Genomic DNA, 72,089 nt, shown 5'->3' with positions numbered 1-72,089 from the left:
ATTTTCGCTTCTGCGACTAATCAACCGCACATGCGGCGCCGCATCTGCGGTCCACAACCCGTAGATGCGGAAATAACAGAAGCAGCAAATCTGAAGCTGCAAATATTTCCAAATTCTCCGATAACCACCCGAAATCACCCCGAGGCCCCCGGGGCCTCAACCAAAAGCACGAACATGACCCAATACCTTATTCAAACTTGTTCCAATCATCAAAACTCTTCCAACAACATCAAATCCATCAATTCACATCGAATTCAAGCCTAAGTTTTCTAAAAACTTCCGAAATACGCTTTCAATCAAAAACCCAACCAAACCACTTCCGAATGACCTGAAATTTTGCACACACATCACAAATGACATAACGAAGCTACAGCAACTCTCGGAATTCCATTCTGACACTCGAATCAAAATCTCACCTATCAACCAGAAATTGCCAAAATACTAACTTCGCCAATTCAAGCCTATTTCTACTCCGGACCTCCAAAATCAATTCTGATCACACTTCTAAGTCATAAATCACCCAACAAAGCTAATCAAATCATAAAAATTCCGATCCGAGCTCATATACAAATAAGTCAACTCTTGGTCAAACCTTTCAAATTCAAAGCTTTCAACTGAGACTGTTCTTTCAAATTCATACCAATTTCCGTGAAAACCAACATCAACAATCTACATCAGTTATAATACATCATACGGGGCAAGTCATGCCCGAGAACTGGCAATCAAAGTGCAAAAGCTCAAAACGACCGGTCGGGTCGTTACATTCAGTAATGCAATTTCTACCCTACCACTATTGAGAAGGTTCTTAAGTTTTTTTTAAAAAAATTATCACAATTACAGTAAACAAAAGAATAAAACCTTCAACTGGATTGAAAATCAAAATCAGCTATTAAATTGATTAACGACATACATGAATATGAACTAAAGACAACGAATGGACAATTCACAATTTTAAACCTAATTCAAAACTTAATTAAATTTCTCAAAGAAAAGAAGAAGACGAGGCAAAAGTGAAATAATAACAAGAAAAAAAAGAAGTAATACTGGAGACTTACCAATTCAACGGGTTCATTTGGCACTCGAATTTTTTCCGATTTCATCGCCAAATGATGTTAGTCATTTGTTCTTTGTTAGAACAAGTGATTAACACCATTTTGCGACGAAATCAGGCCCTGAAATTATCAACAATCCTTGAGTTTAAATCTGTCTTTTAGCATGCGGACTCAAGATTTGAAATTTGACCCATTTCAACCAAATTCGAGGGAAACCAGATATGTATTGGGTATGAGGAGGTCAAGGAGGTTAGGGGGTGTTAGTTTGGGGTCAATTGGGTAAAGTAGGGTTTGGGGTTCAAACTTTGATCGAAGATTCGACGAGTTCGGCTACGATTCGAAGAAAACTGTTTGGGGATTTGGGATGAGGAGGTGAAAGGGATTCTGGGGTGTAATTTTGGAAGGGATTGGACCACCAGAACCGCCGTGAGGCGATTTTCGGTGGGCGGAGGAGGTTGGTGTGAGGCGGTGTCTATGTCTGGTCTCTAAAGAGAGACGAGTGAGGGGGTTTGGTATATTAAAATGAACGATAAATTTGAGTCGTTGGATGATTGAAATCCAACGGCTGTGATTGAATCCTTAATTGGAACGGGGTCATTTTGGTTACATAGGTGCTGGACCGGTTCAGGGGCGGGTCGGGGTCGGGTAATGGGCAAGGTTTTGGGTGTATTTGATTTGGGCCTCTTGAATTAAATTGAATTTGGCCCAAATTTGATTTCCTTCTCTTTTATTTAATTCTTTTCCTTTTCTATTTATTTCCAAACTATTTTTCAAAACTAAAATCCTAAATTAAATTATAAAACAAAACCCAAATTAACTTTAAAAAATTACTAATTGACTTTAAATAATACTTATCACAAATAATTAATTAACAAACTAGAAGAAAATCACAAATTTTTGACATTAAACACTAAAAATGTAAAAATACATTATTTTTGTGATTTTTTCATTTTGTAAAACAACAATTTACTAAATTAACCCAAAAAATGTAAAAAAGCAAATCCTAAGTGCAGATGCTATATTTTTGTATTTTTTAATGCATTAACAAAATTAAACATGCACACAAAAACATGCAAACAATCAAAAAAATTGCACAGTAATTCCTAGAATAACACATAATTAAAGAAAAGACCTAATTTTGGGAATTCTTTTGGAGTAATTCGTGTGAGGTAAAAATCACGTGCTCACACAACTCATCCTTCATTTTTCCTAAATTTTCTTCTAAGGATGTATGCGATCAGTTTTCTTTTTACCTGTTCCAAATTTTAGTTTAAATTTTCAGATCTAAGCTCTAACACAGTGGTATCAAGTTCAAGAATCTGGTTCTTCAACTTAGCATTTTACGATCACTTTCACTAGCCCTGAGTTCCAGATTTTTGCACTTAGCTTTCAAGATTACACATTCCTTAGACAGCTATTTCTTTTCATTATTTATGATCTCAGATTTATCAATGAAATTTAGCAGTAACTCAGATAGACTTTCTTTAGAGAAAAAATTAATCTTGTCTTTGAGATCAATCACACTTACCTATGATTCCTCATCAGATTCTCTAATGGCCAAAAGTGCTTGTTCATTTCCATCTTCATCTTCTGAAGCCTCATCTGAGCTTTCTCCCCAAGCAGCAACTATAGCCTTTGTTGATCCTTTGTTCTTCTTGGGATGAACCTATTCCTTCTTCCTGTTTCTTCGTTCAGCCCTTTCCTTCTTCCATTCAATTTTCCACTAAGGACAGTTTTTGATTATGTGGTCAATCTTGCCACATTTGTAACAGCCCTCGTTGGTCTGTTTTTCAGGGACCCTTGGTTTGTTGTAGGTTTCACCTTTTGAAGAACCTTTTCCTTTCATTAGATACTTTTTGAAATCCATCGTGATCATAGCCATTTCATCCTCCTCTAGATCTGCAGCTTCAGCGATTCTGAGAGCCAGGCTTCTTTCCTTCTTGGGTGCATCTATCTTCATGGTTTTCCTTCTAAGTTCATAGACAATGAGATTTCCAATTAACTCATCCAACTTGAGAGTGACAATGTTGTTTGATTTCTGAATAACAGTGATTTTGCTTTCCCAAGTAACTGGCAAAACCCTTGTCAAAATTTTCTCAACCTTGTCTTCTTCAAGGATAATCCTTCCAAGAGACTTAAGTTTATTTGTTAGTGTTGTGAACCCTGTATACATCTCTTGGATGGTTTCTCCTTCCTTCATGGTGAAATTCTCATATTGAGAGTACAACATTGTTCCTCTTGATCTCTTCACTTAAGGAGTTCCTTCGTGAGCCACTTGCAAAGTGTCCCAAATTTCCTTAGTAGTAGTACAACTTTGAATTCTGCTATACTCATCTGGACCAAGTCTACACACAAGCCATTTCTTAGCCTTAGCATTCTTTTCCCACTTATTCAAGTCCTCAGCACTGCAGTCAGCTCTAGTCTTCATCACATCTACTCCTTCAGCATTCTTCTTCGTGGTAGCCAGGGGACCATCAGTAACAATGTCTCATAGTTCATAATCTTCTCTGATAATGTGATCTCTCATCCTATTTTTCCCCCATGAGTAGTACTGGCCATTAAAGAGTGGAGGCTTAGCCGTGGATTATGCTCCCCAGTTTCCAGGTGGTGCACTCATCTTGATCTGTTCCTAAGGTCTTAGCCTCTTCAAGGATAACCCGCTCTGATACCAATTAATGTTTTATACTTCAATACCACACAAGAGGGGGGAGGGAGTGATTTGTGTGGTGTCCAATTTTTCGATTAACCTGATTATGGAAGGACCTAGTTTTTCTATATGTTCCAACTACTACTATTGTGGAATAATAAGTATAGAAATTAAAGAACACAGAGATTTTACGTGGAAAACACCTAGCTCAAAAGGTGAAAAAACCACGACCTACTTTCCAATAGGATTTGCCCAAACTCTCCACTAAAATTACTAAGCCAAAAACAGCATTTACAAAAACTCTTTTGTAAACCTAGGACTAATTCTAATCCTGTTGTAGCACACAGCCTCAACTGTTGTGACAACTTCAAGTTAATTCTAACTTGAAAACTCTGAGTACCTAATACAATTGCTTCTAGATAAAGCTGAAAGGTACAAAATAAAAACACCTACTACAATTGAACTAGAATAAAAGACAAATACTTGGAACTGGTTCTTCTATCTGGTTCTAGTAGCTTCAGGTTTGTACGCTTGAATCACACAAAAATTGCTTGCAAAATTGCCTTGCTATTTTGCTCTCAATTCATATTTAACTTCTGCTTATGTGTGTTACCTGTAAAAGAGAACAACACTGATATTTATAGAGTTAGTAAATAGAGATTGACTAGAATTCTGATGCTACTCTTCCTTGGTGGAAACGTTCTAGTTGATCTCAACCTCTAACTCCATCCTTCTCTTAAACTGTGTTCTCTTTAAGTAAGGAGTCCTTCTCCTTATCTACTATGCAATATTTTCGATCAGGATCAGGAGATATTATTTCTTTCACGATAAGTTTATCTCCTTCACGTGAATCTCACATGCTTAAGTTTGTTCATATCTGTGCTCTACTAGGATGGATCTGGTTCATGTATGAGTTCCTTTGTCAGTCTTTAAAACTAACATTTACTTGGGCCAACATAACCCATTGTATGTTTGAACATGATATGGCCCCCAAAGGTCAACATGTATAAGTTGAAAATGTGTAGTAGACAAATAGAACAAACAAAAGGTTTTTTGGATGAAATTTTATCTTTAAGAAAGGGAATGTATAACATTCTATCATAAGGTGTGTCCCATTCATTGGTGCCAGAAAACATCAATTTTATTGTTATTAACAGAATGTACAGAAACACTGGCATTACAAGATGTATTTTTGCAAGAATGGAAACTATTTATAATGGTATTGTCACAGGGATGAGAATTATGTACTGTGGCATTATCATAAGGTGGTAGAGAATCACAGCATGAACCAATAGTATTCAGGATGCAGAAGATATAACCCATTTTCAGTCTTACCAATTACCAATGGCCTCTTCAGAGAAAGACCCTGTAGAGAAAAAGAGAAATTGGTAAAGAGAGATGAAAAACATTGAATTTGACTGAGTAATTGACTTACAGAAATGAGGTTAAACTGAAATGAAGGAACAATTATACATCAGTTAAAACAGTATCAGAAGTTAAAGACAAAGAACTAGTGAAAACCATTTTTACTTTGTAACCATTAGAAAGAGTAACTAGTTTAGGAAAAGAAAGCAGGGAAACAGTAGAGAGTAAATGTTTGTGTGGTGTCATGTGATTTGTTGCTCCAGAATCTAAAATCCAAGGTTCACTCTTAAGATGAGACAAACAACATACAAAATTACCTATAGTAGAAATAAGAGAGCTACTTAGAGTACCTGCAAAATTTGCCAAGGCAGATGTGTTGGCAGGGGAGTCCTGCGCTACTTAAGACAAATTCACTTGTTGAAAAAGAGACATTAGGTGTTGGTGTTGCTCCTTACTGAAACCATGGGAGCACTCTCGGTGAACTTGGATGTACTAGAATAAAATTTGCAACCTTCAGTGCTTTGGACACAAGAAGCCGACCTTTTGCCTTTGGTAAACTTGAAGTCAGCAGGGTACCCATATAACTTATAGCATTTCTCAACAATGTGTCCCGGCTTCTTGCAGTATTTTCAAGAGACCGTGGAGGAAGTTTTATTTGGATCAAAATTCACCCTTTGAGTATATGATCTGGAAGGATTGTAAGGCCCAAAAGCAATAGAGAAAGACATGGAGTCACTTGAGACACTAGGAGAATGGGTAGAATTCTCTCTTTGGTGTTCATCATGTTGAAGCATGGAGTATGCTTTAATAACTTTTGGAAAAGGTGACTGCATCAGGATATTACTCTTGGCGGTAGAATACGCTTCATTAAGACCACTAAGGAATTGAAATAGCTTTTTATCCTCAAGAAATTTAGGCAAGGCACCACACGAGTACACAGACCATATATATGCAGTGGTTAATTCATCCCATAAACTTCTTAATTTTCTGAAATATGAAGCTATGTCAGAGGATCCTTAAGTGAGAGAACTAATTTTCTTCTGTATTTGAATGTATTTTGAACCATTGGATTGTCTAAATTTTTCATTGATATCAGTCCAAATTTCTCTGCCAGTATTAAAACGCAACAAACTTGTAGCAATATCTTTAGATAAGGAGTTGGTGATCCGTGCAATCACCATGTCATTACAACGCTCCCAATAATAAGGGTAATAGGGTGAAGAAGGGGATGGCAGAGAAACCCTACCATTGATCAATCCAAGTTTATTTTTTGCAAAGAGTGAAATCAACATACTTTTCCTCAAACTAACAAAACCACTAAGGAATATGCACCAGCTGAGTACCGGGATTGTCGGACGGGTGAAGATAAAAAGGATAAGATGCGGGAAGAGAGAAATCCTCAAATCCATTCGTTATTGGAGTTATCAGAAGACGGACTAGCGCGAGCCTCCATATCGTTAATCAAACTACCTATAGCAGATAAGCCCTCACACTAAAGCAAAGAACTTGTGAAGAGAATTACCTTGCCGGAACCACCACTTAATTTTTTATCAGAAATTGATATTGTTAGTGAGCAAACTCCAAGGAAACTTGATGAGGGTACTATCGGACGAATCAGTGGAGCGAGAGATACACGAATCAATGCTTTGATACCATGATAAACTGTAGAAATGAGACTAATTTGAGCAGAAATGTGCGACAAAGAACCCTAATCTCGAAGAGAGAAGGGGAAATATTATTTCATATTTGAAAGAAATAATCTGCTGCTTTTTTTCCTTTATAATTTAGTGTTTATATACAATTACAAAGAATGTGTGAGCCTAAAAGTGAATAGAAACAGAAGACACTAATTACTACTGGACTAGGCATGTGAATAGGTCTGGTCTATATCCAATCTAACAGAGAGAACTTATGTATCTTCATTAACATGAAACGTACTTGTGTATCTTCATTAACATGAAACGTATTTATATAACGGATGAAAATCATTTTGATTATCCAATTTTATCTTTAGGGGTGGCCGACGAATTTTGTAGCTTCAAGCCATTATGAGGGGCTTTGACCTTCCTTTTCCTTTTTTCTAACTTTTTTTAAATGCAAAGTTATTAATAATTTCCTTATAATCAATTTCTCCTAATTTTTAATTGACAATATAGCTAAATTATTTAACCTCTCTTGAGACATTGTTGATCTTAGGTAAGATTTTATCAATTTAAATTTTTAAAAACTGCTTTCCGTTGAAGGTCCTATAATAAGAGTTATTAACAGTATTCTATAAACAATAAAGGCATTTGGAAAAGAATCAAATCTTTTTATTTGATTGGGTCTATGAATTATTGTTATCTTCTAATTGTAATTTTTCTTAACACTTTTAATTCAAAAAATAAATCTAAACCATCAATATTCGAGTGATTATTATGCTTTAAGGAACATTCAAGATTAAGGCAGTGTTTTATTAAATTTCCTTCATATAGTGATCCCAGTTTTTTATCATTAAATAGAAAATCAAAAGTATTTTCATATGCTTTGAATTGTTCAAACTTATTTTGAAGTGAAAAAAATAGCATTGTCTACTATATATGAAAGGTAATCAACTCTAAAGACTCTTTGAGATATTTTGAGATTTCATTATCAACATTCTCAATAAATTATTTCTTCCTATATATCATACATTTCTTACAAAATTCGAGTTTGATATTCATTTCAAAATGCAATTTCTTTGGCAAAAATCATAGCAGTTTTCAAATCCTTCTTCTCTATATTTGTTAAAGAAAGAAATCAAACATTTTCACTTCATAGAACTTTTTAAGAAAAATTATATAGCCTATTACGTATAACAAAAAATGAGTTAAATCAATTGCTTCACCTGCTTTTGGGAAGGCCGTTCCTGTTTATCTTAAAATTCAAAATCCTCCTCTAACATAAAACAATAGACATTCTTCTCCTTGAAACTTAATTGTATTTTTAAAATGCCTATTTTATCCTTAATTTTATCAGCTTTGGTTAGTATTTTTTTACTTTTTAATATCACGATATTTTTCTTATTCTATGTTATGAATTAACCTATAGTAAAAAGAAAATTAATAAAATTTAAAATATGAAAAATGATAATCAATCATATATAATTTATTGAAATTTAATAATGAAAGAAATGGGAAAAATTAAAATATTAGAATAAATGCTCTTGTTAATATCAAACAAATAAAATATAACACAGTAATATAAAGAATAATAAAAAATAGAGATTTTATAATAACATGTATAACTCGGATGTTCTTTAAATTAAATATAAAATATAATGAAAGAAATTTATAAAAATAAATTCACACACACACAGATATATATATATATATATATATAATGGAAAGTAAAATTTAAATATATACTTAATATTAAAGTAACAATTAAAAAGATTAACGATAAATTTTGTAGACACTCATAAAAGAACTATTCTAGTTAAATTTTATTGAGATTTAATTATAAAATTTATAATAAGATATTTACCTAAGTGTTTTACCAATTTAAATATAACAAAAAAATTATATGCATAAAGGAGGAATTAAAATATCAAGGATAAAATGGACAACACATATGATTGGAGGAGGAGGATGTCTATTGCTTAATGTTGGAGGAGGAGTTTGAATTTTAAGACAAACTTGGGAGATCAAAATGGTTTCACCCTTTATACAACACTAAATCAGGTAATAAGAAAAGAATTAACTAATAAAGAGTATTGATATTCTCCTAATTAGCATAGAAACTATATCAAATATACAGATGCTAGGATATGGAAGATCAATCAAGGGATATCCTAATATCAGTCAAGAGATATCACTAATACGCTCCCGTAAGATGGTGGATCGATCTGATATACCAATCTTGGACCTTAATGCCTCGAATAGAGTTTTTAGAAGTGGCTTGGTAAAAAGATCAGCCCGTCAATTGGTCTTGGAATGAAACATGAGAAACACGCAAGAGACCCCATTGACAAAGATTTCGAATAAAATGATAGTCAATTTCAATGTGCTTCATTTTGGAGTGAAAAACTGGTTTAGCACACACATAGGTCGCACCAAGATTGTCACAGTAGATAGCTGGTGGTTCCTAGATAAAGAGAGATAACTCCTGATACAAGTTACGGACCCAATAAACTTAAGTTGAAGCAGAAGCAATAGAACGATATTCAGGTTCTATCAACGAGCGAGCAACAACTTTTTGCTTCTTAGAACTCCATGAGAATGGATGGGAGCCAAAAAAATACATTGTAGGTTGTTTTAGAGGAGCGATTTTCATGGTTACATGCCCAGTTCGAGTTGGAGAAGGCATGCAGATTTAGCGGCTTGCCTTTGCGAAGAAATAGAATATTAGCACAGCAGAAAAACAAAAAAAAACAGAAAATTAAAAAGAAAAAAAAAGTAAAAGTGGAGCAACTATTTCGTCATCATTTTCCGTTCATAACTCCGGAATCCGGTGGTGGAACCAACCAAACTTGGTGTCAAAAGATACATAATTTCCTTACGAGTAATACCCAATTGGTTTCAACTTCAGATCTATAGTCAATTTTTGTAGATCTTAATTTCAGTTTCACGAGTTACTGTAGCACACAGAGTTCTTCATTCAATTTCAACAATTCAGCTAATTCCAGCGCTACTGTTAAGCACAACAGTTTGCGTGAAGCAAATTCAAATTACAGTAATTTCGTTTTCTTGCAAACATACTGCACCTTTGTCATGTAAGTAAAGTGCTAAAGAATTACAACTGTAAGGGACACACAAGCAGGTGGCCAGCCACTTTTGGTGGTTGCGCTGCCTACACAACTTCCTCCAAACATTGCACAAACATTAGGGATCACAAATAACAACAAACAGCCGATGGATTACTCCAAATTTCTGAAACCTTGCACTTTAAATGCTGCAATGCAGGAGCAACAGGAAGTTGAGCCAATTGCTATTCGTACACCTACAATATTGAATGAAGAACATGTTATTCAGTTCACAGAAGCAGAAGTAGAAAGGATGGATATCATCGAAGGATTACAATATGCAATAGTTGGTAAATGTTCTTATGGTAGCCTAGAAATTCAACAACTGCGTAAGTTAATACCAATTCAATGCGGAATTAAAGGTGAATGTAACATTGGATTTCTAAGGGATAGACATATTTTGATTAGAATGACATTAAGGCAGGACTATCTTCATTTCTCATCAAAAACTCATTACATAAAGGACAGGGATGGCTATCAATATCAGCTTAGGCCGTTGATTTATGACTCAAAGTTTAGAGCAGATGAAGAAACACCCAAGGCAATGGCTTGGATCTTATTCCCAGGTCTATTGCCAACCTTTTTTGTAAAGGAATGTCTATTTTCTCTAGCTTCAGCAGTAGGTAAACCTATGCATCTAGACATGGCTACAATTAATAAAACTAGACCTAGTTATGCTAGGGTGAAGGTACTAGTTGATCTACTTGCAGATTTGCCTAAAAAGGTGAGGATGGACATATTCAACGAAGCTAAAGGAACAACAAGAACTGAATGGGTGAGAATTCAATATGACATGCTGCCTAAATATTGCAGACATTGTAAACTTCAAGGGCATGATCAATCTGAATGCTGGAGGATACACCCTGAACTATATGTGGAGAAGGAGAATGATGACCAAGCAGATACAACTAAGAAACAGGACATAGGGAACTCACAGCCTATAAAGATGTTATCTAGTGGAAAGGTCGTGGGTAATGTGATTGTTACAGCAAAAGAGCAATGGAAGGAAGTGAAGGATAACAGAGTTAGAAATGTAGTAAATCAAAATACTAGTCTCAGTAATAATGGAATGGAGATGGCACCAGCTAAGCAGTTTGAAAACAATAACAATAAAGAGGGTACAAGCACTGTAGAGAGACAAACAGAAGCACAAAGCAACAGTGGTAAGGAATTGGAGGCAGTAGACAATGAAGATAATGATCATGTTCAAGTAGCTAACAAGTTTGCAATATTACAAGGGATGGAGGAAGAGGAAGAACCTATTAGTCAATTGGCAATGGTGACAGATAATGCAGCAACAAGCAGTACAACACTTCATAACCAAGCATCTACAAAGCAAAAACCAAAAAATATGGTCAATAATGAGGGAAAGTTAAATCCTGCAGCACAAGTTTTTCATCTTAAATCATCGGGGATTAGCTCGACTAATGGTCTAGTCAATGGAAATGAGGCATCAAAAGCAAAAAACTATACTGCACAATGGGTAGAAAGAAGTTTCAAGAATAAAACAGGAGAAGAAATAGTGAAGATCAATAAACCATGCCAGGAAATCCCATCACAAGATACATTAGTGAACAAGGTACTTAATAAAACTCCAAATTCTCAAGCAGAAGGGTCAAAATCAGCTACATTTAAAGAAAGAGTGCAAGGCTGTGGAGGCAGGCTATGGGATACACAAAGGGAATACGATTCAGAGGAGAACGAAGTACCGCAAGGAGCACAAGCTGATGAGGAACCAAATGAGAAGGACAAAGAAGAAGATGAGCAAAGTGTAAATGGAGAGCCCCATGCCAATGACAACAACACAACTGAAATCACAGAAATTAGAAACTATGAAGGAAGAGGCCCAGAGGTAAATGATCCTGGAGGAACAGAAGATGATCAAATTCAGATATCACAAGAAGACCCACAAGAACACAACACAACAGAGAAGGAGAAACAACCAAGACATAAAACAGAAATATTAAATATTACTATTACATTGGAGAAAAATCAGTTGCAGCTGTTAAAAAGAGGATAAGAGAAGGCCTTGGTCCCTAAAAGGAATGCATTTGGAGCTACATCAAGAGGTAAGGAAGACAACGAAGAAGGAGAAGAACCTGGTAAATCAGGATACGACATGGATCAAGAATCAACTACCCAACACCTTATGAATGCGGCAAGGCAAGGTGACTTATCACCTACGCAAGTGGAAAAGGCAAAATCAGCAGCAAAAGGTAAGAAGAAGCAACAAAAAGATAATTTTGCAGTACCAAAAGCTGGGGTGCACACAAGGAGAACGCTAACTAAATCCAACAATCAGTAATGAATGCTCTCATTTGGAATATAAGGTCAGTCAACACACAGCAGGCCTTTGAAAGGTTGACAAAAATGCACAGGAAAAATCACTATGAATTTGTAGGATTAATGGAGCCAAAGCAACAAGCAAAAAAATGGAAAGGTATAGAAACAAGATAGGACTTGCACAAGCAATTTAAAATGTTTCCAACAAGATCTGGGCATTCATAGATGAGGTATTTGAGGTAACTGTCATGTACAATATGGTGCAACAATTAACACTACGATTGGTTCATACTGAATCGCATGTGGAGTTTGTTCTAACTTTGATATATGCTAAATGTGATGCAATTGAGAGGATAGAATTATGGGATTCATTATATGAAATGGCAAGGGATATGAATGCACCATGGCTAGTAGGGGGAGATTTCAATGTAATATGGGATGAAGAAGAGAAGTTTGGGGGTTACCTGTGTCATTGAATGAAATTGATGATTTTCGACACTGCGTCAACACTTGAAATCTCTTCGATCTTGGATTTAAAGGTAGCATATTCACATGGTGGAATGGGAGAGTAGAGGAAGACTGTATATTCGAAAGGCTAGACAGATGCTTGGCCAATTTACAGTTCCAACAAACATTTTCGGGAATAGAGGTGCAACATTTGTCAAAGACTGGTTCCGATCATAGTCCAATGTATCTGAAGTGTGATATTGAGACTCCACCAATAAAAAAGCCTTTTAAGTTCTTGAATTTTTGGGTGGAACATGCAACTTTTAAATATGTGGTGAGAGAGAACTGGACAGCTGATTTCAGTGCAAATCCTTTTATTATTTATAATCACAAGTTAAAAAAATTAAAGAAAGCCCTTTCATTGTGGAGTAAGGCTACGTTTGGAAATATTTTCCAAAAGATATCAAGCATGGAGGAGGTAGTGATGGTTCATGAAGCAGAATTTGAAGCAAATCCTGCAGGGATGAATAGGGAAAGGCTACAAAAGGTTCAGGCAGAATTGATCAAATGTCTTGCACTAGAGGAGAAATTTTGGCAACAAAAGGCGGGCATGACTTGGTTCAAGGAAGGGGATAGGAATACTAATTTCTTCCACGCACAAGTGAGAGGTAGGAGGAAGAGACTTCAGCTTAACAGAATTCAAGATAGTGGAGGAACATGGATTGAAGAAGAAAAAGAAATTGCAGAAGAGGCTATCAGATTTTACGAGGAACAGTTCACAAAAACAGCTTCTCCTTCTTTATTTGAGATCGTAGACCATGTTTCTAATCTGATGAACAATGAACAGAATGCAGAATTGATTAAGCAGCCAACAAAAGAGGAGGTTGACTTAATGGTGATAGTGCTGGAGGGCCAGATGGTATGACAGGCAAGCTATATCATTCTTGTTGGGACATAATAGGGGATGACCTGTTCGACATGGTGAGGGCTTTTTTCAATGGTCATGAGCTACCAAAGTGTGTAACACACACAAACCTAGTTCTGATACCAAAGAAAAAGAAGTTACCACTTTTTCTGATCTAAGACCAATAAGCCTCAGTAATTTTTCAAATAAGGTTATATCGAGGGTCGTACATGAAAGGCTAGTGAAATTTCTCCCAAATCTGATATCGGAGGAACAGTCAGGTTTTGTTAAGGGCAGGAATATAGTAGAAAATATCCTTTTAACTCAGGAGATAGTCACTGACATTAGGCTTAGAACTAAGGCTGGACCTAATGTCATCCTGAAGCTAGATATGACCAAAGCTTATGATAGATTATCCTGGCTATTCCTAACAAAGGTAATGAGAAAGATGGGATTCACAGAAAGGTTGATAGGGATTGCCTTTGGATTAGTTTCAAACAATTGGTATTCTATTCTAATCAATGGTCAAGCTCATGGTTTCTTTAAATCCTCAAGGGGAGTAAAACAAGGTGACCCTGTATCTCCAACTTTGTTTATCTTGGCAGCAGAAGCATTATCTAGGGGCCTCAATGCACTTCATACTAACCTGTATTTTTGTGGATTTGGAATGCCAAAGTAGAGTCCAAAGATCAATCATTTGGCGTATGCAGGTGACATGATTATTTTTTCATCATCTGATGAAACTTCTCTGATGCTGATTATGCAAGTGTTGAATGCATATGAAAATGCATCTGGGCAGCTTATTAACAAGACCAAATCAGCTGTGTACCTACATCATTTAACACACATAGATGTGGTCAGCAAGGTGAAAAGGATCACAGGCATTCATAGGAATGAATTTCCTATCACATACCTAGGTTGTCCTATTTTTTATGCAAGGAGAAAGCTGGAATACTATCAGCCCCTAATTACTAAGGAAATGGACAAAATGCAATCCTGGCAGGGCAAATTATTATCAGTAGGGGAAGGGCAGTTCTTATATCCCATGTACTGCAAAGCATGCCTATGCATCTACTATCAGCTGTAAACCCTCCAAAATATGTGATAAATAGGTTGCACAAATTGTTTGCTCAGTTTTTCTGGAGCAGCTCTGTAGGAGGAACTAGTAGGCATTGGGCTTCATGGAATACCTTATGCATGCCAGTTGAGGAAGGAGGAATAGGTTTCAGGTCACTGCATGATGTACAAAGGCATTATTCAGCAAGTTGTGGTGGAATTTCAGAACAAAACCAAGCCTATAGAGCTCTTTCGTATGTCAGAAATACTGTAAGAAAATGAATTCAGTAGTTGTTCCATGGAAAAGGGGGTCTCATAGTTGGAGAAAAATGCTGGAATGCAGAGATCGTATTGAACATCAAATCTTTTGGCAAACAAAAAAGGGATCCTCACTTTTTTGGTTTGAAAACTGGACAGGTCTTGGGGCACTATATTTTTTAGTTCCTTAGGACTTTGGCATAGATGAAATAGTACAAAATGTACATGAGGTTACCTTAGATGGTGGGTGGGATGTGGACAGGCTATTTGAAATACTTCCTGAAGACTTAGCAGTACACATTCTAGAGAAAATCAAACCACCTTCACCTCAGCAGGTTCTTGACGTGCCTTGTTGGATGCTGGAAATAAGAGGATATTTTAGTGTTAAGTCAGCATGGGATTATACGAGAAGAAGAGAAGAACCAATAAAAGCATATTGAATGATATGGGTAAAGGGACTACCTTTTAAAATAGCATTTTTCATGTGGAAAGTGTGGAAAGCAAAGTTACCTTTAGATGATTTCTTGAAAAAGGTAGGCTACTGCATGCCATCAAAATGCTGGTGTTGTGTACATCCTGATGAGGAATCTTTTCAGCATTTGTTTTTTAGATTAGAAACTGCAAAGACAACTTGGAAGTATTTTCTATCGAGGGCAGGAATAGCTGTGGAAGGACTTACATTGCACCAAGCAATCACAAAATGTTGGACTGCAAATGTTTGCTTAAGGATCAAACCGGTAATGCAAGCACTCCCTTCATGCGTAGTATGGGAACTCTGGAAAAGAAGAAATAGTATGAAGTATGGTGATGTTGTGACAACTAGCAGGGTGATTTATCAAGTTTCATCAAATCTCCAGGCATTGGTGAAAGTGAGAAAGCCTGGGATGGACATGGTACCTTACAAATGGAAAGACCTTCTAGCCATGATGGAAAATTTCACTCCTAAACTTAAAGTTACCAAATTCATGTGGGAACTTCCAAGTACAGGATGGGTAAAGGTTAATACAGACGGGGCATCGAGGGGAAATCCAGGCAGGAGCTCAATAGGTTTTTGTATAAGAAATGAAAATGGTGACATAGTCAAGTCAGTAGGGAGGGAGATTAAGGAGACAACAAACACAGTAGCTGAAGCGAAGGCCATGGTAGAAGCACTAAGGTTCTGCAGATTTCAACAATACTCTCATGTATGGCTTCAAACTGACTCAATGTTATTAAAAAAGATAATGGATGGGATTTGGAAACCACCATGGATCATATCTGAGCAGGTAGAGGAAATGATGCAACTAATGATTGGGGGCAATTACACAGTTACTCATATTCATAGAGAGGGCAACAAGTTGGCTGATCATTTGGCTAATTATGCTTTAGATCATGGAGAAATGGAATGCCAACAATTCTGGCATCTAGATGCACAAGGAAGGAGGTTGGTTAATGAAGATAAGATGCAATGTCCAAGTCTAAGGGTGAAGGTGGACAGAAGATAAGAAGCAAAGAGAATAGAAATAGCAGGAGGCATGTCAACTTAATCGACCATCAAATCCTAAGGGAGGAGGGTGTCTCTAGCGTGCAGGTACAACTATGTTATATTAAAGAACAAAAACATTCCAGTAAACAAGATGGGCACGTGATATTATGCTCAGTAAAAGATAACAATTCTATTGGAATCTGCACAAGCACGCTAGGGAATTGGCATGGAGGGATGCGAAAAACCTTTCATGTAAGCACATGGTTTATTGTGAAAAGCGAGAAGCATGCCTCTTGGTTTTGGGATGCGCATTCGAGCAAAAACAATTGCAGGAAGGGATGAACAAAGCACAAGCATGGAGGGTAGCAAATGCTGCAACAAGAGCAGCTGGGGAACACGCATGCTCACACATAGAAGAGCACGCTGGAAGGTAAAGCATGCTAGACATAGATGATTTTGATACGTGAGCATGCAATACTTTAGCTCAGTTCGAGAAATGGTAGAGCGTGTCCATGGAATTTTGCACGCTGGAATTGATTCCATCGAATTTGGAGATACACGCATGGCCTAAGCATGGATTGGAAAGTGGTCCAGCAAGAGCATGGGGTCTTGACAACAAAAACAAGGACATATTTTAATGGGAGTGCTTTAAGCATGTTGTGCATCTTGATACACGCATGGAAATGGAAGCTTTCAAAACAAAAGATGTGGGAGTGTGTCTTTTTAGGAAGACATTTTAAATTATAAAATGGATACACGCCTGTTCTCAAATGGAAGCGCATGTTTTCAAATGCAACACATACTGGACAATGAAATTGGAATGTGCGACTTTGATAGTGCATGCTTTCTCACATTAATGGAGATGGCATATGCATGGGGCGAGATTCACCTGGAAGAAAGGGGGTCAGACTGGATGAGCGCGTGCCTATGCTGCAAATATATGGGGAATGGAATTGATCCGTTCCTGGAGCTTCACATTTCTGGAGCGTCACATTAATGGAGATGGCAAGATTGATCTTCAATAACATTATCAGTCCATATATGATACCAATGTAGAGATCCGTTCTCAATATTGGTAATAGATATTATGTAATAGTCATAGTTAATTTTCCACAGCGCAAGACAACCTTAAATTATGTATGTTTTGTTTTGTTTTAATTTATATATATAATAAAACTAGCCCTAGGCGATTGCCTAGAGGATTAAAAAAAAGTAAATTTTTAGATAAGTTGGGTTGAGATGCCTTTGTTTTGGGTGAGTTTCATGGATTGTATTTGGGCTACTTAATAGGTCAGAATGAGCTGAAACTTACACAAATGTCCCAAATAAGTCTCAACTTACCAACCTCTAGTCATTAGTCATAGACTTATCAAAACTAGTCAAGCACATATAAAAATTGAAAAACCAAATAAATAAGATTCTTTTTCTCAAAGAATCACATGCAAAAATCACCTTCCGTATTTTGAAGCTTGATTAGCAACATTAGATGAAAGACGGAAGCAAATTTCATGAATGAGGTAGAAAATAAGGTGATGAAATACAAATATATATATATATATATATATATATATATATATATATATATATATATATATATATATAATATTTCAAAAATCTAAGCAAAAGAAGAACCTTTTCAATGGGTATAGTTGAAATTCATTGAAAACATATAGATAAGTCAATATACAAAATTTGAGGAAGATTGGAGGTGATTTGGACTGGTTTTGTATCAAAATTCGTAATTAAATCGAGTTCAAAAAATTCTTTTGCGACACATGTATCACGCATGTATCTCACACACAGATATACATAGATATACATGTGATACACAATTGATACATATATGATACATATGTGATACACATATCATTTTTTTATGTTCAGTTTTACTTCGAATTTTCAATTCAAACCAACTCAAAACTTCACCAAATCATCCCAAAACTGAGATTCGAACTCCTTAAGATATACTCAATCTGTTCTAATAACACCCACTAAAAAAAGCAAAAATTTGATACTTTTTGCTATAAATAGCTAATTGGCTAATATTAGTAATATAAGGCTAATATTCGTAATATTTTATGAATTGGCCAATTTTTGTAATGAGTTACTTATAAATGGACATAGCTGGTAGTTTTCCTAAAATATAGTGGGTTAACTTGGCTCAGCCCAAATAGATCTATGAGCTAAAATGTTTGTAGTCCAACACATTAATCTCTGAGTAGGTTGGATGAGTTTAGGCTCAAATTGTCACCCCTAAATTTAGGGGGTTTTGACACAGTTACCCACAAAAATAAAACTATTTACCTTTGTCTACCCATTTGTTTTTCTACCCATAAACTAATTAAATTTCCTACCCATAACAGTGTTTGTGGGAAATTTTTTCTTTATTCTCCAATTCTTCTATGCTTCTTTTCTTCTTTGTTTTCTTTTCTCCTTTTCTTTTTTCTTGTTTTCTTCTTATTTTTTTCTTTTTCCCTTTTCTAATTTCATTTAACTTCTTTTTTTATTTTTTTCTCTTCATAATCTAATTTCATTTACCATTTTCACTATTTTTTATTACTCTTTTTTTATACAATAAGAAAAAATAATTGATATAGTAAATATTTGACCACCTTTTTTAAATATAACTAGTACAATATACCTTTTATTTTTTTTTCTTCTCATTTTTTAAATTCAATTATTAAACTGAAATAATATCAGTTGTCACTTGATCTAATTCATTGAATATCACATTGATTGTTGCTGAGCACCATAAATTACAAATAATCAGATTTTAAGAATCAACACATGATTTCCATGCAAACCTTGATCTCATTCCCATAAATATCAGTACACACTCTACCATTAGCACTAATACAATCAGTTATAGAGCAAGAAAACATAATCTACGACAACCAAATATCCATATATACTAGTTAGAATAAAAATGACAATAAAATATTGAAAAATGCAACAAAAGTATAAGTAGAAAAAAAGATTTCTAGTACCATGTGATACCAATATGGTGTATATATGTATACCAACAGAGCATATGATTTCTCTAGAATATTGCTACAACTATCTGCGACTATACTACTGTACCAAAAAATTAAAGAACGCAATAAAAGTATGAAAAAATTACATGCTCGTATTGCAAGCTAAATATTCGCAAAACAACTTGCTCATTTCGTATACTAATAGGGTATATAGTTGGGTCATTCTAACAATTGTCTATAATTATAAAACTATTACATAATACACATAATTTATGTTCATCGGCACACAAAAATTTCAGCACTGCAAATCATGTTCATATAAATAATTTCATAATAGAATTCACTTAAAATGCAGCTAAAACAATCAAAACAATGTTCAAACTACCATATGATACCAATATGACATATAACTATAGCAACATGGTATACAATTTTACTGGTTAATTTCCCGCAACTATATGACTATACTACTATTACATAACACACATGCATAAAGAGAAAAATAAAAAAATAGTGTACCACATATTAATATAATAAGGTATTTCAAGATATTGTACTATATTACTATTATTAAAAGAAAATTAAATATTTTACCAATTAAATGCAGCTAATACAACCAAAAAATGATTCGACTAGCATATGATATCAATATAGTATATAGCTATACTAATAGGGTATATAGTTGGAATAAATTCTATACTAAAATGGTATATTTGTATATTATTTGGGTATACAATACAAATTCGTCTTCTTCTCTGGTTCAACTATAGTTCAACCCAAATTTCTAAAATTTACTACAAAATCTCCACCAAATTGACTAAAACTTTAGCTACAACCTCCAATCAACTATCCAAACAAACCCATACAGGATTGGATCAAAATAATTAAAAACTCAAAGAAACCAAGTTATGAGTTTCAAGCTTCAAGGTCCTTCAATGGTGGATTTAATTTTTTGTACAATAAATCTCCAAAACCCAGCATCAAAGGTACAATATACATATCAAATAATAATAACTAACGAATTTCAACAGTAAAACACTACAAAAGATCATATCTGGCATTTTGAACTCATTCATATGGAGTTTCAAAAATTGATCTGTTCTTCCTATGATCTAGTTTTTGAATTGTGCCCTGTATTTTAGTGTTGAAAACTTGTTTGCAGTGCTAAAACCACGAAGGCTTGAAGTTATTTCAAATTCCAGTGCGAGAGAGAATAGGGAAAATCAATGCCTCAGTTCTTGGTTGCATAAAGCATCGCTGGAATTAGTGGGTAAATAGTTTGGGCCGCATGGATAGGAGTAGTAGTTTGAGTCTGGGTATTAAAGGGTAAATAGTTTGGAATTAATGGATATAAAGTGAAATTTTTTCTAAATTTAGCAGATGTCAGCAAGATCGCGAAGAACTCGCTTGACCATATACCAATGTGTAGTCATTGGAGAGCTTGTACACTGAGACAATTTGCTTACAACAAAGGCAAATCTGGTCCAGTAAGGTGAAGATATTGTAAACTTTCAACTATAGTCTGATAATATTTAGGATCCTCATGTAAACAACCATCACTACTTATGGGACAAGACCAACTTTCCATTGGTGTGCACATGAGATTAGCTTTAACCATGTTGGCCTTATCCAAAATCTCATAAATGTATTTCTGCTGACTTAAGAAAATTCCAGCACGTGAGCGAATAACTTAAACACCCAAAAAGAAAAGCAAATCACCGAGATCTTTAATGGAGAAGTGATTAGCAAGACAGAGAATAAAATCCTCCACAGACTTTTGATGATTGCCCGTGATAATAAGATCATCAACATAGACAATGAGATAGAGCATAACTCCAGATTTTGGATAGATAAATTGGAAGTGATCCAACTGAGAGTGGCAAAATCCGTATAAAATAAGATGGGATTTGAGTTCCTCATACCATGCCCGTGGAGCCTGTGGAGCCTGTTTAAGCCCATAGTGTAGCCAAATATATCTCATTGACAAAACCAGGAGGTTGGGACATATAAATTTCTTCAGCTAGAGTCCCGTGCAAGAAGGTGTTGTTGACATCTAATTGACGAAGTGGCCAGTCAAATGAAGCAGCTAGTGATCGAGAATACATGTGTTGTTGTATGCTTTGCTACTGGAGAATATGTTTCACCATAATCAACTCCTGGACGCTGCAAGAAACCTTTAGCAACAAGTCGAGCTTTATAACGGCTAATACTTCTATCAGAATTGTATTTAACACGAAAAAACCACTTAGAACTGACGGGTTTAGAAAGAGGGCAAGCTGGCACAAGAGACCATGTGCCTTGGCTTTTAAGAGCTGATAATTCCCAATTCATGGTTGCACGTCACTTAGGATCTCTTCATGCTTGGCTAACATTCCTAGGCTCAACAGGTTTGGATATTGAATAAAAAGAAATAGAGGATCTGCTAAGCTTGGGCTTGTCTTTAGGCAAGGTTTTGGTATTTGTATTTAAGGGAGTGCCTTGTAATTTAGAAGGTTGTGCGGTAGGAAAAGAAGGTTGGGCAGTATGGGAAGATTTGGCCTTAATTAGGAGATAGAGCGGCACTAAGATATAATTTTTGAATTGGCTTACTAATAGTATTGTTTTTGGAATGGGTAACCATGAGATGACTTGGTATAGGGACACAAGAAGGAATGGAAGAATGAGAGGAGGTTGGTGGTGATAAAGAGGAAGAGGAAGCAGAGGTAGAAAAAGAAGTGTTAGAGGGCATACCTGGGAAAGACGTAATGGAGTTCACTGGCTCTTTCGATGAAGAGCGATTGTCAGTTGCGGCCTCATGAGAGGTGCTTTCTAAATCCGTGTCACGACCTAAAATCCCAACTCGTCGTGATGGCGCCTAACACACCGGCTAGTCAAGTTGAAACTTAACATTTAAGAGCCAAAACAACATAAACTATAGAAATAGCATAAATTTGAAACCTCAATGAAACAAAATACAGCCAATATAAGGACAATCTCTGAAAAACTGGTAAATACGGAGTCATGAGCTCTACAACAGAATACAAGTCTGAAACTGAACAATAATAACACTATCTGTACTATAACAACACCATGATAGGAAAAGACAAGTCAAAATTGCGACCAAGGATGCAGCTCTACCTCGCCTCTCAAACTCAGTCCAATCAAGTAAACCTACTGCTGATAACTGGTCCCCACACTTGAATCTACATAATTTAAGTGTAGAGTATAGTATAAGTACAATTGATCCAATGTACTCAATAAGTATCGTAACTAACCTCGGCAAGGTAAAAAGGAGAACTATGAATGATACTAGATATGACTTGTATAGTTCATCATTTTTAACAAGTACAAAACAATATTTGAATCAAGTTGTAAAGCTCAGGAAGAAGCATTTGTGTGTGAATGTATCCAGTTACTCAATTACTCTGCTTAGTCAATGTTCAGCATATAGAGATGATATGCAGATCAGTTGGATAATAATAATCCATGAAAATTTGCAAGTAGATATGAAATGCAATTCCAAACCACACTAGCCAGACATTCCTCAATATCTGCGTGTACACCATCAAGAGAGAAACATGAGAGGGTGACCCTTAGGGGGATGGATCCATATTCACGTGCTGCACGGACAACTCATGTGATGTACGAACAACTCGCGTGCCTATAATATAATCCACACAGACAACTCACGTGTTGCACGGACAACTCACGTGCTAATAATATCAACATCAGGATCCGTAACGGACAACTCATGTGTTACGCGGACAACTCACATGCCAATAATATCATCCGCACAGACAACTCACGTGCCAACAATCACAATCTGCCCTGCATGGTCACAGGTTACCAGTCCAACTCATAACAGAGAGAAAGCAAATATACGAGAATACATGTACATGATCAATTACCAATTGCATACTCCTTGACTGGTATATCTAGCAGGCTGGAATGTAGGCATGTGCAATGTGTGCTATCACAGCTAAACCAGATAATTTCATTATGGAATAGTAGTTTTATCAGTTCCAACAGGAAAAATAACTTCAATGAAACATCAACGTGGAACAAATAGCTCACAAAGGGTACACGGAGGAGAAACAACTCAGTTTGAAGCTTAACAATCAATTAAAGGTATGACATAGCCTAAATACTACCCCAAATATGGATAAATAACCTGGTCTTAGCATATGGGCTCAATCCCACACATGTGTGCACCTATAACGCATAACTATTACAAATAATTTAGGCAATGAGCGCCTCAACCATGTTTATATAGATACTTACCTCCAACAAACCAAATCACTCTGCTAATAAGCCGTTAGTTTGTATGGGTCCACCAAACCATTGAGTACCTGGTCCTCTACAAGATTCTGCTGAGAATGCTAATAAAACAGTATGTAAATAAGGCAGAGGATTTCTACGTGGCAAAATCCCACACAAGGAGATCAAAAAACTACAACCTACACCAATAGGCTTTAAACTTCACTAACTTGCAATCTACCTATTACAAGCCACTTTGCAATGATTCCTATTGCAAAAGATTTATTCAACCAACTTGTGGTACAATTACCACAAGCCACTTTGTGACTTCCTAGTTACAAAGGCTTTTTCTAACTTATGATGCGCTCACCACAAGCCATTTTGTAACTCTACAATTACAAAGACTTTTCCTTATAACTAAATCTAGTCACAACATAAACTCAAGGAGTTTACGGATTTACAAGAGGATTCCTAATCAAACGCTTCTAGGCAAGCAGTTTAGGAGATAGAATAAGTACAACAACAAGGTTACAACTCAACTAGGACAACAACAGGCTATCTTTTAGGAACTGGTCTGTAGTTGCATTCAACCTTGTTCTTCAAGCTTGTGAGGATATATTTCTCTGTTTTTGCAAGATGCTTGAATGAGAAATAAAAACCTTTCAGTGATGTTTTGTATAAATCTCATTGTGGGTACATCTTGATCACATCACTTGAAAAGATGTGAGTACTTTATTTGGTTAGAGAATGAGTGGGCGGACAGTGCAGTGCGGCAGAAACAGTGTCGTCAGTCACTTCATTTCCAACTGTGTCCAATTGACTCTATATTGCTATGAGGAAACCACAAGAGTATCAGGTCCTTATATTGGTTCCTAGCTCCTGAAGCTGTAGCAGTTCACCTTTAGCTGGAATCCGTTAAAGTTTGCAGCAATCCAAGTAGGTCAGGTTCCCTATCTGGTTCTTAACAGTAAGTTTGTTAGATCATCAAAACATAAGGCAAGAATATTTAAGATCTATCAGGGCTTATCCAGTTTTATCATCTTATCACTTGTCTTTTCTTATCCTTATTCTATCTTCCTAAAACCTTGTCGCTCTATCACACTTTAGCTTCCGACCTTAGACTATGCCTTATCGTAATAATATTTTACATGGTCAGAGCAGAAGAACCAGTTCCTCCATGTGTTCCCCCGAGTATATTTTTCCCCCTTTTGGCATCATTCAAAAGAATAACAGCACAAAGAAGTCCAGCGAAGCTAACTCATGCCACATATGTGCACACAATCATGATAGAGAATAGAACACAGAGAGAGAGTACTGACATAATAAAATGAGGATTGACATTAATAAAGATTTAATATGCCTCTACCTTTGAGAAAGGCGAGAGGCAACATTGGACTTGTTAACAGGAGTAGTAGTGTTTCATCCCAACTACCAAAAAAAAAGAAAACAAAAAAACATCCGCCAAATCATCAACAAAGAAAAAAAACATAACAAACATATCCAGAAAACTGGTCATTGAAGGGTATTTAGGGCGCACTAGGATGAAAAGGCTTGGTAGCTGCAGCAAGTGTCTGGAGAACGAGGTCTGTTCGGGCGTTTGCCGAATTTTGCTCATTGAGCAGTTCTGCCTTCAGGTTCTCAACTTGCGCCCTGAGATCAGCATTCTCCTGTGTCAAATGAGCCACTTCATCATTTGACATGGAACCCCTCGGGCTTGCTGAACTTCCAGGATAGCATTCCTGGCCTTCAACCGACGAATTTCCTCAGCTGCACTGTTCTGGGCATTGATAAGCTGAGAAACGGTTGATGTACTTCCTACCCCCTCACCCCCCGCCCTATACTTTTCCACACACTCGCACTCTTCCAAAGTTGTCAGTGAGAATGTATGCTTTCGAGTCTCCACTTTACCTATTTCCAGTGGAACTTTAAAGAATTTGAACATTGGTAAGCAAGAATCCATAGGGAAGGCTATGATTACCGTCCTTGAAGGTGGCAACCTTTTGCATGTGTTCAATCATAATAGCAGGCAGACTCACATGATTGAAACCGTCCAGTTGTTCCATTAGGAATAGGTCAGACTTAGAAGTCATTGACCTCCTTTCAGCTCGAGGCAACAGGACTTTGTTAACCAATTCAAACAGCAGCTGGTAAACAGGGAGTAGTGCTTTCTTATGGATATGGTCCCCTTTCTGATTAGCATTGTCTTTTACCACTGCATTTCTGAAGTTATACTGACAAATATCTCGGACACTCGATACCCCAACTGTAGGAACTTTTAAAATCTCGCCAAGAAATTTTACATCAAAGACGATGTCCACCCCATTGACCAAAGCACAGACATGGTCAGTATCAACTGGAAAGAGGCTAGTGAAGAAACTTTATACCTCCTCCTCATACACCTTAGGTGCATCTATGTGAAATAGATGCACCCAATATTGAAACTCGACCATTTCCAGAATTTGGTGCATTCCAGCCATCTCAGAGATTGTTGGGTCAAACGTACGACCCAGCAGCTTTTTGATGCCTCAGGCGCTCAGAGCCAAGGCTGACTTCACTTCTCATTTTCTTCACAGAACTAGGTTCTTCAAAAGATTCAGGCTTGCATTTCCCAAACTTCTCTCCACTGACTTTGCCTTTTCCCTTGAACTTGACTAGTACACCTCATCAGACACGGAAAACTCACTTACTACCTCCTTCATCTTAGACTTAGATGTTGACCCTTTCTCTACTGAAACAGGCTTTGTCTTTTTCAAAGACCGCCTAACAAACCAGGTTCCTCTGGGGTTCCCTCTTCTACCTCGACTATAGGGATCGCCTCATCACTTACAGGTACACCATCCTTCACCAACTTTCTTCTTTTCTTCTTACTACTCTTTTTGCTCTTTTGGAGAGTAGAGTCGTAGGCCACTTTGACTTGAAGCCTGGTAGTAGGTCGTTTGATTTCAGACTCAAGGGTGGACACTACCCTTCGGTTACTTATAAATGCATCAAGAGCCACATTATCTAGGTCTTCTTCATCACCGGATCGCATTTCAGGTGCTTGAATTTCCAGGGGCACAACATCGAATGTGAAAACAGTATTGTCCTGGGGATGAGAGCCCTGACCTGGGTCCTCTAGAGAGGGATTAGGTTCCTCATGTGATGCCCCAGTAGTATCTACTATTGCATCCCCTTCAACAGCCACAATGGCCCCTTCCTCCTCCACACCGTGCGTCTCATTTTTCTAGGATGCAGTTTCATGCAATACCCCATCAGTGGATACTACAACACAGTTACGACATCTTTCTCCTCTTCAACCGGTACTTCCACAACCATGGAATTGGTGGCAACGATGGTAGAACCCTTTGTGAACTCAGTATTTTGACCTTGTTCTCCACTTAGGGTTTGACTGGTGAGAACATCAGACGATGGGGAGAACGGATAGTAATTTCAAGGGTTTCTGAATTGGGAAGCTGGGGAAGGTGTGACTGCAGCAGCATGAGTAATAGAGGGTGAGGAAGGCTCAGTGAGAATAAAAGGTTCCATAGATTGATCAGTGGTAGTTACAACTGAGGCAGAGAGATCGGAAGTCTTCTCAGCCATTGAAAGAAGCGGTGTGATGATCCTTCTTTTTTGGGTGATTCTAGTGTAGGACTTATGGTTAAGAAGAGCAGAAGAGAGGTTTTTTAAAAGGAGAGGATAATTATGAAGAGAGAAGAATAGGCACCGGTTCTGAAACGGTGGTTGGGCGTGGAGATTGCAGTGTTTCAGAAGGAGATGGAACATTTTGAAATGAAGGGACGTGACAGCAGGATTTGAAAAGTTGATGATATGGCAGTTGTATTTTGTACCCTTTTTAAGATGTGTATTAAAAGGATACACAGAACTACTAACCTTTGGTACAAGAACCTGGTTCTTGATTATTTTTTTTAAAAGAATCAATCCTCTTTTATCATTCATGCACTACATCTATTGCCTCTATGCTCATCATGCGTGTTTATGTGCAACGGTATTGAAGTGGGTTATACATGGCCAGAAAACATTTTGAGTCAGTTATTTCTTAGGGGTAAGAGCCAGCCAAAGAGGAATCAGGTTCTTAATTTGGCTTCAACAGTCCCAGTTTTACTCTGTTTCTTTCAAACTGTTCTCTACTTAATGCTTTGGTAAAAATGTCTGCAATTTGATCTTTTGTGCAGTAGAACTTCATACATATCAACCCTTTCTCCACATTGTCTCTTAGAAAATGATGCCTCACATCAATATGTTTTGTCTTTTTATGTTGAACTAGATTCTTGGCCATGTTGAGTGCACTGGTGTTGTCACATAGAAGGGGCACACTCTCGGTGAGTACCCCAAAGTCTTCCAGTTGCTGCTTGATCCATAGAAGTTGAGCACACCAGGATGCTGCAGCTATATATTCAGCTTCAATTGTTGAAAGAGCCACTAAATTCTGCTTCCTTGTACCCCAAGAGATAAGGCATGAACCTAAGAAGTGAGCCATTCTAGAAGTACTTTTTCTGTCCACAAGATAACCTGCACAGTCTGCATCAGCATACCCAATCAGATTAAAATTGTCACCTAATGGATAATACATCACCAGGTCCTGTGTTCCTTTGAGGTATCTTAGTATTCTTTTGGTAGCCTTCAGGTGAGATTCCTTGGGATTTGATTGAAACCTCGCACACAGCCCCATGCTGAAAACAATATCAGGTCAACTAGCAGTGAGATAGAGGAGAGACCTTATAATGCCTCTATACATTGTTTGATTCACAGGAGATCCAGTTTCATCCATATCAAGTCGAGTGGTAGTTGCAATGGGAGTGTCTATCACCTTTGATGCTTCCATGTCAAACCTCTTCAAGAGTTCCCTGATGTATTTTTGTTGACAAATGGAAGTACCCTTTGGGGACTATTTTACCTGAAGACCCAAGAAGAATTTTAATTCCCCCATCATGCTCATTTCAAATTCACTTCCCATAAATTTTGCAAATTCTTTACATAGAGAGTCAGTTGTTTCTCCAAAAATGATATCATCAACATAAACCTGAACAATAAGCAGGTTCCTTCCTCGTTTCTTTAGGAAAAGAGTGTTGTTAATTTTACCTCTCTTAAAACCATTTTCTAAGAAGAACTTTGATAGTCTTTCATACCAAGCTCGAGGAGCCTGCTTTAGCTCGTACAGAGCTTTGTCCAGTTTGAACACATATTCAGGGTGCTCATGACATTCAAACCCTGGGGGTTGCTTCACATAGACTTCTTCCTTAAGGAGTCCATTCAAAAATTCACTCTTGACATCCATTTGGAACAAGGTGAATTCCATATGAGATGCAAAAGCTATTAGAATTCTGATAGCTTCTATGCGAGCCACTGGAGCAAACATTTCATCATAGTCAATCCCTTCCTCCTGATTGTAGCCTTGGACCACTAGTCTGGCCTTGTTCCTTGTGGTAATTCCATGTTTATCGAGCTTGTTTATGAATACCCACCTGGTTCCTATAATGGTTCGATCTGAGGGTCTAGGTACCAGGTGCCACACATTGTTTCTCTCAAACTGATGCAGCTCATCTTGCATGGTTGTAATCCAATCTGCATCTTTCAAGGCTTCCTTGATGTTTTTGGGTTCTATCTGGGAGAGAAAGGCTGAGAAGGCAAGTGAATTTCTGGATCTTGACCTGGTTTGTACTTCGGAATCTAGAGGAGTGATGATGTTGTCTATAGGGTGAGAGCTTTGGTGTCTCCAGTTAGACGCCTGAGGTTTATTCTGAGAGGAGGAAGGTATGTTTGGCAGATTTTCCTCTATCATTCTTTTAGGTGCTAGTGGAGTTCCCCGAACTGCATCAATCACCCTTTCATCAGCTTCAGTGGTTGTAATTGAAGTGCTTGGTTCTGTTGATGATGAGGCAGCATTGTCTTCATTTGGCTCCTTTACTTGACTCATCATATCTGCTTTTCCGTTTGTCATGTTAATGACTTCACCAGGAACGAGTAAGGGTTCTCCATCTTGATCTTCCTCAGCACTCTTCTCAAATGATGGATAAGATTCATCAAAAATAACATGGACACTTTCCTCAACACATTGAGTCCGCTTGTTATATATCTTGTAAGCCTTGCTTTGAGAAGAGTAACCAAGAAATATTTCTTTGTCACTCTTGGCATCGAATTTACCAAGATGATCATTTCCATTATTGAGAACATAGCATTTGAATCCAAATGTTCTTAGGTGAGTTAGCTTGGGTTTTATTCCATTCAACAATTCATACGGGGTCTTGTTCAGAAGTGATCTGATCATGCACCTGTTCACTAAGTAGCAGGCAGTATTGACAGCTTCAGCGCAGAAGTTCTTTGCAATTCCACTGTCAATCAGCATTGTTCTTGCCATTTCTTCCAGGGTTCTGTTCTTCCTTTCTACTACTCCATTTTGCTGGGGAGTTCTGGGAGCTGAGAAGTTGTGAGTGATGCCATTTTCATTACAGAATTCATCAAATTTGACATTATCAAATTCTATCCCATGATCTGATCTAATGCATACAACTCTAGACTCCATTTTCACCTGGATTTTCTTCACAAAGGCCATAAATACTTCAACAGTTTCATCTTTTGTTCTGAGAAACAGAGTCCATGTGAATCTGGAATAGTCATCCACAATTACAAAAATGTATCTTTTTCCTCCTTTGTTTTACACCCTCATAGGTCCACACAGATCCATATGCAAAAGCTCAAGCGGCTTTGAGGTGCTCACATCTCTTTTAGACTTAAAAGAGGACTTCACATGTTTTCCTCTAGCACATGCATCACATACTTTTTGCATCTTGAATTATGACATAGGCAGTCCATGGACCAGGTCCTTCTGAATTAGTTTGTTCAGAAGGGAAAAGCTTGCATAACCCAGTCTTCTGTGCCATAGTTCAGCATCATCGTCAACAGCTTTCAGACAACTCAGATCACCACTCTGTAAAGATTCAAAATCAGCAACATAGATGTTCTTATATCTTTTGGCCACCAGTACTATTTCACCGGTCACAAGGTCAGTGACTGTACATATTTTGGACAAGAATACCACCTTGTTTCCTTTATCACAGATTTGAGAAACACTCAGGAGACTGTACTTAAGCCCATTGACATAGTACACATTTTCAATAGAATGAGTGAGTGACTTCCCAACTTTTCCAACTCCAAGAATGTATCCCTTTTTACCATTGCCAAAGGATACACTCCCTCCTTGCAGGGGTTTTAGTGAAAGAAAGTCTGTGGTGTTCCCAGTCATGTATTTCGAACACCCACTATCCATGAACCATTATTGACTGTTTCCTTTTATTCTTCCATTCACAAGAGATTTAGGAGTTAGTTTTAGGAACCCAAACAAGTTTGGGTCCCTTGTAGTAAGCAAGAGGATGAATAAGAGCTCTCTTAGTCCATGCAGGTAATGTGCGTTTTTTGTGAGTGGAACCTGGTCCCTCTTTTGTGGTCATGGTTTCAGTAGCCACTTTGTCTTTTTGGACTGATTGATTCTTGGTCTGGACACCTTCCTTTAAACACCTCGTGTTCCCATATCGGGTACTAGGCCATTTATCAGAGACAGTGACGCACTTACTATGACGGTTGTGAGGAGTTTTCTCCCTTTGGAACCCTGCTCCCTGCCTTTTTTCACAATCATTAGTAAGCAAGTTAGTGGTAGCTTCTGAGGACCAGGTCCACTTTAGAGACTTTTCAAGATCATTCATTACTCTTTCTAGATTGGTTTGGAGAAGCCCGTTTTTCTCAATTTCAGCACACATCCTAAATCTCATAGTTTTCACCTCATTTTCAAGCCTAATGTATTCCTCACTTGCTATCTCCTTTCCTTCTTCAGAACTTTCAGGTTTTGACTTAGTCCATGGTTTCACTATTGTTTCCCTTTGGTCTGCAATTTCTGCCAACAGATCACTCTTTTCTTTTCTAAGGATTTCAATGGTTTTCTTATGGCCAGAAACTACAACCACTAAGTCATCTCTAATATGTTCAGATTCTCCTAATTCTAAGATCAAAGAATCCCTATCCTCCGCAAGACTATGAAAGGCAGTGATTAAAACATCAGCTAAACATATGAGTTTTTTTGGAGAATAGGATTTCAGATTTCTCTGAACATCCCTGAAGTTTACCTCTTTGTTGCCATTGTCTTCATCATCATCTGATTGAGCCATCAAAGAAAAATTTGAGTCATATCTAATCTCCTCGCCTTCAACTGTCATCATGGAACTATAACTAGAATTAGGTTTATCTTCAGACTGTTTTACTTGTGTAGTTCCCTCATGAGTTGTTTGCAAAGCTTCCCATATTTCCTTTGTAGTGTCACAGGTAGAGATTCTATTGTACTCTTTAGGTCCCATTCCACATACCAGAATTTTCTTGGCACGAAAATTCTTCTCCACAGCTTTCTTATCTGCTTCAATGTATTCTTTGTTGGTTTTTGCCATCGAAAATGGAAATTCCTCTAGTACCTTGATTGGAACATAAGGACCATCGCAAATGATATCTCATACCTCACAATCCTCAGCCATGATGAAATCATGCATTCTAGCTTTCCACCGCCAATAGCATTCTCCATCAAACTTGGGGGGTCGGTATATGGATTGACCTTCTTCAAACTTTGGTGGAGTTGCCATGAGGATTCGTCCTAGGTGTTAGCCTAATAAGAGAAACCTGCTCTGCTAACAAGCTATTAGTTTGTATGGGTCTACTAACCGTTGAGTACTTGGTCCTCTACAAGATTCTACTGAGAATGCTAATAAAATAGTATGTAAATAAGGCAGAGGATTTCTACGTGGAAAAATCCCATACAAGGGGATCAAAAAATCACGACCTACACCAATAGGCTTTAAACTTTACTAACTTGCAATCTACCTATTACAAGCCACTTTGCAATGATTCCTATTGCAAAGGACTTACTCAATTAACTTGTGGTATACCACAAGCCATTTTGTGACTTCCTAGTTACAAAGGCTTTTTCTAACTTGTGATGCTCTCACCATAAACCACTTTGTAACTCTACAATTACAAAGACTTTTCCTTATGACTAAATCTAGTCACAACATAAACTCAAGGAGTTTACGGATTTACAAGAGTATTCCTAATCAAATGCTTCTAGGTAAGCAGTTTAGGAGATACAATAAGTACACAACAAGGTTACAACTCAACTAGGACAACAACAGGCTATCTTTTAGGATCTGGTCCGTAGTTGCGTTCAACCTTGTTCTTCAAGTTTGTGAGGATTTATTTCTCTATTTTTGCAAGATGCATGAATGAGAAACAGAAACCTTCTAGTGATGTTTTGTATAAAGCTCATTGTGGGTACATCTTGATCACATCACTTGAAAAGATGTGAGTACTTTATTTGGTTAGAGAATGAGTGGGCGGACAGTGCAGTGCGGTAGAAACAGTGCCGTCAGTCACTTCATTTCCATCTGTGTCCAATTGACTCTGTACTGCTATGAGGAAACCACAAGAGTATCAGGTCCTTATATGGGTTCCTAGCTCCTGAAGTTGTAGTAGTTTACCTTTAGCTGAAATCTGTTAAAGCTTGCAGCTTTCCAAGTAGGTCAGGTTCCCTATCTGGTTCTTAATAGTAAGTTTGTTAGATCATCAAAACATAAGGCAGGAGTATTTAAAATCTATCACAAGCCCTTCCCGCACGTATCAAACTCTGGAAGGCTCGAATCCAGCCAAAATAATGTAATACTATCAATAAAAGCCATAGGAAGTGATTCTAAAAGATAAAACTAAGATCTTTAACTCAAATCAAATTTCAACCCTGGCCCTGCACCTCAGAACCTGACAAAATTCATAGCTTCTGAACACTCATTCAATTACGAGTCCAACCATACCAAAATCATCTAATTCCAACCAAAAAATGACCATCAAATCCTCAAATTTCACTCTTTAATAACATAGTCCAAAAATCCCAAATTCTAACTTAGATTCATGAGAAATAAGTAAAACAATCCATGGGTATTCAATATTCATGGATAAAGTGATTAAAAGTTACGTACCTCTTCAATCTAGGTGGAAACCTCTCCAAAAATTGTACTAGTCTGAACTCCAAAATCCCCATTTTTAAATGACTGCCAGCGATTATGCTTCTGCGGACAAAGTCAACGCACCTACGCTCTCGTTTTTGCGAAAAAAGCTTCGCTTCTGTGAAGTCCTTTAAACTCACGACTTTCCGCTTCTGCAGCAAAAAATCCTATTTCTGCGATCAACCTCACGCTTCTGTGCGTGCACACCTGGGAAAATTATCTGCATCTATGCTCCTAGACCCTCTAGTCCAAAATCTGCTTCTGCGGAACTCCCCTTGTAGAAACGCCTTCGCTTTTGCAGAAACACTGATCGCACTTGCGAAGTTCCATAGCCAGATCCAAGTTCCGCTCCTGCATCCTTCCAGCCGCACCTGCGGCCAAGCCGACTGTGTTGCTAGTAAGGGAATTAATTGAAGACACGCGGTGAGATAAGGGGGGCTAAAACACGTGTAGCTATTTTGAAAATATATTTTAAAAAATAAATGCAAGGCTCATGCGGTGATATAAGGAAAGATTGTGATTGAAATTCTGAAATGTAAAAAATGAGGAGGTACCTCAGTTGTGATTCTTGTTGTACATTCCATGTTAAAAAGAGGCTTGTTGGTTGAATTAATTTTGTTAGTTTCTTCATTGCCTCACTTGTATTTGTCCATGTTTGACTACTTGTTGTTTTATCATGTGTTCACTACTTGTTGCTTTCACCGCTTGAATTTTTGTTGTTAGCTTATATTATTTAACTGCTTATCTGTCATTTACTTCCATGCTTTCCATTGTTAGACTATGCTATATTCTGTTAGGCTTTCTTATCCTAGTAGGTTAGACCTAGCCTCGTCACTACTCTACCGAGGTTAAGCTTGATACTTACTGGGTATCGTTGTGGTGTACTCATACTACGCTTCTGCACATTTTTGTGCAGATCCAGGTATTTCTGCCCGTATTGGACGTCTGTGATTGATTAGCCATTTCGGAGACTTTAAGGTACACTTGCCCGGCGTTCACAGTCACCTTCTGATTTTATATGTGCTGCTTTTACTTCCCGTTTCAAATAGTACTTGTATTTCTAGACTATCAATACACTCTTGTAGAGCATATGACTCAATTCCACCAGATTTTCGGAGTTATTCATTAGTTGTACTGTTGGGGGATTTGTTATGATAGTTTAATAATTTAATTTGACGTTTAAATTATTATTTCTGCTATTTCTCATTGCATGTTAGGTTTACCTAGTCTTAGAGACTAGGTGGCATCACGACATTCTAACGTGGGAAATTGGGGTCGTGACAAATACTCATGGTTTTCGTAGATATTTTATGATGTTTAGTAAGTAAGCAAAAAAAATATTGACGGAATATGAGGACAATGTCAAATCTAACAGGGATTTGAACTAAAGTCCAAATATAAGAGCAATTGCAAACAATTGGGACAATTTTCTGGTTTTTAATAATGGAAATTGAAACCAAATTACAAATCTAAGGAAGAAAATTAAGCTAATCAAACTGAATGTAAACTTGACCCATAGTTGGAAGATCTGCAGAAATTGGAAAAGAAGAAGAAGAAGTTAGAATCTGGGAGAGAAGGAGTAAGAAGAAGAAAAAGAAGAAGAAGAGAGTGGGAGAAGTGAGCCTGAAATCTGTTATGCCTTCTCTCTCTCTCTCTTATCGTCTGATTAATAACAACCAAGCGCTAACGTTTCTTCATCTCGTCCCTCGCTGCTCATTAATGGAAATATAATTGCGGCCATTGATTTTGAAAGTTAGTTACTCCTACTAGTGGCATCAGCTCGAGATTGAACCCAGTTGACAACAACTCTATACTCATTTTCTACTAAAGCTTAGATTATTACATACCCTCTACCTTCAAACCATCATTGACCTCAAGGATGAGAATCAAAGTCAGGAAATTTAGCCTTGATATCGTGATAGTCCTCTCATGTTGCATCTTCTGGTGGTAAATTGGACCATTGCACTAGTACCTTCACAACTAATACATTATTATTCTTCACTATCTGTCGTTGTAGGACTGCAATTGGTTTAACTAAAAATTGTCCATCTTCACCCATGCTAGGTAGTACAGTTTGCAAGACTACCCTGTTGCCAACCTTCTTTTTGAGTACAGATACATAGAACACAGGATGTACCTTAGAATCTGGAGGCAGTTCCAATTTGTAAGCTACCTGACCAATTCGAGCAAGTATCTGATAATGTCCATTATATTTCGAGCTGAGCTTCAAATTCTTCCTTAGAGCAATAGAAGTCTACCTATATGGCTGGAGCTTTAAGTAAACCATGTCACCAACTTGGAATTCCCTTTTAGTCCTTTTTTTGTCAGCGTAATACTTCATCCTTTCCTGTGCCTTACTTAAGTTGTCTTTAAGCAATTGTTAGAACTTAGCCATTATTTCAAATTATTAGGCTTGCTAGCAGTCATGCATCTTAGGTAGCTTTCCAAACATTTGTTCACTCTCTCAGTTTGGCCATCACTTTGAGAATGGTATGTTGTAGTATAATGCAACTTAGTGCCTAGCAACTTGAATAGTGCCTGCCAAAAATTACTTAAAAAGACCTTGTCTCTGTCAGTAACAATGGACTCAGGTGTGCCATGAAGGCTATGCACTCTTTTCCAAAACAAGTCAGCTATTGCTGCAGCAGTATAAGGGTGAGGTAGAGCCATGAAATGGGCATACTTTGTCAATCTGTCCACCACTAATAATATCACATCCTTGTTCCTTAATTTAGGCAACCCTTCAATGAAATCCATACTAATGTGACTCCATGCTTGGTTAGGAATAGGAAGGGGCTGCAATAGGCCTGGATATGCTACATTGTCATCCTTACTCCTAACACACACATCACAACTAGCCACAAAGTTAATAACCATTTGCTTCATCCCAGCCCAATAGAATAATTGTAATAGTCTTTTGACTGTTCCCAATTGTCCAGAGTGACTCCCCATAGGTGACTCATGAAAAGTAGCAATCAGTTGTTGTCTTAGATTTCCATTACTCCCAACATAAATATTTCCCCTTTTCCTAAGCTCTCCAGATGAATAATGCCACAGATTGGGACCTTGCAAGTCAACTGTCAGCTGAGCAATTAGATTTATAGCTAGAGGGTCACTTTCATAACTTGAAGCTATTTCTTGCATCCATGAGGGAACTGAAGTACTAATTGCCCTTAGTTGTGCAGTCTCCTGAGGTAGATTAGTGACACCATTCTCATTCTATCTAGATAAAGCATCTGCCACCTTATTCTTATCCCCCCTTTTATATTGTATTTTATAGTCTAGCCTCAGTAATTTTGTCAACCCTTTCTGTTAGACAACAGTGGTGACCTTTTGCTCTAGTAGGTACTTTAAGCTATGATGGTCAGTTCTGATCATAAAGTATTTGAATTGCAGATAGTGTCTCCATTAATCAACTGCATTTAGTAGAGCCATGTACTCTTTCTCATAAATGGACTTGTCCTTATGCCTTGGGGTTAAGACCTTACTGAAATAGGCCACTGGCCTATCCTCATGCATTAGTACAACCCCAATTCCACTATGGCCAACATCTGCTTCTACTGTGAACTCCTTAGAGTAATCAGGTAATATCAACACTGGGGTGGAAGTCATAGCAGACTTGGGTGCTGAGAAGGCTAGTTCATCCTCATCATTCCATTTGAATGAATCCTTCTTAAGAAGATTAGTAAGTGGCCTTCATATGGCCCCATAACCAGCAACATACTTTTTGTAGTAACCTGTTAGCCCCAAAAAACCTCTGAGTGACTTAACTGAACTAGGCTTGGACCATTTAACCATAGCTTGTATCTTGGCTGGATCAGTGGAAACACCATCCTTAGTAATCACATGGCCTAAATATTCAACTTGAGCCTGCCCAAATGAACACTTGGATTTTTTTGCAAAGAGGGAATGGTTTCTCAGAACAACAAATACAACAGCTAAGTGTTCAACATGCCTTTCTAGTGATTCACTATATATGAGTATGTCATAAAAAAAACTAAGACAAATCTCCTTAAGTATGGTTGAAAAACCTAGTTCATCAGTGCTTGGAAAGTTGCAGGAGCATTGGTCAATCCAAACGGCATAACCTTGAACTTATAGTGGCCCATATATGTTCTGATAGCAGTCTTAAATACACCCTCTTCCCTCATTCTTATCTGGTGGTAGCCAGCTCTCAAATCGACTTTAGAAAAAATCACAGAACCATGAAGCTCATCCAATAAATCATCCACAATGGGAATTGGATATTTATCCTTTATAGTGATATCATTCAGTCCCCTATAGTCGACACAGAACCTCCAAGTCCCATCATTCTTCTTAACAAGAAGAGTTGGGGAAGAAAAAGGAGATTGGCTTTGCTGAATGATGCCATTTGTCAGCATCTCCTTGACTTGTTTCTCAAGCTCATTCTTCTGATAATAGTTGTACCTGTAGGGTCTCAAACTCACAGGCATGGCACCTAGTTTGAGAGGAATTGAGTGGTCCAATGCTCTAGTAGGAGGTAGTGACTTAGGTTCAGCAAACACATCCTCATACTGCTCTAGCACTGCCTGTATAGTTTCTTCTACTGGGTCCTGTCCTGTGGCTACCACTGAGTTCATCATGAACAGATGAGCTAAGAGCGCTTGCCCTTTCTTAAGCACCTTGCTCATAGTTTTACTGGAAATCATATTTAGCTTGCCTTCTTCAGGAATTCCATGTAGTACCAGTTTATTTTCCTTTCTCCCAATGGTAACTGATCACGCCCAACTATGCCTTATAAAAAGGACAATGCGGTCGTTGCAAATATAATCCGGTTTACAAGTCCGGAGTCGAATCCCACAGAGAACTAAGGCTTAACTACAGTTGTTCACTATCACCAAGAAGACAAGCTTGAACAGTTCCTAACTTATAAATATTTAGATTCTTGTGTTTAACTAATTGATTAATAAATTAAAATAATAAATTAACAACTAAAGATACTAAGAGTTAGAGACAAGATTAAGGAGGTCTAGAGTTATGATTTCCCCAATTGTCGGAATCCTTCCCGCTATGTCTTCTATAATTTTGCCTAAGTATTCTCTACCGATCATGAGCACTCTTATTACCGTAAATCTCTCCCGAGTAATCACGACAATTTACTAGACGCACTCTCCCGAGCTACGCTAGCTGGCTTTTGATACAACTCACTTCAGCTCGCACCCAAGGCTTCGTTATCCCTAATCCCGCCTTTAAACCCTCGGTTATTAATCCCTCATATACTCTGGGAGTGGTGTTGTTTAACAATTACCTAAATATGCACTCTCTCCCGAGTTATGCATACTAAATAGGCACAGCTAATTGAGAGCTCTTCAATTAACTACAATAAGAACGTAGTTGAACAAATAGAGATTATACTACGGCTCAATTATATAAAAACATAACAAGAATTTATCCTACAAAAGGTTCTATCAAAACTCTAGATAACAATTTAGCTATTCATAATAGTATGTAAAACTACAATACTAAAAGTCATAACCAACAATAAAAAATAGGAAGAGAAAAGAAAAAACTTGTAGAAGAATTCCCAAGCCTTGCTCCTATTGTGTCTCCGCCTCCTTAGGTCAAATCTATGTCAAAAATATGTCCAATACTTTTCTTGGCCGGCTTCCTTGGTTTAATATAGGGTTTAGGGCTTAAAATCCCGTGTTTTGCACTTTGGTCCCTGAAATTTACGCATCCTTCCGCGGTTCCACCGCGGTCAAACCGCGGCCAAACACTCTCTCAGATTCTTTAGTTGTCCGCGACTGCCCTCTGCCGCAGTTGCAGTTTTTGAACCTGTTCCATTTGGAATTTGGAAAAACGTAAAACATGAAAGTTGTAGTCCTTTGAGTTAGATTTCCAACCATATATTGAGGAGCCCAAATGGAGTTCTGAGTAAAAAGTTATGTCTATTTTACTAGACAGTGCATAATATGCCTCTTCGAGTTTTCGTTTTGTTGTTTTATCATCCGTTGATCCCCGAACGCGATCCTGGCTTAATTCCTTGAGCTCTTACTCAGACTTCAAAGCTCCAAACCACTTAAATTCATTCCATAACATCTATATAGCTCGGAATCACACCTACAAGGCATAAAACACACAATTAGTGCAAAACAGTAGCGATTAAAGCGCACACTCAACTAAAGTGCAGTAAATTAGAGTGTAATAATCGACTAAAATACGTAATTATAGCCTATCATCAACACCCCACACTTAAACCATTTCTCGTTCTCGAGCAATCAAACTACACTTTTTTTATAGACACGACCTTTTCAAACAATTCTCTTAACTCATCACACCAAGAGTATTTAAAATAGACTAAGCACAAAAGCGTAACATCTTCACCTCAAGATTTAACTCATAAGTACCACGCATTATTCACAATTCACCTACTTACTATAACATAGAGGTCAACAATACAACTATATTTTTTTTTCATTCTTTTCTTTTTCAATTCAAGTGGCTCTTGCTTTTCAAATCAATGCACCCTTTTCTCCTTATTTCATTAGTTCCACTCAAAAGTTAAACCAACCACCCACACTTTAACTTTTACAAAGTTCCTAACAATTCAAGTGCTCATGAGAGGTTACAATGGTTCAAATAGATGGTTAGTTCAAACAAATGGGTAAGGCTTGTAATGTGGTTGCCAAAAAAACAGGATTACAGGCTCAAAGGGGTTAACTACGATACATAACAATTATGCGGGTACAATATACATATCTGGCTCAACAAAAAAATGCCTATGTCACTTCCTAGACTGAATAAAACTACTATTTCGCTTTGCAAACACACGGGGCAAGTTCTAGACATCAAATGCAATGCACAAAATACAACAAACCTCTCACACACACGACACATAACTCACTCAGGATTGGATTCACGGACACTCTAGTCAAAGCAGTTAAGCAAAGTTAAGATCATACAATTTAAGGTACTTCTACAAGAGTAAAAAACTGAGCCTAAGCCTCACAACCAAAGTACTCACTATTCTCACGGCATAACAAAGTCAAGAGATATTGCTTCACTTCAAAACACAACACAATGGCTCTTACTCCCAAAAAAAAACTAACTACACCCGGTTCAAATAAAACCCTTGGAAAAGAACCGTGGTTTAAAGAAAAACCAAGGGGTAATTATTACACTACCTAACAAAAGAAAATCTTTTTGTACTTTTTCTTTAGACTTAAACCCCTCAAGAAAATTGTCTAATAGATCCATCATCGGGAAAAGTCCAATCTTTTCTATTTAAAAAAAAATTGTTCAATTAAACTAACACAACTAAAATAGCATAGAAAGTCACCCAGACAATCTTCTCACCCCACACTTAAAATTGTGCATTGTCCCCAATGCACACCATAACTAATAAAAAGGGTAAAAGAGACTCCCTGGTAGGCCAAAGGCCGAAACATTAACAGCTCATGGGGTACTCAGACTTCTCCCAAGTTTGGTCCTTTGTGCGGGTACCTCACACTTAGTTTCAACCATTTGGTTTGCTGTTGCATCCTTCCAATACCTTTGCTTTCCATGCTCCTAGAAAATAAAAAATTGACACTACAAAAATAATACAATTAAAAAAATAAAAAATAAATAAAAGAAAGCAATAAAGTTAGGTTGCCTCCCAACAAGCGCTTGATTTAACATCGCGGCACGACGCGGATCACTTTTTGCCTCCACCTCGAGTTTATGAATTGAACCCCATGTTTTGATTCAAGCTTATGATTATGGTCATGGGGCGGTGGAACGAATCTAACTGGCCCAATAAAATAATGTAGTATTCTGCACTTCTTGGCCTTTAGATGAGGTGTGTAATCCCGACTTTCTGGAAAGAAGAATTCTAGAATGTAAGCACTTTGTTTCTCATTCCTTGACTCCTCAAATGGCTCGGACGACTCTATTTTCATATCATCATCTAAACACAATGTGGAAAAATGCTTGGAGTGAGGACCAATGCGCTCAACTACATGAACATTGGGACAATCTACATTCTCAACACTAATGACAATAGAGTCAACTAAATATGTATCCTCAATATCCTTGGTTGACTCTAGTATCTCCTCTACGACATCGGCATCCTCAAAATCTAGATGGTTAGAGTGTTGGGGTTCTACTTTGGATCCTTCCATTGGCACCTCAATTTCCGTCTCTAATGCAAATTGCTCCCGGCTACTATCCATAATATTGACATATTGAGCATTAAAAGCTTCAACTAGTTGACTCACTTGATCCTCTAAGTTGCGAATAGTTTCATCTTGCCTTTCTACCTGCAGCTGTATTTTACTTTGTTGTTCTATAATGCACTTTAACATATCTTCGATCTTCTTTAGGTCAGCTTCCCTAGGTTCTTTGTTCCTGTTATCCTCACAAGAAAACGTAGAATCATCATAATAAGGGGTTGGGGGAAGATAAGAAATATAAGCACAACCATGAAAGTGACCATCTTGACCACCACACATATCACACACATTCCACACATAAGATTGAGTTGGTGCACATAACTCGCTCTCGAGAATATTTTGATAATTTTGCCAAGGGTAGTTTTCATCACAATATTCGTAAGGAGGATTAAAAGTAGAATTACCAACATTAAAAATTTCATAATTCAATGATGCCATGTTTTTTTTAAATCAACAAGTAAAACAAAAAAAAAAATCAAATACAAAAAATTAAAATAAAAGTTCAAACTTGAAACCTAGCAATATGTACACCTACAGCTACACCATTAGTTCCCCGGCAATGGCGCCAAAATTTGATCACGCCCAACTATGCCTTATAAAAAGGACAATGCGGTCGTTGCAAATATAATCCGGTTTACAAGTCCGAAGTCGAATCCCACAGAGAACTAAGGCTTAGCTATAGTTGTTCACTATCACCAAGAAGACAAGCTTGAACAGTTCCTAACTTATAGATATTTAGATTCTTGTGTTTAACTAATTGATTAACAAATTAAAATAATAAATTAACAACTAAAGATACCAAGAGTTAGAGACAAGATTAAGGAGGTCTAGAGTTATGATTTCCCCAATTGTCGGAATCCTTCCCGCTATGTCTTCTATAATTTTGCCTAAGTATTCTCTACCGATCATGAACACTCTTATTATCGTAAATCTCTCCCGAGTAATCACGACAATTTACTAGACGCACTCTCCCGATCTACGCTAGCTGGCTTTTGATACAACTCACTTCAGATCGCACCCAAAGCTTCGTTATCCCTAATCCCGCCTTTAAACCCTCGGTTATTGATCCCTCATATACTCTGGGAGTGGTGTTGTTCAACAATTACCTAAATATGCACTCTCTCCCGAGTTATGCATACTAAATAGGCACAGCTAATTGAGAGCTCTTCAATTAACTACAATAAGAACGTAGTTGAACAAATAGAGATTATACTACGGCTCAATTATATAAAAACATAACAAGAATTTATCCTACAAAAGGTTCTATCAAAACTCTAGATAACAATTTAGCTATTCATAATAGTATGTAAAACTACAATACTAAAAGTCATAACCAACAATAAAAAATAGGAAGAGAAAAGAAAAAACTTGTAGAAGAATTCCCAAGCCTTGCTCCTATTGTGTCTCCGCCTCCTTAGGTCAAATCTATGTCAAAAATATGTCCAATACTTTTCTTGGCCGGCTTCCTTGGTTTAATATAGGGTTTAGGTTAAAATCCCGTGTTTTTCACTTTGGTCCCTGAAATTTACGCATCCTGCCGCGGTTCCACCGCGGTCAAACCGCGGCCAAACACCCTCTCAGATTCTTCAGTTGTCCGCGACTGCCCTCTGCCGCGGGTTTGTCGCGGTCGCGGTTTTTGACCCTGTTCCATTTGGAATTTGGAAAAATGTAAAACATGAAAGTTGTATCCCTTTGAGTTAGCTTTCCAACCATATATTGCGGAGCCCAAATTGAGTTCTTAGTAAAAAGTTATGTCTATTTTACTAGACAGTGCACAATATGCCTCTTCGAGTTTTTGTTTTGTTGTTTTATCATCCGTTGATCCCCGAACGCGATCTCGGCTTAATTCCTTGAGCTCTTACTCAGACTTCAAAGCTCCAAACTACTTAAATTCATTCTATAATATCTATATAGCTCAGAATCACACATACAAGGCATAAAACATATAATTAGTGCAAAATAGTAGCGATTAAAGCGCAAACTCAACTAAAGTGCAGTAAATTAGAGTGTAATAATCGACTAAATATGTAATTATAGCCTATCATCAGTAACACAATTCTTCTCATGGTCAAACTTAGTAGGATTGTGTGTCTTCATCCAATCATTTCCCAGCATAATGTCACATTCCCCCAATGGAATGATGAGTAGGTCTTCCTTAAAGGTTCTGCCCTGCATTTTCTACATAAACCCTTTACAATGAGAGGTACACATAACATAGTTCCCATCAGCAACAGTCACTCTCACTGGTGGACAATAAGTAGCCTAATGACCAGTCTCCTTTACAGTGTTCTCATCTATAAAACTATGAGTCCTGCCAGAATCAACCAACAATGTTAGGTTCCTATTTTTTACAAAACCCTTGACCAAGATAGAGTTAACTCCTTGGTTATTCGCTGATAATACACTCATACATACAACTTCTTGCACAACTTGCTCTATACCCCGTTCAATTACTAAGTCTGCTAGGGAGGGGTCCTCACTATCATTAGGACATTCTAGGGCAGCTTCTACCTCACCAATCAAGCAATTCAACTGTTTTTTCTTGCACTGATGCCCTGGTGTGTACTTTTCCCCACACCTAAAGCATAGATGATTGTTCCTCCTATACTCATAAACTTCAGGGCTCAGCCTGAATGCATTAGGCTTAACTGTAAGATTCACTGCAGTTTTGATACTGGTGCTACTACTCCTCACAGCTGGTGGTCTAATACTAGCCTTGTTCTTCTTTTGTGCAGCTTCTATAGCCATCTCTTGCAACCTAGCCTGTTCGATAGCAAACTTCAACATAGTGGGCTTGAACAACTTCACTCCAAATCGAATCTCTTCCTTCATAGCTCCTATGAAGCTAGAGATAAAATGAGATTCATCAAGATGAGGGTTCCTGATTAAAATATGAGCTTTCATATCTTCAAACTTGCCCAGAAACTCATCTATTGTGCCCACCTGACTTAGCTTATTGAATTCCTCCACTATGTCGTCCATCATTGTATCCCCAAACCTACAGATAAATTATTCCTTAAACTGAGTCCAACTGATCTCTCATTTACTTAAAGTGAGAGAGTGGTACCAAGTTTCAACTAATCTATTTAAGTAAAGTGCAACAGCCTCTACCTTGTGATTGTTTGGAATTCGATATAAATTGAAATATCTTTCATATTTTCGAATCCATACCTTGGGTTCATGTCCTTCGAAGCTGGGTAATTCCCATTTAGGAGGGGGAACTAGAACAATCTGATTTCTATTTGGCCTCATCTCCTGTACTGGCAGAGGTAGCAACCCATCGCCTTGACGATTATCACCTTGTACTATATTGGGAAGCCTCTCTAGAGTGGTCAACCTATCGAGAATCAGTTCCAGGGTACCTTGAATCCCTGTTTGTGTGTCACAAAATTCCTGCTGACTGGTGAGTACATGCTCAAAAATTTCAATCATGTTTCACGAGTTTTTCATCCATGAGTTTGAGACGAGTTCCTTCAGCCATTCTCACCACAGAGTCACAGAATCGAGGATCTAATACCAAATGTCAGGATCTAACAGGGACTTGAACTAAATTTCAAATATAAGAGCAATTGCAAACAATTGGGACAATTTTCTGGTTTTTTATAAATGGAAACTGAAAACAAATTACAAATCTAAGGAAGAAAATTAAGCTAATTGAACTGAATGTAAACTTGACCCATAGCTGGAAGATCTGCAGAAATTGGAGAAGAAGAAGAAGAAGTTGGAATCTGGGAGAGAAGGAGTGAAAAGAAGAAGAAGAAAAAGAGAAGAGTAGGGAGAAGTGAATATGAAATCTGTTATGCCTTCTCTCTCTCTCTCATCGTCTGATTAATAACAACCAAGCGTTGACGTGGCTTCATCTCGTCCCTCGCTGCTCATTAACGGAAATATAATCGCGGCCGTTGATTTTGAAAGCTAGTTACTCCTACTAGTGGTATCAGCTCGAGATCGAACCCAGTTGACAACAACTCTATACTCATTTTCTACTGCAGCTTAGATCATTATAGACAATACAAGTCATCAAACTAATTAAGGCACTAAAGGCACATGTTAAGTTCATTCAGCGTATGAGACAAAATATGTGGCTGACCTAGTATTCCATCAAATATCATAGTTTATCCTTCAAAGCAGAAGGTTACTTGTGTGAAACTTAAATACCTTCCGGGGAACATCTCGAATTTGGATTCCAAATTGTTAGTTAGTGTGTTTATATATAATCTACGCGAACTAATGAACGGTTGGTGTGGAGGGTTGTTGAGTTCCGACATCCATTGTAGGTTGGAAATTTTTATTCTTTATATGGTCTTGGGCAATCTTCAGCTCATGAACTAACTTTTGGAGTTGAGTAAGACCCAATGTATATTTCTTTAATATGATATAAGAGTTAGACCCATTCTAATTAATTGTTTATCATATGTTTGATCCTCATCTTATGTTGTCCATGCTCGAGATGTCTAGTCCTTGGTGTGCGGGGGAGGGGGAGTGTTGGACTTTTTATATAATCTTGGATAATTATCATCTCATGAGCTAACTTTTAAAATTGAATTAGGTCCAATATTTTTTTTTGTCAAGGGTCGATAAGGTCGAGGTTCTATCGGGTGTTTTAAAACTTTTCTTTCTGTTTGCTAAGTAAAAGAAGGATTAGGTATAGAGTAAGAATGTCGACATGTTTAATTTTGTATGATTTTAAAACACTTCATTACTTAGAGCTCGTTTGGACATAAGAAAATTTTTCCTATTTTCCATTTTTTTTTACTTTTTTCCAAAATCAACGTTTGTTCATAAAATTTTCAATTTTTACTTGAAGATGCATTTTGGAAATTTTCGAAAATTTTAAAAACTCCAAAAACCTGTTTTTTAAAATTTTCACTCAAATCACTCACAAAACTTCAAAAACAACCCAAAATTATGTTCATGTCCAAACACAACTCAAAATTTCAAATACCAATTTAACTTTAAAAATTTGGAATTTTACAATTTTTATGTCCAAACGCTCACTTAATCATTTTGGAGCGAAATTATTCATACTTAAAAGTTGCAGTGTAAAATAAGATAAAATTATCGTTTTTAATAAAAAGTATTTTAAGAAAATATTACTGTAGTATGTAGTAGTAAGAAATTATTAGTTATATTTTATAGTAGTAACAATACCATTAAAAATATAATGCTTAATTCGACAACCATGTCCCCAGGCCAGACCTGAAATATTTTCTTAGCCAAGCCAAAAGATCACTTCGCATTGGAGAACACCCAAGAACAACAGGAAACAAATAAAATACTCAAAGGAAAAAAGATAAAAGAAAAAAGGAAAATTCAAAATCAAAATGCTCCCATTTTGTTGTAACGTAAATGGAAGCATCCATATCCAGCTTTGTCTCAGCTGAAGGTGATGTTTGTTGACGATGTTATCAATTGAGATATCTTTTGTTTACCAGCAAATATATCGTACCTTCGATCCGTGAGTTTCCCTTTTCACTATTTTTCATTCTTTCCGTTTTCAGGTTCTTTCCATTTTTAACCCTTTTCAATTTTTGGTTTCCTTATTCTACTCTTTACCCTTTTTTTATTTACTTTTTCTTAATCAGTAAAAGTAGAAACTTTTTGAACTCTTTAATCATTAAAGTTGAGATCTTTGAATTGGGTGTGTGGAAAATCTAGCTAGGGTTTTTAAGGTGTTTGGTTTTCATTCAGCTTTTACTCTTATAGTTGTTTCTGTTACTACAACTTAGGTTCAGCTTTCTGTTTCAGTATTTTGGTCTCTTGAAATTTATTGCTTTCTTGTGATTATGCAATCTTCTGTTATCTGGAGCCAAACAGCAAATAGCACAATATGGGTAATCTGTATTTTTCAGTCAATCAACACCTAAGTTGGACCACATTTGACATTGTATTTTCTTAACTCTGTATGTGTTATCAAGTTTTATATAGTGTTTAAAGCTGACTTGTTGTGCACTTCTTGTAATAGGCTTTGTATTATTATTTGCCTTTTTTTTTTTTTTTTCCAGGTTGGGTTGAATATTGTTTGTAGCAGTTGAATATTTGAAGATTTTTGAGTTCTCTGTTGTATCGATGGCTGACTCGACATCTTTAGATGCGATATTGGAATTTCTGCGAAAGAATAAATTTACAAGGGCCGAGGCTGCATTGCGTGGTGAGCTGAATAAATGTTCTGATCTGAATGGTGTGGTTCAGAAGCTTACGCTAGAGGATAAAGAGCTGAGCAGATCATTAGAAGAAGCAAATGGAGGAAAAGTGACTTTGGAGATTCTTGGTATGACCTGTCGAAATGGTGGGAAGGTTTTCAAGGAGACAAGTTCGAGGAGCAATGGCGAAATTCCAAAAGAGCTTATTGTTAAGGAGATAGAGTGTGGGATTGGGAGAAATGGCACAGAATGCAACTTGAAAAATGTTGCTTATGTTGGCAAGAAGGAGGAACATAATGAATCTGTTGGGACAAACAACAAAACCTTGAGTGTTTGCAACAATGTCGAGGATAGTGCGATTGATATGTACTCGTGGAACTACAATCCCAATGGTTCTCTTGTGTCTTATCAGAACAATGGTCGCACGAGTGCTACCAAGGACTTTTCAGGTTTGGTGCATAGTGGGAAGTTGCGGTTAAATTCGTCTGAGGTCTTTGATAGTGGTAAGGCTAATGAAAATTCTGGAGAAGATGTCAGTTTTTCAGGTGAAAGGAGAACGTCATGGCCTGGAAATACCAGCAAAGACAATGTGCAGCCAGAGAATGAAAGGAGTCAAAATAGTGAACTCAAAGAGGGTAATCACCAGATTAAACTAAATGGGGCATCCAACAATGTAATTATTAGTAACCCTAGGTCAAAAAGTCCTGAATCGACTAACTCTTCATCCGAGCCTTGGAAAGATTGCTCTACCAAAACTGCTATTCCATTCTCCAAAGTAGATGTTTCGACAAGTTATGATCAAAACTTTGGTTCTGGTGGTAACAAAGTAGGTAAAAGCATAACAGAAGGTAACGGCGTTAGGAGTACAATTAAAGAGCAAGTGGATGAGGTGGGAAGAGCTTTGTATCTGGGGAAGATACCAGGACGCGAACCAAAAGATTTCAGCAGCTTAGGCTTTTCGCTTATATCTGAGAGTCAGAAAGAAGAACTACCCAGGTTGCCACCTGTTAGAATCAAGTCAGAAGAGAAGTCCTTCAATATTCATTGGGAGGAAAAGTTTGAACGAGATGGACCTGGCTCAAAGATTACAGATGGTGACAATACATATGTTATAGGTTCATTTCTAGATGTTCCTATTGGACAAGAACTTAGCAATTCAGGTTTGCTCTCTAATGACTAGTTTTATCTTGTACTCTTAGACAAAAAGTTAGTTCATTCTTTGAAGACATACAAAAATTAATAAATGGCTCTGAACTTCTCGAAGGGAAATTTTGTGATCTCACAAATTGAATGAGATGATACATGATGAGGCCCTGAAAGTGCTGTTTGGGTTAGGAAAGAAGATGCCACTTAGAGGGAATACAATATGCTTCCAAGTCATTAACCTTTTGAATTTTTGTTTAGTACCGACAACCTCTGTATTCTATGACTGCAGATCAGATGGAGGAGTATTAAACGAGTTACCTAAGTTGCTTAATCATTATCGTATTGTAGTATTGTATCCTACGATTGGTGCTAGGGAGGGTTTTTGTCTATTAGCTTATCCTGTCCTATAATGATATGTGGTAGATGGAACATCCTAAATCTTGTTTGTGATGGTCGTCCCCAAATAAAGAAAATCGAAAGGGAGCTCTTGATTATAAGTTACTCATAGACTTTTGGGACGAAACAAACTTGGTTATCCATTCTTTCTCAATTTTGGGTTCTGAGGTACAACAACAACAACAACAATCCAGTAAAATTTCAGAAGTGGGGTTTGGGGAGGGTAGAGTGTACGCAGACCTTACCCCTATCCCAGAGGGGTAGAGAGGCTGTTTCCGAAAGACCCTCGGCTCAAGAAGACGAAAATAAACGATAGATCAGTGACAACAACACAGAAAAATAATATCAGCATCGTAAGAGACAGAAAATATATCGAAAAGCAATAACAATAACCAGTAATAATGCCATAGAAGATAGATGGATTCTGAGGTAGTTTTCTAAATTGTTTTGACCTGATGATATTGTCTACTTATCCTTGTGTTATGTTTTTTATCTTCTCTATGTGAATCTGATTGATGTCTTTGTGGATTAATCATATCATTGTTCAACTAATCATCAGGTGGAAAAAGGATCGGCGGAGGCAGTTGGTTGTCTGTAAGTCAAGGCATTACTGAGGACACTTCTGAGCTTGTTTCTGGTTTCGCAACTATTGGTGATGGATTGAGTGAATGTGTTGACTTCCCCAATGAATATTGGGATTCCGATGAATATGATGATGATGACGATGTTGGCTATACAAGGCAGCCTATTGAAGATGAGTCCTGGTTTTTATCTCATGAAATTGATTACCCTAGTGATAACGAGAAGGGAACAGGGCACGGTAGTGTTCCAGATCCTCAAATAGGGCAAAACAGAGACGATGATGAGCAATCTTTTGCAGAGGAAGATTCCTACTTATCAGTTGAGAGATATTCTCAATCAAAGAATGTTGGTCCTGTTGGGCCTTCAGATGAAGAAATGAATTTGATGTGCACAGAGCCTGTTTGGCAGGGACTTGTCGCTCAAACAGATAAACTTGTCATGTTAAGGAATGATAGAGCCTCGAACAAGGGTGAAAAGCCCCGATTGCATGATATTTGCATGGACGGTGATCAGCATGGTTCAGTTAGATCAATTGGTGTAGGTATTAACAGCGATACTGTTGACATTGGTAGTGAGGTGCGTGACAGTTTGGTTGGAGGGAGTAGTGAGGGGGATATAGAGTATTTCCATGATCATGATGCCAGTATTGGTGGGGCCAGACACATACCCCCTGATTCAGATAAGCCTTATTCTGAGATAAGAAACAGAGATGAGAAATCAGCTGAGCAGAGATTTTACAAAGACACTGTTATTGATGAAGGAGGATTGGTACAAACAAATCACTTACATGGGGGATTCTCATTTCCCTCTCCCAGAGATGGGCAGTTGATTCAGACAAGCTCGGGTAAATCTTTATGGTCAAGCAAGGGCAATACCATTATACCTGATGAAGCTCGTGACAGTCTGATGGCAAATGATGACATGTTTGGCTCTTTGAGGTGCAAAAGCAACGAGTCCTCGCCTATTAAGAGCTCAAGAGATGAAAGCAACCAAATTGCTGCAGGATCAGTAAATTCTAGCCCTTCATCTCTTTCAAATTATGGTTATGTAGAACGGGAGCATTTGAAGAAAGAAGAGGGCACACAAATTGCCAGTGCAAGAGAGGAAGATTTGGAAGCATCATTGGAGGATGAGGAAGCGGCTGCTGTTCAGGAGCAAGTAAAGCAGATCAAGGCGCAGGAAGAGGAATTTGAAACTTTTGAACTAAAGATTGTGCATAGGAAAAACAGGCATGTTCAATCTCCTTTTGCTTCTTTTGAATTAGAGGGGAAATAATCCCTGTTATTTGATTTTAATCAGTAGTTTGCCATTTTCAAGTCTTTAGGAAACTGCTTCATATATGCAATTACAATCTTCATCTTGGTACTGCTTATGTTGGGTTTCTAAGCACAACACCAGATCAAGAATAGGTTTAAACTGTGATAAGGGAGAGGCTGTCTACTGAACACATTAGAAACATGTACTCTATTAGAGATGTGAAGATGTAGTAAGTCAATGAAAAGCTCTTCCACAACTCTCTGGGCTATTATTGTTAACAAATCTTGAGCTCTATCTAGAGACGGAATTTTTGAGCCCTTAGTTTGCTTTGACAACATAGTAAGGTTAAGCAGCCATTGCTGAAGGTGGTGGAAACGAACTCACCCTAAGAGTAGATGCTGGCATGAGATTGTGATCTAAGATTGGTCCTCTTTTTTGGGATAGAGGGAGGCTGATCATTCTCGGTGAGGTCAGCCTATGACCCTGCACCATCACAATTATCCAAAAAGTGACATTTGCCTTTTTTGTTGTTGTAATTCTTGTTGAACCCCATTTATGCTGAAAAAGGCGCAAAGCGGATTTTGTATGTTTCAATTTAGATAAATAGTCAGTTTTCATTATACAAAGATCAGGATATCTAATTGTCTTATATTCTTTTGGATACGAAGGGATATATCAGATTTGTGAGCTTATGTTCTGGTTATGTTAGAATGCTAGGAGATACTTACCTGATTAGACTGTATCTCATGCTTAACAAAAACAGGCTTGCTTAATAAATAACTATACAAAGCCCTTTACGGTGCATGATAAGTTGTTGGATACTGAACATAATGTAATCTTGTATTACAAGCTAGACTCTTTTTTTTTTTTTTTTTTTTTGTGGTTTTGCACCGGGTGTCCGAGTCTCTAAGAGCCCCGACTAATCCCGGGGGTGCACAGGCCCTCGGCAAGGAGTTTTCCGCAAGTGCACCACGGTTAATTCAGGTTTTACCCAGTCCGATGGCCCTCAGAAATTGTTTGCACCCAGTGGGTTTCGAACTTTACAAGCTAGACTCTTCATAGAGACGACATTCATACATTTTACCATAACTATGCTATGGTAAATTTATTGCTTGATCTGGTAATTAGCTCAAGGAGACTGGGTGATTCAGATCAATAGTAGTCGTCAAGCGAGCTGGAGAAATTTGTATGTTTGGCTTGAACTGTATTTACTTGAAGGAATTTCACTGCAATCCTTGAGGAAAGACAGAGAGGCTTTTAAACAATTCCGTGGGAACTGTGATCTTTAGCTCTGTAACTGAACCACTTCCATTTAGCTACTAAGAACTCCAGATTAATGTATTATAATTTTCTCATGCACCGAGTATTGATAGGCTAGTGACTTAAAGATAGTTCTGTCGATCTATATGATTGTAGCTAGTTGATCTTCTTTGACTTCAGCAAGACATGTTTTACCCTAGTAAATGTCTATATTTATTTCTGTATCACCTTTGCGAAATATACCTTGGCAAGTTTCTTCAGCCTAAGTAAGAAGCTTTCTTTCCATAGTTGTCTCTTCATGCATCCTATCATGTTCTGATTTTCCCTTACAAAAGGGAACATGTTTTGAATTTTCTTGACCTCAAATAGTTTTTATTTTTCAGGCTTTGAGGGGTTTCTTTTTGGTGGTTAATGAAGTTCTTTTTTTGACTCAGAACTGGATTTGAGGAGGACAAAAATTTCCAGGTTGTTTTAAATTCAGTTATAGCTGGACGATATCAGGTAACTGAGTATCTTGGATCTGCTGCATTCAGCAAAGCAGTTCAAGCACATGATCTTCATACAGGCATGGATGTCTGTGTAAAGATTATAAAGAACAACAAAGATTTTTTTGATCAGAGTCTTGATGAAATAAAGCTTCTCAAATTTGTCAACAAGCATGATCCTGCCGACAAGTACCACCTACTTCGGTTGTATGATTACTTCTATTATCGAGTAAGTGAAAATTTGTATCTTTACAGACTTTGTAAAAATCTCAATTTAGTTTTACATCGTCGAAATGACTTAGCAATGTAGAGAGATCTGCCAGTACAGTCAGCAAGATACATCTTGAGTGTGCACAGTTTTCTTCATCATTCTCCCACACTGTTCTTCTTGCTTGTATGGATGTTGAGGAAGGTAACCTTAAGTTCATAAGTTTCTCATCAGACTTAAAATGATGTTACCCAGCTCATCTTATTGACTTTCCCCTCTTATCTAAAACATCCAAGTCTTTGTAAAACTAGATAGTTCTGAACCTTGAGAATAAACTTCAACACTGTGTTATGTGTAAGCTCAACCCTGGCTGCTTGCTCAAGAGAGGTGAGCATGTCTAAACATCTACTTGATTTTGCGAGTTTTAATCAATAAGTTGATAAAGCCTTGACTAAGTGAAAAGGTTGTGCTTTGCACTTGATGCTAATTGATAGTTGTGGCTGACATCTTCGGCCAATCTTAACATGACAGTTTGAAAATATTATTTTCTGTAATCAAATACGAAGTGGGAAGAAATGTTGATGTGCACTTGGATGTGCCTCTTGAGTTTGTGCAATACTATCGTATACTTTAAATTTATGTATTATTCTTTATGTAAGCAGAAGAAACTTTTGGTCACGAAAATTTGACACTGATCTTTCTGTCTGTTTTCAGGAACATTTGTTAATTGTATGCGAACTACTGAAGGCCAATCTGTATGAGTTCCATAAATTTAATAGAGAATCTGGTGGAGAAGTCTACTTTACTATGCCAAGACTGCAGGTTTGTTGGATCAAAATATTTATTGCGATTTGATGCTAATGATATCTTCTGTGGTCAATTTCATATGAATTTATTGTGCAGTCAATCACTATTCAGTGTTTAGAGGCTCTTCAGTTCTTGCATGGCCTTGGGCTCATACATTGTGATTTGAAGCCTGAAAACATATTGGTGAAAAGCTACAGTAGATGTGAGGTGAAGGTAATTGATCTGGGTAGCAGTTGCTTCGAAACAGATCATCTTTGTTCTTATGTCCAGTCAAGATCCTACCGCGCACCAGAAGTTATTTTGGGGCTTCCTTATTATAAAAAGATAGACGTCTGGTCCCTTGGCTGCATCTTGGCAGAACTTTGCACGGGCAATGTAAGTTTTTTTGTTATGCATTTTATATATTGATTGTTATCTCTATATATTTATTGTCAGTATGAATTTATTGTGGATTTTATTGTCCATTATGCCATGCATTGTGGTAGTTCTTGAAGTGCTTATTCACTTTTTCATTTTGATCCCTTCCCCTTTCTTCTGGATTTATGAATTTGGTAAATCCAAATTAATGCAACACATAATTATTTCATGAAGTTAGCCCTAGAGCTTTGGACTAGTGGTAAGAGTGTAGCGTGTGATATATGGGTTAGGCGCACGCCAAGGATTCGGACCTTTCTGCGAATGAAAGCCTGATATTTATCTGGGTACAAGAGCGGACCCCTTATTTACCGAGTTTTGAACCATGCGCCGCTGGCCCTCAGTGATTTCTCAGTTATTAAAGAAATTATGTCTTGGAGTTGCTATTGGCTCCAAACCTTTTGGAAGCCCCCTAGTAACTGCCGGCATGTAATCCTAATATGAAATAAGTTTGTTTGGAGGGCAGTGAGAGACCATTCTTCGATCTTGCTACTTAATCCTATCTTATGTTAGAATCACAAGAAACCAATATCCAACTTGCAGAAGAATGTTTCTCCGGACGAGTAAATCATGTATATTTTATTTTATTAGCTTTTGGCTTTGATACTGCTTTTGCACTGAGAATCTTCAGAAGGACTAACGACCTTGTGGATAAAGCAAAATTCTGACAGTGGCATGCCTAATGTAATTAGATGGAGTTAAGTAATGCGTTAGGGAACTTTATATTTCATTCAAGTATCATTTTTTCCCTTTGTTAGACAACAAATGTTTTTGCCAATTAAAACTCTTGCATTAACAGGCATAAATAGTAATACTGTAGTTGTACTCTTGATACTTCTCTCTGAGCTGATTCTTTCTCGAGCAACTAATAGCCAGTTGGTGAATTTACCTAATTGGAAAGGAAAACCCCGTTGGCAAAGTAAAATTCAAGCTAATGAGAAATGATTTAAGTTATAGCTCTTACTCTCTTCACGAATAAGTGAATAGAAATAAAGTTTTTGAATATTCAAGTTTGCTTAAAATGAAGTCTTCTGCTAGTGGGATTTTATAGGTCTTTGTCCATGTTTGCAGGTCCTTTTTCAGAATGACTCTCCCGCCGCGCTGCTTGCTAGGGTAATTGGTATCATCAGTCCGATTGATCAAGAGATGCTCGTCAAAGGACGAGATACTTACAAATATTTCACCAAAAATCACATGCTATATGAACGAAATCAGGTAAAGTGTAAGGCCTTTCCACTCTTTATTTCATTTTCTTTTTCCCCTCCTTTTCGTGGGTTGATCACCTATTTTCCCATGTCTTGTTATAAGTTTTAAACAGGAGGGTAAGGCTGTTGACACGGGTCACGGGTTCGAGCCGTGGAAACAGCCTCTTGCAGAAATGCAGGGTAAGACTGCGTACGATAGACCCTTGTGGTCCGGCCTTCCCCGGACCCCGCGCATAGCGGGAGCTTAGTGCCCGGGCTTCCCTTATTTTGTTATAAGTTGTAACTTAAGTATATTAAAATAATAAATAGAATATTCCTTTCTACAAAATCTACTGTTACTTTTATGATTGTTATTTTAATATAACACATATTAAGTATATATTTAGAGGTTGTTGGTATGATGGATAAGCAAAAATAATCATGGGATAAAAATTTAGTGTCGTAGGATAAGTTTATCCCAAGCTTAAAAATAGTTTCGGGATAACTTGTACCTGCCAGATGATGGAATAGTTATCCCAGAATAAGTTATCCTAGGATAAAGCAGTAAAATTGATAATTCCAGGACTAATACAATATACCAAATAGTCAATAAGAAATAATATCAAAATAACTAATCCCAACATAACTGATCTTAGTATAACTAATCCCAGCATAACTTATATTCAAACCAAACGACCCCTTAAGTTATAATTTCTCAGTGGGCGGAGCCAAAAATTCATACAAGAGGTTTTGAAAAGAAAACTAAAGTACCATATCTAGGATTTGAACTTGTGACATAAAATAATTTTTAAATCCCTTCACCACTATATCATAATATCTTTCTTATTCGCTCATCATTTTCACTATTCAACATCATTAAATTATATGCTTGATGATTTTTTTTTTTAATTTTGAAAATGAGATTATTAGATAGGTTCTTTTTTCAAAATATATATTCTTAGAAAAGAGAAAAATATCATGATATAAAAGAAAAAAAAAAAGAAAAATAGAGATAAACGGTGATAATATAAAAGGTAAATAAGGCATTTAAAAAAGTTAATTGAGAAATGAGAGGAGAATGTCTATTGTTCAAAGTTGAGGGGGAAGTTTTACTTTTAAAGCTAAGTAGGAGGTATAAATATTTTTCACCCATTGGTTTTGATAGTTCTTTATCTACTAAATATTTCCTTGAGTTGAACTTCGACTATGATTTATAATTTGCTGAAAAATTAGTAAACATCGTTGCTGGAGACCCTTCAGATCCTTTGTAGTCTATGAGTTGGTTAATTAAGGATGTAACTTTAGCCAAAAATAAAATAAAATTTAATATAATACACATGTCAAAAGATTAGGATTTAATATGGGTAAAAACTTACCCGCACCTATTTTAGAGAGTTCCACTTCTTTGCCTCCCCTCAGTACACTGCTTCAAGCACGGATGTTGCTCTGCTTCTGTCTGCTGCTCACTTGTATACTGACCATTCCACTTTTTTCTATTTATAGGAAACAAACAGATTGGAATACTTAATACCCAAAAAGACATCCTTGAGGTATCGATTACCGATGGGAGATCAAGGTTTTATTGATTTTGTGGCTCATCTTTTAGAAGTTAACCCAAAGAAGCGACCTTCTGCTTTAGAGGCTCTAAAACACCCATGGCTATCATATCCGTACGAGCCAATATCGTCATGAATTATTTTCTCTGGCAACTAAAGTTTTTCTATTGCTTCGATTTGGATTCTCCACTGATGACATATGAAGAAAATCCTCCAAGTTGGGTTCCTCCAGGTTGGGTTGTATTTCTATTTAACGCAATTGAGCGTTTTGTAACATTAGGATTTTTTGTTTCTTGCTTTTGTCTTTGTTTCGTCGAAGGAAATGGGTTCTGTTTGTACATGATGTCTGCTCATTCTTTTTACGTATTTAGTGTAGCTTGTGAAATAGCCGCTTCTCCAATTTTTTTTGGAGTTTGCTCGGTTGCTGCAATGTACCATGAACAGACTTATTTCGCGAAAATATAATGCAAAATGCTGCTTATTGATATCTTGTTCTGAGGTTTTACTCCGGTTTGTATGGACTGTAAGTATAGTTCTCACTTCTCTGAAAAAGTTAGACTACTGGTATATATAGTTCAAGAGAGGTGTTCATATATTCCGTGCAGATCCCTGGTTCAAAATGGGAAAGGAAACAGGGTAGTACAACTCTTTATTGCAAAGAAGTTCCCTAAATTACATTCAAAAAAATTACTTTTGGTAAATTATAATAGTAATACATTTACTGATACAAATTCACCTCTTTCTCAAATCAACACGCATACTGACAATGAAGCTGCTAAGGGGAAAAAAAAAATGAAGGTGTAAATAAAATGGTGAATTAGAAAGCGGAATTAGCTCCCTTAGTTTTCCCTAACAAGATGTCCTTAGCTTCATTGATTTTGGAAGCAATATAATGGCTACCACCGGCATCTGGATGATTTGCTACCATTACTCTCCTGTGAGCCTCCTTTATCTTCTCCAGGACAGCACTTTCTCTGCAATGAAAAGAAAGAAGCAAATTAATCTAATTCAACCAATAAATGTGGTCAAGTTTGATTCGCAAGCTCAAACAAAAAGTATGCCAGGCGCAACAATCTGCCTATTGATGAGCAAATTGACCATCAATTCTACAAACCTGACCCCCTAAGGCCTAAAGGAGTAAGGACTATGCATAATATACAGTCTGAAAGTGATAACCTAGCTCCTAACATAACCAGAAAGAAGTTAGCAATCTAAAAGGGACATTTGTTCCGTCAGATTTATAGCTAAGCTATTGTTCTTCTTGCGAGTTTACGAGTTTCAGGTTCCGCATAATGTGCAATCTAAGTCCTGCCTGATACCCCAAGAATAGAGCAAAAAATACACACACTTTGGCATGACAAAACAGAACACCAGATTTATATATACCTGACTCCAAGAATTAATGCTGCTTCCCTTCTTGTCATAACTTGTTCAAACCCACCGTGGTAAAACCTCCGAACTCGAGGTGCGGCTTTGAATGTTTGCCATGCTCTTATCAAGTACCTAGCTCCCAAAGCAGCAGCTCCAACCGTTGTTCCCACAACTATCGGAGATGCCTGAAAACAGAAACCATGAAAACAAAGCAGAAACGCATTCATGAAAAACCAAGAGTAGAGTAATTTTATGGACACATTATTTTCTACAAGAATATGTTTAACAAGAATAAGACGCAAAATATCCAGATCCTTCTGTTTTTTTTTTAATTTTTTTTTTTAAACAGAGATCTCTAGCGCTTAAACAGGTGTATGTATGCTAGCTCAAGAACATCCCTTTTAACTTTTAATCAACAAAATTGAGTTGGAAAACATAATATGTTTTGAGGTTCAATTATGCAATTAAAACTATATGCAAGAGAAAGAAAAGCAGATATAATAACGAAGAAAAAAAAAATAATTGCATACAAAAAGACTTGGCACGAAATTTCTTAACCTAAAAATATGAAAAGCAGTTACTTTATCATGCCAAAAAAAAAAAAAAAACGTGAATTCTGAAAACATAACGAGGATATAAAAGGGCAAAGGGTGTATAAACCTAGCCGGCAAAGAACAAAATGCTCCTATATCAAACGAAACAAATTCTTAAGCAAAGTAAAATAAATAGAGGATTACCATGAGAAAACGAGCAAAACTTCACCAATACCAATGGTCAGTTCAAAGATTTAAAGATTTCCTATCGGTCTGGGATATATGGGAACGTAAGCTTAGAGTCTGAACTCGGATTTACAATCAATTGCTAATAAATTTGATGGTGTCGATGTTAGAACCACGGACTTTATATAGGTTACGTTAGAAAGTTGGCTTGGGCATTAAGAAATTGGTAACCCACTAAGATGGCGGTTCTTTCTTCTAGTTCCAGAGGATTCCAGTGTCCGGTTCACCCAATTTTAACCGGTCCAATATGTAAATTCTATGAGAAAAGGAAAAAGTTTTATTAGCTAAACGGGCCTATTAGAAAAAAAATTGAAAAGTTTTCCTAAAGATAAAATGACAAAAAGATCCCTTAGGTTTGGAGTAGGTTTAGATTAGTCCTTATAACATTCTCTGAACAGTTTTTGGTCATCTAAATTTGTCAAAATGAGCACCTTTAGTCTCTATCAATTATTTAACAAACTCTAGTTGTATTATATTTAGCGGGAACTGTGATAAAATTTTTAATGAGAACTCATAAACATTTTATAAAGAACATAAATTTGATCAACAATCAAAGATATTTAAAACATGTCATATGACAACTAAAATTTCTAAACTGAAAATTCATAAAGTTAGAGGAATAATTTTAAAAAATTATGTACGTAGATGTGTTAATTTAGGTATTATGCACTATGGTCCTTGATCCATCAGCTGAGCAATCCAGTCATCCACCATAGTTACAAGGAGCAAAATTTAGTGGCGGATCAGCTAACACATCAAGGTACAACAAAGACCGTTGGTAGTGGTGTTTTACCTTTTTGGAACCCTTCATCAATTGTTTTGGACCTCCTTGAAGCAGACTTCTGGGGAGAAGCAACTACGTCATCATATTGATCCGCAAGAATCTACTTGACACTTGCTCATGACTCGTAGAACCTACCTAGAACTCTGATACTAACTTGTCACAACTCAAAATTCCACCTAGTCGTGATAGCGCCTAACTCCAACATGCTAGGTAAGTCAAACAATAAAAAACACAACTCAAATGAAAGATCATGAATAAACAATAAATAAGATGGAAAATATCAATACAACTACCCTAAGGATTGATAGTACAAGTCATGAGGCACTAAGATTTAGATTTACAACACTGTTACGAAGAAAATATAATATATTTTTGAATATACATAAATAGAAGTACAATCCTAATCTACCATGATTATGTGGTAGTTTATATCTGGAACGCTGGTGCATCTTCAATGCTAGCCTTCGTCATCCACACCAGCTCAACTCCAAGATCTGCAGGCAAGGTGCAAAAGTATCAGTACAATCGGCCCCAGATACTTAGTAAATATCAAGACTAGCCTTGGTGAAGTAGCGATGAAGTTTTAAAATCATAAAATACTCATTTTACTTAACCTAGGTAGCTCAATAGCATAAACATGTACACAAGAATAATATTGAAATCTAAACATGAAGTACAAGTAAAGCCATTGGTGCACATAAAGAAGATATGCACAAGCATCATAAACAAATACACTTCTGCATATAAAAAAGATATACATATGATAAAAAGTAACACTTCAATTGTTTAGCATCCCATACATATAGAGAAGCACTGCCCCTAGCATCAACAAATTATCGACAGTTACATATAGAGAAGATATGAATGAATAAGAAAGTCAAGTTATACAGTTTGACATATAGAGAGGATATATACTGTGAATCATTTCATCAAGTAAGACAGCATATAGAGAAAGATATGGATAAGATATCAAATAACCCTTCAATAGTTTAACACCTCAGCATATAGAGAAGATATGCATGAATAAACAAGTCAAGTTGCATATATTGACATATAGAGAAGATATGTACTATGAATTATTTCATCAACCAAAGCAACATATAGAAAAGATATGCATGAAAGGCATGTATACATTTCAGAACTAGCATATAGAGAAGAAATATGGTGCAACTCATGTATACATACAAGGGGTTTGCATATAGAGAAGATACGCAAAATCCAACTACTAATAAGTTTTTCATAATCCGCGTGTACGTCATCAAGAGAGAAACATGAGAGGACGATCCTAAGGGATGGACCTTATCCACATGTTGCACGGGTTCACGTGCCATATTCATAAAAATCGCACAAACAAATCACGTGCCATAATAAATCAATCCATACGGATCGCTCACGTGCTATGAGTCCATAACACAAAAGTATACACAAGAATACATGTATATGGATAATGGATATCAAATCACATACTCATGGACTGAGAAAAATAGCATGCTATGGTGTATGCATGTACGAAATGTACGACTACAACTCATATTAGGGGGTACGCCATATGATAATGAATATCATGCTCAGACAGGAAATCAAACATACACTTGATATTTAGTATGATTTAAGAAGTTCACGTAGTCATACAAATGATTAAACATGAATTATAGGAAGCACGTAATCCAAACAAGGTATAATTAGAAGCTTAAAGTCTAATCCGGTCAAAATCATACACATCACTCACATATACGCTCGTCACCTTACATATATGTCGCTTTACACACAATCCAATTAAACAAATAAGGTCACATCCTAAGGGTTATTCCCTCACAACAAGATTAGGCAAGATACATACCTTATCTGGATAGTCTTCAACTTCAAATCGCGTCAAAACCTTGCTCTAACCCTCCAATCATGCAAATTCCAAGATAGATATCATCCAAGGAAGTTAGAAATGATATAGGAAGCAATACCAATCCATAAAGTTTCGATCTTTGAAGAATTTTCGAAAAGTCAATCCAAGCCTGCATGCCCGAAATCTGAAATCAAAACCAAATCTCAATAAATCATAACCTCTCGAGTCAAAATATATAATTAGTTTCCAAAGTAGAATCCAAATCGGTACTCAAATTTCCAAAATATACCCTCTTTAAAATGTAGACAAAACCCTAATTTTTCCTTAGAATTTCATGTTTTAGTTGTAGAAATCGATGAGGAATCAGTATACAAAAACATGTCCAAGTAAAAATTTCTTACCTCCAATGTAGTAGTGAAATTACTCTTCAAAATCTCCTCCTCTTGAAGTCTAAGGCTGAAAATATAAAATAATGAGTAAAATTCCCAAAATGACATCTTATATGGTCTGCCCAACACTACCCTTCGCAATCGTGAGACACTGCTCCACGATCGTAAAGCAAAAATAATCATTGAATCACGAATGCAAAGGTAACTATGCGAATGCGAAGACCAATGGGCCATCCTCATATGCGAATGTGGAAACACCCCAACAAATGCGAAGCACACTGCCCCTAGCTCCAATCATTTCAACGCAAACACAATCCCCATCTTCGCAAACACGAAGAACAATCTCCTGCCTTCCTCCCCTCTATGCAAATGCGGTATCCTCCTCGCTAACATGATGCTCCTGGTCCCCAATACTACGTGAACGTGTCCCTTTATCCACGAACGCAAAAAACAAGTGACCTATCTCTCCAAACACTTTACGCGATCCTGAACCTACTCACGAGATCGCAAAGCACATCATAGATCACCAGAAACTAACAATTCAAACTCAACTCAAATGGTCTGAAACCACCCTGGGTCACACCCGGGCCCATCGGGACCCATCCAATTTTACCAACAAGTCCGAATTCATTATCCAAAAGCTCAAAATACCACAAATAACATTAAATCAAGAATCGATGATCAAATTAGTATCTTAACTTCCAAACTTTCTAACTTCGCCGAACGCGTCCAATTCGCACTTAGACATTCCGGATCATAATCAAACTTTGTACACAAGTTTTAATAAAATAAAAGAACATATCCAAGGTCTCAAAATCATAATAGGAGTCCGATTATATTAAAGTCAACTTTTGGTCAAACCTATAAACTCTCAAATTTTTCAAATTGCCAACTTTGGACAAATAGAGCCAAAACTTTCTAAGAACGTCCACATTTAAATCCGATTATATGACAAATTCAAAAATTACCATATGAACCTGTTGAAGCCATTAAATCTTGATTCCAAAGTCATTTACCCAAAAGTCAAACCTTGGTCAACTCTTCCAACTTAAAGTTTCCAAATTGAGAATCGCTCTTCCAGATCAATCTCAAATTACGAACCTTAAACTCAAGCATATACATAAGTTATAATGCATTATATGAAGCTAATCAAAGTTTCAAACCATCAAACGTAATGCTAAAGCTCATTTGTGTTTTAATCATTTTGGGTTCAGTCTTTGAGTCGGGTTGCAACTCGAGCTCAATTGGCCCTCAAGTTATTTGTGCCTGCATGGGCGGATGACGATGGAGCTTACACTTCGGGTCGAAGCGACCTTTTAAGTATGTGGCCCTGAGGCTCGTGGAGCTGGCGACGATGGCTCTTACGCTGCGCCCTAAGGCACATATAGTTAACTATTTCGGATCCGGTCTCCGAATCGAGTTACGACTTGAGCTCATTTTAATCCTCAAGTTTTCAATTTTTTAAGCTGGCAACAATGGCTCTTACGGTTTTGGTCGTTGAGACCTTTTAGTGTGTGGCTCGAGGCTCGTTTGGCTGGCGATAATGGCTCTTAAGCTTTTGCCCGTGGGCATATGTAGGATTTGTTTTACTCTCGTTAAGGGCTTTTGAAATGATTTTGACTGACCTGTCATCGGTTCGGGAAGAACCTCGATTTCAAGTCGTTAGCAGCAATGTTCGAGCACCTCGAAAGGTTTAGCTCATAGGCTGAGTAGCTCGAAGCCTTGTGATTTGGAGCTGACATGGTCGAAGCTCGTTTGCTTGTTGAGGGTAGCCTGTATTAGCCGGTTCTTTTCGAAGTAGATTCAAAGTAATGGCCTATGATTTTGTTAGCGATGGTCGGGCGTCCCCGAGTTGCATTAATTTGGCTGGTGCAGCCATTTTGACCGTAGTCATATGTGTTTGGCCAGATCCTTTTTTGATCCCGAGTGATAGTTTAGGTGTTTACATTGAGGGTATGCCCTTTCGGGAGTCTTACAAATACTACATATAGCCTAAACTTCGGGATTGAGTTTTATGCCTGTAGTAAGGTCTTACAATACTTTCATGCCTATTGAGGTCTTACAGTTTTTCATGCCTGTTGAGGTCTTACAGTTTTCTCATGCCTGTTGAGGTCTTACAATTTGCTCATGCCTATTGAGGTCTTACAGTTTGTTATGCCATTGAGGTCTTACAGTCTTTGTTGCTATGAAAATAGATCTGGCTAGATTGAGTCTGCCCGCTTAGGGTCTTACGGCCTCGAGTTTTCCAGTGAATGGCAATTGACGACAGTCTCTGAGTCATCAAGTTTGCTTAGGCTCGAAAGCAGTTACTCGTGAGCTCGGAATTGCCTCGATGGGGCCTTATGAGCACGGTATTTCGACCCTGAGGTCGTGTGGGTGCCAAATTGTTGACGCTAAGTCTCCGAGTATTTTGGGACGCACTCAATGGGGGGGGGGAATCCTTGCTGTGAGCATGCCGAATTTTTCTTTTTTTGGAGTACGAGATGCTAAAAGATATTTTTTGATTGCTTGGCGTAAATACATGTTGTTTCGTTGCCGTGACCTTGGCCTGCGCGAGCACGACTCTTTTGATCGTTTGGCCCGGTACGTGATTTCCTATTGGAACCTAGTCTGTTGTTCCCCGGCCTTTCCCAGCAGACGGTGTCTTCAAGGGGGGTACCTTCCAGCGTTCGGGATTGATTGCAAGAGAAGTGTTAAGCATTTGCTGAGTCTGTCGGATCCTCCTTTAGAGGCACGTCGCTCCGCTAAGAACCTTGCTGGCGAGACTCTTTTTGGGGCGGAAGTCCGGCTAAGGGGAAAGAGTGAGACGAGTGCCGTTAAGACCTTGGGATCTTTGGGTAGAGTTAACACTTCCGAATGCCATGGATGGGTGTCTGCATACAGGTTAGTGTAAAATAACGAAGGAGGGAGGTAGTTTCACCTTACCACGGGATACGTAGGCGATGTTCCTAGGTTCGATATATCCCTGCTGTTTTGGAGTGAGGACTCTAGTACAACCCTCCGCTGTGTTTAATTGGTCTTGGCCGAAGACATGGTTCGCTTACCCTTTGATTCTTTTGAGAGTGTATATATTGGTTCCGTCGATACGTTATGTGATGTGAACTTTCCCCTTATCGCGTGTTGCTTCCTGCCAACGGTTTTAATTCCGTTTTTTGCGTGGAATTTCATCCTTTTGGTGAAGGGGGGACGGTACTACCTTCACACGTTATGTCCATGGTTATTTGAATAAGGTGTCCATGCCTTGCACCTCCTTTGATGATACGAAACTTGGCGTTTCAGTCTGGGCCAACCATGCTGAATTGAGAGAATGGTCTTTCTCCCTGTCGTTGCGATCGCCGTTTGGAATCCGCCAAAGATTCGAGAGGCGAGCGTGATTTGACCCGGCAGCCCGAGCTGCCCTATCCTCCTTGGCCCGACAACGTTTCTCGAGCCACCTGAATTCACAAGCACATGTTTTATTTGAAACAGATCGAATGAGGAAAAAGGTTACCAGTGCATCAGTGTGAGGCTGAGAAAAGGTCTCAGTGTCTTTTTCGCTGAATGTGAGGACGTCCTCAGGAATATATCCCCGGACCCGCTTTTCTCCAGTGACGAGCATTTCTATCCTCTTCTTTATAAGTTCTTGGAGAGTGTTGTCGCTCCTCCACTATCGTGGTAATACGTCGCGGCCCATTTGCTTCGTTCTTCTTAGCCGTCTTCCCTACCCAGGACTGAACTCAAATGCGGTTGCTCGACAGTTCTCGGCAGTGACTTTTGTTGAGTGGCTTGGCTTTTTCCCTTCGGAGCTGGTGGCCATCTTTGGCTCCACGGCCGTACTTATTATATAGTTCCCCCACCAGGCTGTGATTCCTCTGAGAGGGATTCGACTGAATTGGTTTGGGCCATTTGACCTCCCTGGTTTTGCTGATGGTGAACACGATGTTTGGTATAACAATGTTGAGATTGTATTCTGATGGGCAAGGCACCATCGCCGGCCATGTGTCCTCGTCGAATCTGGCTCCGCTAATGATTCCTCGAAGATATTGTCCTCGATCAGTTCTCTGATCATTGCAAAGTAGGTTGCGTCTCGGGACATTCCTCCTATCTGTGGCGTACGACAAAAATCTTCCTTTGTTTGGTTTCAGTTTCTTTGCCAGGAGCCTACTTGGGTATACTGAGCCTGAGGGGCTTTCAGCTGGTCATCCTCAACCCTGATTTGCTACTGGTGCCGGTTGTGGGCGTCCGACCAGGTCTTAGCTGGATACTCGATCAAGTTCTGTTTCAATTGCCTTGAAATCATCGGGCTTTGTTTGTTTAGGCTTTGAGTGAAGGACTGTACCGCCCAGTCATCTGAGACCGGGGTAGCTCCGTTCGTTCCATCTGGGAACAAGATGCGAATTCTCGCAGCATTTCATTCTTCCTTTGCTCAATCTCGGATGCGTCAGGCTTTCTTGCTGTTGCTTAGATGGCACCGGTGTGTGCCTTTATGAAGGAACCCGCAGTATGGTAAGTGAGTCTATGGGGTTGGGAGCTAGGCTATGATGCCACATCATGGACGCCTTCGAGAGCATTTTTCTAAACTCCTTCAACAATACAGACTCGATCTCGTCATTCTTTATATCGTTGTCCTTCACTGCGCGAGTGTAGGTAGTAACGTGTTCATTAGGGTCAGTGGTTTCGTTGTACTTAGGAAGTTCCGGCATTTTGAACTTTGGAATGGGTTTCGGGGCCGCTTCCTCGGGGAACAACCCTTGTATGAACTTCTTCGAATCCACGCCCTTGAGGACCGGGGGTGCACTCAGGATCTGGTCGACCCCAGAGTTGTAGGTTTCGACCTTCTTATCGTTGGCTGCTATCATTTTCTTGCCTGACTCGATCCTTTTGGTAAGGTCCTCCAACATTTTCACGATGGCAGGATCGGGTACTGATCCGTTGTTACTTGACCTCTCCTGTACCTGTTCGGCCGAGGGAGTAGTTTCCGGCGCTATTGTGCTAGGAGTCTTTGGGTAGCTTTGTAACTGAGCGATAGCCAACCGTTGTGCCTGCAACATTTCAAAAATATCGTGAAGACTAACTTCCTGTACTTCCCGAGCCGAGATTTTTCGGGCTTCCTGTTGGTCGCCATACTGTATGCTTCCATCGGTGTGTGATGTTTTATCGATCTGCTACATGTCTTGCAAACCCGCATCCACTGGAATCGGTCCAGGTGCGTTATCGGGGTTCTATGGCGGCACGCCAACTACTGAAACAGCCACACCATTTTCACCGTGATTTTCGAGGTAGTCATTCTCAACCCTGGTTACCGAGCCATACATTTTGACCTGAAATCAAGAGATCTCGGACAAGAAAAAGTGTGAAAGATAACTCACGTTTGTACAATGAAACCAACAAGAAAATAATCACTATTATTTTAGCCCCACGGTAGGCGCCAAACTGTTTACCGTGAAAATAGTAACAATAATTAAATTTGTAAATGAGACTCTAAAAATACGTGATCTATTTTTATACTAGTTGTTAGAGCAGTTGATGCTAGGAGTATGAAGTTTTACGATGAAATACAACCTAAAATGGGGTAGTAATCAAACCTAAAGCCTTGCTACCCGAGCTTCGGACTGGTCGATGAAGGGCCTCGGGGTCGATATCCGGCTCGAGCTCAAGCTATCGGGGATAACCGGGAAGGGATAACAGTTAATATATAATTAAAGAAGGCTCTTTATGACCAGTACCAAGCGATAAATGAAGAACAAGTATGAAAGCAAGAAATGGAAAGAGTAGCCTCGAGCAAGAAAGTTAAAGAGTAAAGAGAGAGAGATATTATTGATCTTGTGTAGAATGGTTGGAGAAACAAGGCACTTTACAAAGTGGTATGGATTCCCTTTATATAGGAGGAGAATCCGGTTATAGTACAACATACATTAATCATAAAAGCATGGAGATGGGATGACTAGATGTGATGCCTCGACACAGGCTCTGGGTAGGCTGGCTCTGTCAGACTTAGCCGCGTGCCTTGGGAATTCCCCTTTTTGCTCTAGCCTCGATCTTCGTCTTCTTTGAGTCGGGCCTTGACAATCCCCGAGGGAAGGGACTCGGTTGCAACTCCACGTCCTCGAGGTCTCGAGATATTCTTCCGAAGTGACTTGATAGCAGGAAATTAGGCCCTTTGATTTCGCCGCATACAATATATTAAATGATATTTTGGGCTAAGCATCATGTTTTACTGTTTGCCTGAGTGGCTTATGAGATTCTGACTAAGTAAGGTCGAGGGACTATGTTGTGAGGAAACACTGATTATGATTATGAGGCCGAGAGCCTATGTGACTATGCCACGAGATGGCTTGATATTGCGCTTGGGCCGTAAGGGGCCCCTCCAGGAGTCTGCACACCCCCAGTGAGTGCGGGTACCCATTGTGATATGAGATAGAGCCCGAGGGGCTGGTTATTGTTCCATGTGTTGCCCGTGAGCATGATTTCATTGGTATTGTGCCCGAGGGGCATTTTCTTTATGTGTTTACCTTTTCTAGTTGCTTGTCTTATACTTGCTTAACTGTTTAAAAAGGGCATTTTAAGAAGCTTAAACTAAACTAAAGTAATTTTGCATATTTTTACTATTTCATAATTTTTACTACTTTTACTGCTTCATTATAGCCTGTGATGTGCCTTACGTGATTTCTTATTTCTCATTTTTCATTTATTATTATTACTCACTGAGTTGGAGTACTCACTTTACTCCCTGTACCCTATGTGCAGATTCAGGCACTGCAGGTCCTGCTTGCGAGGGTTGAGAGCTCCCGACAGATTTCAAAGTTCATGAGGTAGCTGCTCGGCGTTCGCAGCCCCGTGCTTCTCCCTCCCTATCTCATTTCTTCTCTCTTGTCAATGATTTTGTAATAGTTGTGTAGACTTTTCAGACTTGTAGTATATTGGTAGGTGCTCATGACTGGTGACACACCGATGTCGGGCTGTGTTGGTTATATTTCCGCAAATTGTACTGTTCACTGCTTTTTTTGGAATTTTATCATGTTTAAGACTTAATACCTATTATTTTAACTGCTTAAAATGAAGTGGGAATGTGTCGGATGGCCTTGTCTTCACGAGAGGCGCCATCACGACCGAATCCGGGTTTAGGGTCTTGACACCCTCCCGGAGTCTGTACACCCCCAGTGAGCACGAGTACCCATTGTAATATGAGATGTAGCCTGAGGGGCTGGTGTTGTTCCATGATATTGTCCGAGGGGCGGATTCTGTTGACAATGTGCCCGAGGGGCAGATTTTTATGTGTTTATCTATTCTAGCTACTTTTCATTTAATTGTTTAACTGTTAAAAAGGTGTTTTAAGGAACTTCTCCTGAACCAAGTGTTTTCACATGTTTTCACTGCTTCATTGCTTTTACTGGACTTTACTACTTCCTTATAGCCTATTGATGTGCCTTTACGTGATTTCTTATCGCTCAGTCTTTATTTATTATTATTATTCACTGAGTTGGAGTACTCACTTTACTCCCTACACCACGTGTGCAGATTCAGATGCTTCAGGTCTTGCTTGCGAGGGTTGAGAGCTTCCAGCAGACTTCAGAGATTCACTAGGTAGCTGCTCGGCATTCGCAGCCCAGTGCCTCTCCCTCTATCTTAATTTCTCCTATTTTAGTTCTGTAATAGTTGTGTAGACTCTTTCAGACTTGTTGGTTTTATGATAGATGCTCATGACTTGTGATACCCCGATGCCGGGTTATGTCTATTCCAAAAACTGTATTATTTACCTTATTTTGGGATTATTATTGTTATGTTAAAGACTTAGTTTTATTATTTAATTGCTTAAAAATGAATTGAGAGTGTGTCGGCTGGCCTTGTCTTCACAAGAGGCGCCATCATGACCGAGTCCGGGTTTAGGGTCGTGACAAGTTGGTATTAGAGCCTAGGTTATATAGGTCTCACGAGTCATGAACAGGTTTAGTAGAGTCTCGTGGATTTGTACGGAGACGTTTGTATTTATCCTCGAGAGGCTGTAGAACCTTTAGGAAAAACCTTATATTCTTAAAATTCATGTCGTGAAAATCTGTTGATTTGAGTACTAAACTTCTGTTATTCTATTCTCTCACAGATGGTGAGGACATGCGCTACCAGTCAGGATGGACGACCACCAATACTGCCAGCTATGGCCACTAGAGGCCTAGGACGAGGTCGTGGTCGCGGTAGGGGTAGAGGTGTGGCCCGCACAATAGCTAGGGCAGCACCTACAGATCCACCAGCCGCCCCAGTTCAGAATCAGGTCCCAGTTGTGGATGCTCCAACTGTACCAACTCAGGCACCAGCTGTGCCCATTATGATTCCGGGTCTTCAGGAGGCCTTGGCTCAGATTCTATCCCTATGCACTGGCCTAGCTCAGGCGGTCTCAATTACTACTGCCGCAACTACTTCTCAGGCCGGGGGAGGCACTCAGACTCCTACCGCTCGCACACCTGAGCATGTCGTGCATGGACTTCAGACACTAGGGGCACTTCTAGCCTAGCCGGTTGCAGCTGATCAGGACTCTATAGCTTCTGCCATGCCAGAGGACGAGCAGCATAGGTTGGAGAGGTTTGGTAGAGTTCAGCCTCCGACTTTTAGTGGTGTAGAGGGCGAGTATGCCTAGGGTTTCTTGGACAAGTGTCAGTGGATTCTTCATACAGCGGGTATTCTAGAGACCAACGGGGTCGCTGTCACTACTTTTAAGTTTTTTGGAGTTGCCTTCACTTGGTGGAAGGTGTATGAGAGGCGTAGGCCTGTTGGTGCAGCACCCCTTACCTGGCAGCAATTCTCCGTTCTCGTTCTGGAGAAGTATGTACCACAATCTCGCAAAGAGGAGATGCGTAGGTAGTTTGAGTGGTTGCGTCAGGGAAAGATGACTGTGATGCAGTATGAGATGAGGTTCTCCAAGTTAGCTCGTCATGCGATTTTGTTGGTTCCGACAGATAGAGAGAGGATTAGGCGGTTTATGGATGGCCTCACTTATCAGCTTCGTATTCTCATGACCAGGGAAAGGGTGTCTGGTGCTACTTTTGAGGAGGTTGTGGATATTGCTCGTGAGATTGAATCAGTTCGTCGCCAGGAGCGAGATAAGAGGGAGGCCAAGAGGCCTCGAGGATCTGGTAGTTATGGTGGTGCTCCTTCGAGAGGTCAGTTTCAGCACGGCAGAGGCCGTCCATTCATCCATGCTTAGCCAGCTCGCCCAGGTTATCGTGGGTGTCATCGGGTCATGGTTCTCACAAGTCTCATCAGGGCCAGTCATCACTTAGCACCCTTCCAGCTCAGAGTTCGTCCCGTGCTCCCTCAGTTCAGGGCTCTTCCATGCCAGGTGCATCTGCTAGTCATTCCAGTGCTAGGGGTTCCCTTCAGTCCCTATCTCCAGCACTCGGGAGTTGCTATGAGTGTGGAGAGATGGGTCATATGTGGAGGCAGTGTCCTCGTCGTCTTGCGGGTCCATTTCAGCAGAGGAGTCAGCCATTGGCTTCAACACCAATTACTTCACTACCACCCACCCATCCAGCTAGGGGTGAAGGTCAGTCAGCTAGGGGTCGCCCTAGAGGGGGAGGTCAATTAGGTGGCGATTAGGCCCATTTCTATGCACTTCCAGCTAGACCCAATGCTATTACTTCCGATGTTGTTATTACAGGTATTTTCTCAGTCTGCCACAGAGATGCTTCTGTATTATTTGATCTCGCTTCCAATTTTTCTTATGTGTCATCATACTTTGCCCGTTATTTGGATACGTCCCGTGAGTCTCTTGTTTCACCTGTTCATGTATCTACTTCGGTGGGCGATACTGTTATTGTAGACCGTGTGTACCGGTTATGTGTGGTAACTATTGGGGGTCTGGA

At 38.3% G+C, this 72,089-nt stretch overlaps 4 protein-coding genes across 7 annotated transcripts; 3 read left to right on the top strand and 1 right to left on the bottom strand.

The window, feature by feature from the left end:
- Window positions 1-12,130: 12,130 nt before the first annotated feature.
- LOC142163304 (uncharacterized) lies at window positions 12,131-14,139 on the top strand. Its single transcript, XM_075220577.1, has 4 exons — window positions 12,131-12,266; window positions 12,335-12,568; window positions 12,649-13,475; window positions 13,789-14,139. Exons 1-4 carry the CDS (start codon window positions 12,131-12,133, stop codon window positions 14,137-14,139), a joined length of 1,548 nt encoding a protein of 515 aa, XP_075076678.1.
- A 1,117-nt stretch (window positions 14,140-15,256) lies between these two features.
- Window positions 15,257-16,258, top strand: LOC142163303 (uncharacterized). Its single transcript, XM_075220576.1, has one exon. The coding sequence runs from the start codon at window positions 15,257-15,259 to the stop codon at window positions 16,256-16,258; it is 1,002 nt and encodes a 333-aa protein (XP_075076677.1).
- Window positions 16,259-46,830: 30,572 nt separating this feature from the next.
- Window positions 46,831-57,578, top strand: LOC107780763 (uncharacterized). Of its 4 annotated transcripts, none has more exons than XM_075219636.1 (8): window positions 46,831-47,113; window positions 47,661-48,958; window positions 49,900-51,151; window positions 52,874-53,153; window positions 53,847-53,954; window positions 54,036-54,314; window positions 55,425-55,568; window positions 57,041-57,578. In XM_075219636.1, exons 2-8 carry the CDS (start codon window positions 47,725-47,727, stop codon window positions 57,227-57,229), a joined length of 3,486 nt encoding a protein of 1,161 aa, XP_075075737.1. In that variant the 5' UTR covers window positions 46,831-47,113; window positions 47,661-47,724; the 3' UTR covers window positions 57,230-57,578. The 4 variants fall into 4 exon arrangements, with proteins under 4 accessions (XP_075075737.1, XP_075075740.1, XP_075075738.1 ...); XM_075219639.1 differs by having other exon boundaries at window positions 46,851-47,041; XM_075219637.1 differs by lacking the exon at window positions 46,831-47,113 and adding an exon at window positions 47,138-47,156.
- A 137-nt stretch (window positions 57,579-57,715) lies between these two features.
- LOC107780764 (mitochondrial import inner membrane translocase subunit TIM14-3) lies at window positions 57,716-59,438 on the bottom strand. Its single transcript, XM_016601348.2, has 3 exons — window positions 59,202-59,438; window positions 58,480-58,649; window positions 57,716-58,067 (listed from the first exon to the last, which is right to left on the bottom strand). Exons 1-3 carry the CDS (start codon window positions 59,202-59,204, stop codon window positions 57,911-57,913), a joined length of 330 nt encoding a protein of 109 aa, XP_016456834.1. The 5' UTR covers window positions 59,205-59,438; the 3' UTR covers window positions 57,716-57,910.
- Window positions 59,439-72,089: the final 12,651 nt, after the last annotated feature.

Source organism: Nicotiana tabacum, chromosome 8 (assembly GCF_000715075.1).
Source record: "Nicotiana tabacum cultivar K326 chromosome 8, ASM71507v2, whole genome shotgun sequence".
Taxonomy (NCBI): Eukaryota; Viridiplantae; Streptophyta; class Magnoliopsida; order Solanales; family Solanaceae; genus Nicotiana; species Nicotiana tabacum.
This window is presented reverse-complemented; position numbering and strand designations above follow the sequence as displayed.

Bases quoted from the DNA above. Each gene is read 5' to 3' on its own strand.
- LOC142163304 (XM_075220577.1), top strand. From the start codon at position 12,131: ATGAATGCTCTCATTTGGAATATAAGGTCAGTCAACACACAGCAGGCC. The intron at 12,569-12,648 runs GTTACCTGTGTC...TTGGATTTAAAG, and splicing joins TGAAGAAGAGAAGTTTGGGG to GTAGCATATTCACATGGTGG. The intron at 13,476-13,788 runs GTATGACAGGCA...CTTTTAACTCAG, and splicing joins TAGTGCTGGAGGGCCAGATG to GAGATAGTCACTGACATTAG.
- LOC142163303 (XM_075220576.1), top strand. From the start codon at position 15,257: ATGTGGAAAGTGTGGAAAGCAAAGTTACCTTTAGATGATTTCTTGAAA.
- LOC107780763 (XM_075219636.1), top strand. From the start codon at position 47,725: ATGGCTGACTCGACATCTTTAGATGCGATATTGGAATTTCTGCGAAAG. The intron at 53,154-53,846 runs GTAAGTGAAAAT...GTCTGTTTTCAG, and splicing joins ATGATTACTTCTATTATCGA to GAACATTTGTTAATTGTATG. The intron at 55,569-57,040 runs GTAAAGTGTAAG...TTCTATTTATAG, and splicing joins TGCTATATGAACGAAATCAG to GAAACAAACAGATTGGAATA.
- LOC107780764 (XM_016601348.2), bottom strand. The intron at 58,068-58,479 runs GTATATATAAAT...TTTTCATTGCAG, and splicing joins GCATTAATTCTTGGAGTCAG to AGAAAGTGCTGTCCTGGAGA.